This window comes from Barbus barbus (genome assembly GCF_936440315.1).
Source record: "Barbus barbus genome assembly, chromosome: 21".
Taxonomy (NCBI): domain Eukaryota; kingdom Metazoa; phylum Chordata; class Actinopteri; order Cypriniformes; family Cyprinidae; genus Barbus; species Barbus barbus.
Genome location: NC_136749.1, coordinates 21,804,283 through 21,871,517, shown reverse-complemented (window position 1 = coordinate 21,871,517; position 67,235 = coordinate 21,804,283). Strand labels below are relative to the sequence as shown.

Sequence of the window (67,235 nt, the reverse complement as noted above, 5' to 3'; positions counted from 1 at the left end):
GCACAGTAAGCAGTTTTTTATTTATATTTGTGATCAGAACAGTGTTATATGCGTCTGTATCCGACAAACATGCCCAGACATGTCCTGTAACGATCGTTCTGTATTATTCAGTCTGGGAATGTTACTTAACTTGTGATTTATTCATTCATTATCTGGTTGTAAACCAGTGTTATGTGTTACAGTGTTTCTTAAAGATGTTTGAATGACGCGATGTTGTTCTGTTGAGCTGTTAAATTACAGAATGAGTGATGAGCGTTATGTTTATGTAAATGCTGCTCAGATGCGCCCGATTCTATCCATACATGGGAGCTGTATGTTCATAGTGACAAATTATCACTCATGGCTTGTAGTACTCTGTGAAAGACCTTCTTTCCCTTCATTTAACCGTATGTTTCATAGAGAAATATTACTGATGTGAATTAGGAATATTTTGGCTTCATTATGTAACAGTGAATGTTTATTGTTGTTTATATAATTGTTTATTCATTTTCTTTATTGTACTAATTTTTTGCAGACTATCTTCACCTTTTATTGTACATCTGTGGCCCGACTTTTCTCTGCCAATACACCATCTAAAGCTGATCACCTGTCTCCTCATTATTGGTGCTCTGACCGGCACCCAGGGCGGTTTACTCATCAACTAGTCAATCAGAACCTAACAGTTCAAAAGTCTTTCCAACAAAGTGGTCCTTCGAGCCGGATGAGTATTCCCTTCTGATATAATGGATCCTGATGAAGAGATATTTGGAGGTGCTCGCCCTAAACGCCATACACGTCCTCCTGCTTACCTACAGCAGTATGAAGTACAGTATACTCAAGGCAGACCTGTTGCTGAGTGTGATGTCCCTCACCCCTGGGAGACTCCTGTCCATCGGACTCCTCCACCATCCTTCCAGCCATACACCACTTCCCCTGGTGGTGACCTGGTCTGTTCTGATGGCTCACAGATCAAGTCCTCAAGTTATAAGCCTTCACAGCATGCTGAATGCCATCAGCCATCATTCTTCTCACCTCAAGCGGCTGGTTTCATTACCTCTGCACACGACAGCGAGCTACAGCACCTACGTCATGAACATGCACAGCTAATGCAGACTCATCAGGCTTTCCAGGCAGACCTGAAGGAGCTGAGAGAAGTCCGTGCTGAAGTGAGAGAATTAGTTCAAGTGGCTCAGTCCCTTCGAGCTGACCTTAGTCAAGCTAGAGACCAGAATCTCTCACTAGCACAGCCACCGGCATGGCAGTTATCCAGTCCTCCTGTGAGGCGATATGAATCCACACCTTTAATGGAGGATGGAAACTTTGCTGATCTTCCTCCACCGCCATGGCCTGAGCCTGACGTTGACTTAAGGAACCAGGTGGGTGACCTTGCACTGTCGGATATGGGTGCCACTATCTACCAACCTGTGGTGCCAGAGACTAGGAAGTATTCATTTGTGTTCCCGGCTACTGAAACACGCCCTCCTCAGCCTTATGCTCCTGACACTTGTGGATTCCCCCCACCTCCTACCCCTAAAGAGCTTCGAGAGTTACTCACATCTGCGGCCATGCCCTTGCCTGCTAACCGCACAACCGTGCCTGTTTCTCCGCGATTCATTTCGGTACCGGCTCATTCGAATCCTAAAGTCTTTGCACCGAAGGCAGAGCCCGGCCTACGTCCTGTAGCACCTTATTCTGGGTCTGAATATGTATACAGGGGACCTTCTCCTTCGATTCCTAAGTTCAGCCGGCCAGATCCTGGTGAGTTTGCTCGTCTCCGGATAGCTCTGATGAACCTGCTTCCTCCCGACGGGACTGAACTTTTCAAGTATCAGATCTTAATGGATCACCTTAAGTTTGAGGAGGCTAGAATGATAGCGGATGCTTACCTGCACTCACCTACCCCATTCACTGATACGATGGCAGCTCTTTATGATAAATTTGGCCAACCGCATCAGCTAGCTTTAAGGAAGATTGCTAGTGTCCTTGAGAGCCCTGACATAAAACGAGGTGATATCTCAGCCTTCCAGAGGTTTGCTCTCCAGGTGCAGTCACTAGTGGGCCTATTGAAAACCCTGGGACATGACGGTGAGCTGGAGCTGAGTTGTGGGTCTCACGTTGCGCGTCTCCTGGGTAAGCTCCCCCCTGAGCAGCGAGCTGAGTTTCGTCGCCATATGTTCCGCCAACCTGGCACAACCCCTAATCTGGATGACCTTTCAAACTGGCTCCATTACGAAACTTGGTGCCACAGTTACGATACCGAGCTGATGTCTAAAGGCTCACATGTCAAGTCAGATTCTGGGAAGAGGACTGTGACCATCCTGCATGGGATTGGAGAATTCCCGGTTGAGACTTCTGCTCCTCGGAAAGGTCCTGTTTCACAAATCAAACCTGCCAAAGTGAAACGTTATTGTCCTTTCTGTGATAAGACTGAGCATTACCTGAGCCAGTGTGCATCCTTTGCTAAGCTTACCAACGACCAGGTAAGGACATGGATTCGCAGTAACAACCGTTGTTGGCGCTGTGCTAGGGCCCACCATGCTGCTCAATGTGACCTTAAAAAGCCCTGCAACATCTGCCAAGGCATCCATCTCCGCCCTCTTCATGAAGTGAATGTCAGTCCTTCCCAGAAGGAGGATTCAACTAACATGGAGAAGAGCTGCCTGACGAATTCCTCCCCAGATAAGTTACTCCTGGATAAACCCTCTGTCAAAGGGCGGGTTATGCTCAAAGTGGTTCCAGTGAATCTGCATTATGAAGATCGAACCTTGGACACCTTCGCTCTTCTTGACGATGGGTCGGAGAGGACCATTCTACTCTCCACTGCAGTTAAGGCCTTGGGCATTCAGGGTGTCCCAGAAGACCTTCCGTTGCGGACAGTGAGAGATGATGTCCAGGTCATTCAGGGTTGCTCTATTTCCTTTCATATCTCTCCACCGTGTAAACCTCAGACCAGTTATCAGATCAATCATGCCTTTACTGCCGATCGTCTTAACCTGTCTCGCCAATCTTACCCTGTAGAACAGCTACAACAGAAGTACAGACATCTGCGTGGTCTCCCGATCCGTACCCTTACGGATGTCCAACCCTTACTTCTCATTGGCTCTGATCAGCCCCATCTCATAACCCCAACTGAGCCTGTTCGATGGGGCGGCAGGGGTGCGCCAGCTGCAGTTCACACACGCCTAGGATGGACGCTCCAGGGTCCTATACCTTCCATGGGGTGTCCTCCTACCCCACAGCAATGCCTGCTAACCTCCATGGCTCCAATTCATGACGAGTTACTGCAGAACGTTCAACGACTGTGGCAGTTGGATACAGTTCCACAGTGGGAGGGCAAAGAGGTAACCCGGTCCAAGCAGGATCAGGAGGCGCTTCAGCTGCTTGACCGTAAGACTCTTATATTGGAAGTGGAGGGAATCCATCGGTTAGCTACACCCCTTCTGCGGCGAAAGGACATGCCTTTGTTGAATGCACCTAAAGAATCAGTCCTACCTACCCTTCGTAGTGTTGAGAGGCATCTGCTGAAGGACCCTGTAAAAGCTGAGGTCTATGAAGGGGAGATGAGGAAACTCATTGAGACAGGAGCTGTTCGGGAGGTGACCGATCTTATACCTGCCTCACCTGAATGTTGGTACATCCCTCACCACATCGTTAGTCACAATGGGAAGTTCCGCCTTGTCTTTAACTGTTCCTATCAGTACCAAGGACAAAGCCTTAATCAGTACCTGTTGCCAGGACCCACGCTCGGAGCCTCACTGTTGGGCGTCCTTATCCGTTTCAGAGAACATCCTGTGGCTGTGAGTGGGGATATTAAGGCGATGTTTCATCAGGTTCGCCTTATACCTGAGGACCGTCCCTTACTCCGTTTCCTTTGGCGGAACCTGAAAATGGATGAGGCACCCAAGATTCTTGAATGGCAGGTCCTGCCTTTCGGCACAACTTCCAGTCCGTGCTGTGCCACCTATGCACTGCAACGCCACGTCCGGCAACACCCCCTGACTGATGAGGCAATTCGGTTTTCAGTGGAGAGGTGTTTCTATGTCGATAATTGCCTGCAGAGTCTGCCTACTGCAGATGAGGCTCGGAACTTGATTGATCGACTACGGCATATCCTTTTCGGAGCTGGATTCGAAATTCGCCAGTGGGCCTGCAATGATCCTACTGTGCCAAGTCATCTACCATCCGATGCCCGCGCTGCGAGTGTGGAGCTGTGGTTGACACAGGAGAAATCAGACGTCCCTGAATCGACACTAGGTCTGAGCTGGAACTGGCAGACAGACACTTTGTCCTACAAACACCGACCTGTGATCTACAAGACTCCAACTTTGAGAAACATCTATAAGGTCCTAGCTACCCAGTACGACCCGCTGGGATGGCTTCTACCTTATACAACTCGGGCGAAGGTCATCATTAAGCAATTATGGAACAAGGAGAGAGGGTGGGATGACCCCAACTTGCCACCTGAGCTCCTCCAGTCTTGGAGTGCATGGGAGGAGGAACTCCAATCCCTTCCTTGTATCTCCTTTCCTCGGCCTTATGTCCCTCCTGAGGTTGGGATGGATGATGTTATCCATGAGGTCCATATCTTCTCGGATGCCTCTGAGCAGGCATATGGTGCGGTGGCTTACCTCCGGACTACCGACCAGGGCGGTCAGACTTACCTGTCCTTCATTATAGCACGCTCCCGTGTCACTCCTAAACGAGCTCACTCGATTCCAAGACTGGAACTCTGTGGAAGTCTTGTCGCAGCACAGTTGGCTAAGTTACTTGAAAACGAGTTAACACTACATGTCCAGTCTATTTTCCTGTGGACAGACTCTACCACGGTCCTCCAGTGGTTGAATTCTGAGTCCTGTCGCTTCAGAGTCTTCGTGGGAAACCGAATCGCTGAGATCCAGGAGCTGACGGACAAGTGCTCTTGGCGTTATGTAGGCTCTGCGGACAACCCCGCTGACGACCTTACGAAAGGCAGACCTCTCCAATACATGGCCGCACCGAACCGATGGTCACAAGGACCCGCTTTTCTCCTTCAGGATCCCAACGAATGGCCGGTAATCCCTAAGACTGAGACCAGAATAGACCAGGTTGAACTCCGGAAATCTACTTTCTGTGGGATCAGTGCCTTTCCTCCCTCATCTGATAAGATTGATGAATGGAACTACAACACCTGGCAAGAACTGTTGGATGTTACCGCCCAAGAACTTCGGAGCAACTTGGTTCCAGGGACTTCTCCGGAGGCTGAGGATTACCGCCAGGCTGAGGTCCATATCCTCCAACAGGTGCAGCAGGAATCCTTCCCTGAGGATTATAAACTGTTAGGGACAGGAAAGCCAGTTAGGTCCGGCAGTCGATTAGTTACCCTAGCTCCTGAAATGGATCCGTCCAGTGGTCTGATAAGGGTGGGAGGTCGTTTGCGGAGAACTGCAGGCATTGAAGACTCCATGTTACATCCTCTGGTTCTGGATCCTAGCCACCCCGTCACTCGTTTGATCATACACCATTATGATGACCAGTTACATCATCCTGGAGCGGAACGGTTGTTTGGTGAAATACGGAGATACTATTGGATTCTCAGAGGCCGCGAAGCAGTCCACCGATTTCAACGCGACTGCCCAGAATGTCAGCGTTGGAGGGCCCAACCGACAATCCCTAAAATGTCGGATCTACCCGCTGCGCGCCTTCAGCTCTACCAACCTGCCTTCCATTCTTGTGGAGTGGACTGCTTTGGACCCCTACTTGTCAAAATCGGGAGACGCACTGAGAAGCGTTGGGGCATTCTCTTCAAATGTCTGACCACAAGAGCCGTCCATTTAGACCTACTCCCTAGCATGAGTACCGACTCATTTCTCATGGCCCTTAGAAGGTTTATCGCGAGAAGAGGAACACCAGCAGAATTATGGTCGGATCAAGGCACAAACTTCCGCGGGGGTCAGAGGGAGTTACAGGAAGCATATGCCGCATTGCTTCCTGATATACAGCGTCAGCTTGCACGCCAAAGGATCCACTTCCACTTTAATCCTCCATCAGCCCCTCATTTTGGTGGAGTTTGGGAGAGGGAAGTAAGGTCAGTTAAATCGGCCTTGTACACAGTTTTGGGTTCACAATCAGTTCCTGAGGAAGTCTTAATGACAGTCTTGCTGGAAGTAGAGGCCATCCTGAACTCAAAACCCTTGGGGTATGTATCGTCAGATGTGGCAGATGCTGACCCGGTGACGCCAAACAGTCTCCTCATGGGGCGGCCTGATGGATCTCTGCCTCAAGTCGTTTACCCCGAATCAGAGATGTTGAGTCGCCGGCACTGGAGACACTCCCAGATCCTAGCAGACCAATTCTGGTCCAGGTTCATACGGGACTACCTCCCTAGCCTCCAAACCAGGCAGAAATGGCAAGCCTCTCCTCCCGACCTGAAGGAGCAGACATTTGTTATGATTGTAGACCCCCAACTACCTCGGAGTTTATGGCCTGTAGGGCAAGTGATCAAGACCTACCCAAGTCCAGATGGTCATATCAGGTCTGCTGATGTACAGATAAAGGATCACGTCTATACCAGACCGGTAGCCCGCCTGGTAATCCTGCCGGCCTTACCAAAGGATAGACTTAAAGCCCCAATACTGACTAGTTAAGTCGCCTTTCTGGAAGCAAAGATGCATGGCATCTTTGGGGGCGGCTGTATTAAAGGCTCCTGCAAGAGGGACTTTTAATTTGAAACTGTAGTCGTAGTATGACAGAAGAGGGCAGTGCAGTTCTTTTGAGCTGCCGTTGTTTGCTGTGTTCAGGTGATCTGTTCGAGCCAATGGCACCAGGATGATTATTCGAGTTTGTTCGTGGTGATTGCGATTGCTGCAGATTTAATATCAAGGTGTTAGTCACTGACCGCACAGTAAGCAGTTTTTTATTTATATTTGTGATCAGAACAGTGTTATATGCGTCTGTATCCGACAAACATGCCCAGACATGTCCTGTAACGATCGTTCTGTATTATTCAGTCTGGGAATGTTACTTAACTTGTGATTTATTCATTCATTATCTGGTTGTAAACCAGTGTTATGTGTTACAGTGTTTCTTAAAGATGTTTGAATGACGCGATGTTGTTCTGTTGAGCTGTTAAATTACAGAATGAGTGATGAGCGTTATGTTTATGTAAATGCTGCTCAGATGCGCCCGATTCTATCCATACATGGGAGCTGTATGTTCATAGTGACAAATTATCACTCATGGCTTGTAGTACTCTGTGAAAGACCTTCTTTCCCTTCATTTAACCGTATGTTTCATAGAGAAATATTACTGATGTGAATTAGGAATATTTTGGCTTCATTATGTAACAGTGAATGTTTATTGTTGTTTATATAATTGTTTATTCATTTTCTTTATTGTACTAATTTTTTGCAGACTATCTTCACCTTTTATTGTACATCTGTGGCCCGACTTTTCTCTGCCAATACACCATCTAAAGCTGATCACCTGTCTCCTCATTATTGGTGCTCTGACCGGCACCCAGGGCGGTTTACTCATCAACTAGTCAATCAGAACCTAACAGTTCAAAAGTCTTTCCAACAGTATGTGTCCATTACAAGCAAACTGCAAGTATTCATATGTTCATAACATTTCAAGTTATTACACACATAATCCAGAGCACTAAATGTTCTTGCAGTAGTGCTAAGTAAACCAAAACTTTAATTTTCACCTCCCACATGCAAACATAAACAGCTGTACTTTTCTAATGTAAATAACATCCTGTTCAAGTAGGCATTTCATGCAGAATATTGCAGAATTCGGAACAACTTAGTGTTCAGAGTTGGCTGAAACACAACGGTTGGTATACCAATGTTCTGAACTCTGGACAAGTTTTTCCTTGAGGATGTAAACATCCAGAGGATCAGTTTTTCCAGTCAAATATTGATGTTCTTTGGACACATTTTAATTAGCAGGCTATACTATTGGGATATGTAAACCCAGATGATTTGCATTAATAACAAGTGGCTGCTCAACTCACCATAATGACTCCCAGCAATTAGAAAACAGACAGCTCAAGAATATAAGTAATGATATAAAGCATATACTGATTCATTGTATTATATTGGCATTTATTAATTAGCTAGTCAGTGATGATAATGAGTGTTGCATTGTGTTTTGTGTATGATTCACTAACTTTGTATTAACAGTTTGCAAGCTACACTGCACAAGTTATGTGTCAACAAGCGAATATATATATATATATAGACAGACAGACAGACAGACAGACAGACAGATAGACAGATAGACAGATAGATAGATAGATAGATAGATATATACCTGCTTGAATGAACCACAAGGTCTCTAGAGTAATATGTTACCGGAATCTCATCAACTGTGACCTTACATTTGCACAATATTTGCTATGAGGCTGTGCAGCTGTTTTGTATGCACTGTTTAATCTTGCTGTGTGACTGACTGCTTGGCGGTATATTTACAGTTCACACTTGATAATTGTTTAGGAATATATGAGCACACATGCTGTGAAGCTGCAGACATACAATTCAGATTGTTGTGGTTTACAGCTGACATAAAAAAATAAAATAAAAATTCTACAAAATAAGCTTTGGCTGAGAAGCACAAACCCAAATTTAAAGTCTAGGTTAAAACACTTCAACCAGCCATGGATGCATGATATATTACATTGGCAGATTTTTTATTTTTTTATTTATCATACAATACTGTATATATATATATATATATATATATTGTCGACAGAATGATAAGAGCACACGTTTTAAAATATTATTTTATTATTTCACTCTCAGTATTTTAACTTAAGCACTACAAGCCATGCATACAGCCCTGGACATGTACAAATCTGGTAAGCAAAAAAGTACTTTAAAGGAATTCCTTAGCTTATTGCCTTTACTGTGGCAGCCAACAACAGCACACCTTAACCCAGCGCACATATTTATATTTAGTTATATTGAAAAAGGTTCAATTCAGTCTATCTTTTTTACCCAGTTTTAACATGGATTTCTATGGAGACCGGCCGTAGTTGTCGGACAAGATGGCGGATAGCAACGGTGGCACATACTGTAATATCTGCGTTCTGATTGGCCAGATCGCCTGTCAATCAAGCTCTTTGCAATGGTCAATTAGCAGCCATAACATGAAAATAATTATTGCTTTATCTGTATCACCTAGAATTATAATATCAGTGCATCCCTAAAATGTCACATGGCTGGACAATATTCCAATTCAACTTTTAAAAAATAAATATTAATTTAAGACATGAGACATATGAAATGAATAAACTGTAGCAGACTTGTTGCCAAGGACGACTGTAAATTATACAGTTTAGTTATCATTATACAAAAACATTTGACCGCAGAATGTCACAACTGACCAGTCACAATCATGTATTTCAGAAGAGCATGTAAGCATCTACTTAGATTTCAACAATCTACTATACGGTCTGCAAGTAATCAGTTATGAGTGCAGCTAACCACACACTGGAATCATAAAAACACAATGAAACACAAAGTAGAACATATTTCCTTTTTGATCATGGAGTACATCACTCCGAGGGTAATACAATACCCCATGGGTTTACTACCATTACGTTTAGAGAATGAAATGTGAAATTAAAAGCAGTTTTGTATCAGATCATAGAACTTGAGCATGTATGTATATAGTATTACATGTGTTGCATGCAGACTTTACATATGATAAGTAATAAGACATTAAACCACAGTTAAAGGGTAGCAGTGACTTGACTGAAGAGGTGAATCACTCTTACAATAATCAGAATTATATGCTCCTAAGCTTTGCTCATATTTGTATTAGGGTTAAGTTTCTTGGGCACATCTTCAGACAGATCAGTTATGTAACAGCAAAGATTAAACTACAATTTTTCTCTTTTCTTGCACACTCCCTTTGCTATCAACCATACCCAAAACCCAAGTCCAAGAAGCCCATCTGGATTTTATTCCTCTTCACATTTGGTTACTTAACCGAAAATAATGGTTTCCCTCTTACTAGAACAGGCACAATCTCAAAGACCTCATACGGTATTTATTAGATTATGTGTCATTATCGTCAAGCTGCTGACAAAAAAAATCATGCTAATTAACACCTCATTTGTTTGTTACTCAGACCATGTAGACTCCATGCTGCTGTTAGGTTTACCTTCAGTATATTCACTCTTACACAAAGCTACTGTGGCTTCAGTTCATTATGTTATAGTAGATGTTTTACCACTTACAGAATGAAACCAGGTTACATTTTTCACTGTCTGCTGCAAGAAGTTCTAATATATATCTACTAGCCAAATGGAATTTGGGTTGGAATGCTACTGGATCACCCATATTTCAAAACTGGAAAAAATGCACTGCACATAGAGATTATAGCAGGTAATGAATATTGTAATTAATACAAAATTTATTAAGACTTGATCAAAATGCGGTAACATCATTTTAAATTTGTTCTGCAATTTGGAAGGCAATTTCTTTCAGTAGTAACTGGGTGAAAATAGGAAGTTAATACCACACTAAAACTGGTTTAATTTTGGATGTCAGTTTGATTTGCATATTTGACCTGTTTTTGATGTATTTTCAGCATCTGGTGTCAAGCAGTCTGATATACAGCGTTGGGTAATAGGAAATATTTTACTACTGTATATGGCATGACTGGCCAATTAGAGTTACAGTAAGTACAACAGAGCGCTGTGTGATAATTCAGATTAATACCAGAATATTGTTGTGCTTGTGAACACAGTAAAAGTCCCAGTCCTAAACCTAAAATCTGATTGATAGAAATGTTAATCTAGGAACACATTCCACATGTAAAATGTAAAATATGTACAGATCTCCTAGACCTATATTCTTATGAAGGCTGGTCAGGCAATATGCAGGGCACCTTTCTCCAGTGTGCGTACTGTGGTCAATTCTGGTACATTTTGTTAGTCCTGGACCAAAAACTAAAGTTTGAAAGCTAGAACTCATAATTTTCTTGGCTTCAACAGGCCAAAGGTGCATAGAACAAGGCAGGGTTTAGAGCACAAGGTGTTTCTTCAAATCCCCATTCCTCAAGCAGAAAAACATGTCATGGCTCTTTAATTTCCGTACAGCAACAACTGTAAAAGGGAAAGAAGGCTTCCCAAAGGTTAAATGGGATAAATCTGTAATTTAATAAAAAATCTAAAAATTCAAAAATTACATTTAATTAAAACTGACTTGGAATATCAATTCCTGTTGGAATATTTCCTGTTTTTCAAATATTTTACTCGCCTTCATTCAAACACCAAAACTCAATGATCTCATTTTCTACCCTTTAAAAATGGTGCCAGGGTAAATTATTGTTTTGAATGTGTTCCAGTGTTCTGCTTCTGTCTCTGTTTCACCAGTTCCAGATTTGCACTTCTGGCTATTTGGTGCCTTCCAAAGTTAAGCAAATGGAGTGCTACCATTCTGTCTCTGCACATCTTGTCTTACATACACTTATCACAACAATTCACACCGGTCAGCCCCCTGCGAGCACATGCATGCGGCAAACACAAACATGCAACATATTTGACAGCTCTGATTTCAAATGCATTCACCTAATTTGCATTTGACTCTTGGCTCTTGCTTACAGTGGGCAAGCAGAGAGAGGATGGTGGCCATCCCAAAAATATAGAATGCAAAGCTTCCAGCTTTCCAAAGCAGCTGGGCAGACAAGTGACACCATTGTCAAATCATGAGACTCTTTTCCATAAAACGTTGTTAAACCCTGTATGAATGTTTGACACTGGGTTCGGTCAAAGGCATTTTCCCTATAACGTATTTACACCCCTTTTCTCATTTTCCTTTCTTAATGCTAACCTTTAATTTGAGCAGTTTCATATGACAAGCTTACTCAATCCATTATGTAAAGTATCAGTGTCATTGTCCATTAGTCAACTAATCCTTCAGTACACAAAATAATCTGTTATGGAAATTTGTGCACACCAGAATTAAAGCAAAGTAAAATGCCCTTTTGCAAAGATGGCACACTTGCCAAAGTCACGTCAGCGAATAATAAACAAACCATATTACTTGCTCCTGAAGGAACCTTCCAGGCAACAGAAAACTCCCCACTGAAGTCTCGGTCATAAATTATGTTTAAAGCCGTTGTTCTTTGCACTTTAGATCATATTAGTCACGCACAGGAATACAATGGTTTGTATTAGCCTGCGGAGTCACAATCTTGCATCACATTCATGTGGATCTGGTCTCAGATTGTGCATATATATTTTAAATGGTTTGATATGGTAAGCAAAGTTAGTTTTGTTTGTTAATGGTGAGTCATATGAACGCAAATCATTGTAAACATTTGCAGCAGTGACCTTCTATAATCTAGTCTTGATGGTTATATCACTTTATTTGAGGAGACTGATTCAGTTTCAGACCCCCTCAGAGATGGCAGAATCTTTCTGAATATGGGACAGGCTCACTTCTGGACTGAATAAAGTACAAACTGCAGAAAAACCCTTTGCAGAACATCATCTACTATATGTACTGTACTCTGTGCCAGCTAGAAGCAGCTATTTATTATTCTGGTGGATTATTGGACAGAAGTGGCTTAGAAACCTGGTTTAGACATTTAAAAGATAAATGTAACACATATGGCTTTGTTTAGCAATACGGTATGAACTCAGGAATGGAAAATGAAGATGTACTGTATATGTATAACCATTTTTATGTAAAGACTTTTTCAAATATTATTTTCATCCTTTTTCATTGTCAGCAGCAATTCTTTGGTTAACTAAGAAAACACTACATAATCCTTGAAATCATTCCACTGTGCAGCTTTGATACTTGAGAAACAGTTTCTATCTAAAGCACAGTAAAAAAAAAAAAAAATCCCTGTATACTTGCAAATTTTTGCTTTTAAAAATGGACACAAGAAATAAATTTTTCTAGAAACTCAGTCTGTAATATACTACAAATAAATAAATAAATTATATCACAAATATATTTATATATTGGAGGGTTTGAGCAGGTTATTATGCCAATATAAAATATATTTTGTAAGGATTTTTTTTTTAAATGTTGTTAAGGTCTGTTTCAAATAATAATGCACATTGTCATCAACATCCATCATGCCTACATCTTTGGCCAAGATGTATATATTCTTACATATGTCTTAATCACAATTTTTATTGTATTGATGTGGGTCTGGTCTTAAATTGTGTGGTTATATTTTAATTCTATATTATCATGTTAATGCATCTTTGATAAATGAAAGTAAGTATTTTGAAATGAAACAGTAGTGTACAGTAAAGTACAGCACACAGTGAACAGTTTCTCATAAAGCCACCTGGAACAAAGCCGCAATAACTCTAAACTTTCCCAGAGGCAAGAAACAGCCATGAATACAGGCAACAAGATGTTGGGAAGGGATATGAGAACCAAGGACACTGCGGATGTTAAGTAGTAGCTCTGGAATAGTTGGCATATTAATTATAAACGAAGGTTTCTCTCATCGTGCTGAAGGCTACTGTGGTTAGGTCAGCCTAGCAGCCCTTGAAAGAAATCTGACTCGTTGCTAAAGCCCTTGTTGCCACGGTAGGTGTCCAGAAGAGAGTTTATTTTAATAAGATGTGGCATGCCAGCGCAATGAGTAAGGAAGAACAGAAAAGCACTCTGGGTTATCCAGAAATACATACACAAAGCCATCTGCTATGTTTTCCAAGCATACAATGATGTTCTGCAATACTCAATGACACATAGGCTAATATACAAAGTTTCTTTATTTCCATTTGAATGCCTGTAAATAAAATGTCACTCTTTTCATCCTATAATGTTTAATAAAGTTTGACTTTGCTGGCAGATCAACATTTCCATGACAAAGAGCTTACGAGAGGCTTCCTGTGAATGCAGATACATCATGCCTGCAGCTCTGACCATGATAAACGACTCTCTGTAAGATCATTTTCCACTCTTAACCTGAGGAAAAGAAGCCTTTAAAGGATGCATTTATTTTGCATTACATATTTGTTCCGAGAATTACAGAATGTTACAGAGTGTTATTCAACCATCAGAAGAAAAAAATAATAGAAAAACAGAAAAAGCACAGAAGATTAAAATGAGCGAGGTAGCCAGCCCGCAATGGCGAAAGCTTATTTAATTAAATAATTTAATAATAATATAGGCCTAGTATATAAATGATGTATAGTAATTAAAATAAATTAAATAATTTAATTAGCCTAAATGCTAATGGCTTGATGCTGTCTGCTAAAAAAGATTAGAAAAACACAAACTGTTCTCTTTAAGGGTTAAATAGCATTGCTACGTACTGTTTAAAGCTATTAATTCAACTGAAAATATCAGGTTACAAAATGATTTTTAACAATTCATTGACGACCTGGTGGTTCACTGGTCCACTTTCGGACGACCCAACGATAATGTCAGTTCTAATATACTGTATGTTTTTCCTTGATGTAAAAAGTACAGCATACAGCAATGATTGCACAATGTATAATTTAAAACAAGCTTTATTTTGGGGGGAAATTAATTATTAGCTGCCAATTCTACTGAAACTGTCCTCTTCTTTGCCATGTTGATGTCGGGGTTATGCCAACACAGTAACGTCAGTATTAAAATGATTTGAGGAGCATTTATGTTTAACTTCCAAGTCGGTGGCTTGTTAAAAAACGTAATTCTCATTGCACACTAAGACAGCATTTCCGGCAAAAGTTAATTGGCAGATTTTATGATCTATATCCTGGCTTCAACAAACTGACCTGGGACATAATGAAAATACAATAAACACCTTTATATTATTAATAAAACTTTACGGACTTTGCAAATATACACCAATATGTGCTTACATATGGTTTTATTGAAATGTTTAGAGCACCCCGTGACCACACTCTCCATTTGATGATGTGAATGAACCATGTAATTTGTTTTTGAACTGGTTCATTGAAACAAATTGTTCTGGTTGAACTGATTCACGCAAATGTGTTGGACCAGAGATTGTCTTACTACTGGGAGATGAGAGGGTCTGTATTACTTACAACCCGAATTTCAGGAAATGTTGGAACGGTTTTTAAATTTGAACAAAAAATTAAAACTAAAAGAATTTCAAATCACATGAGACAATATTTCATTCACAATAGAACATAGATAACACAACAAATGTTCAAACTGAGAAATCTTACAATTTTATGCACAAAATGAGCTCATTTCAAATTTGATGCCTGCCACAGGTCTCAAAATAGTTGGGACGGGGGCATGTTTACCATGGTGTAGCATCTCCTCTTCTTTTCAAAACAGTCTGAAGATGTCTGGGCATCAAGGTTATGAGTTTCTGGAGTTTTGGTGTTGGAATTTGGTCCCATTCTTGCCTGATATAGGTTTCCAGCTGCTGAAGAGTTTGTGGTCGTCTTTGACATCATTTTTGTTTCATGATGCACCAAATGTTCTCTATAGGTGAAAGATCTGGACTGCAGGCAGGCCAATTCAGCACCCGGACTCTTCTACTACGAAGCCATGCTGTTGTAATAGCTGCAGTATGTGGTTTTACATTGTCCTGCCGAAATACACAAGGTCTTCCCTGAAATAGACGTCGTCTGGAGGGGAGCATATGTTGCTCTAACACCTTTATATACTTTTCAGCATTCATTGTGCCTTCCAAGACATGCAAGCTGCCCATACCGTATTAACTTATGTACCCCCATAACATCAGAGATTCACGCTTTTGAACTGAATGCTGATGACACGCTGGAAGGTCTCCCTCCTCTTTAGCCCGGAGGACACGGTATTCATGATTTCAAACAAGAATGTCAAATTTGGACTCGTCTGACCATAGAACACTTTTCCACTTTGAAACAGTCCATTTTAAATTAGCCTTGGCCCACAGGACACTACGGCGCTTCTGGACCATGTTTACATATGGCTTCCTTTTTGCAAGATAGAGCATTAGTTGGCGTCTGCAGATGGCACAGCAGATTGTGTTTACCGATAGTGGTTTCTGGAAGTATTCCTGGGCCCATTTAGTAATGTCAATGGCAGAATCATCCCGATGCGTGATGCAGTGTAGTCTGAGGGCCCGAAGACCACGGGCATTCAACAAATGTCTTCGGCCTTTGATATTTTCGCAGAGATTTCTCCAGTTTCTCTAAATCTTTTGATGATGTTATGCACTGTAGATGATGAGATTTTTGCAATTTGACGTTGAGGAACGTTGTTTTTAAAGTATTCCATAATCTTTTTACGCACTCTTTCACAGATTGGAGAGCCTCTGCCCATCTTTCCTTCTGAAAGACTCTGCCTCTCTAAGACATCCCTTTTATAGTTAATCATGTAACAGACCTGATGTCAATGAACTTAATTAGTTGCTAGATGTTCTCCCAACTGAATGTTGGCATCAAATTTGAAATGAGCTCATTTAGTGGATAAAAGCGTAAAATTTCTCCGTTTAAACTTTTGTTATGTTCTCTATGTTCTATTGTGAATAAAATATTGGTTCATGTGTTTTGAAAGTCTTTTAGTTTTCATTTAATTCAAATTTAAAAAACGTCCCAACATTTCCGGAATTTGGGTTGTACTATTGGAGAAAGCATTTTTTTTGTGGTAAACTATAAAAATAGTTCCATCTAAAAGTATTGATTAGTGTAAAACATGTTGAAGATTAGCAGATAAGCTGTCGATTCATTAAATGATAAGGCGTTTCCTCTAAAAAGCTGTTTATTCAGCGTACTGAAGCCTCTCCTTCATCTCCTTCATTAAAAAAAGGTCTCTGGTCTCCTTTCCATTAGCATTAGCCATTAGGCTTTTTTGGCTAAAGGTTGCAGGCTTACCTTCTTTGTTCGGACTTGTTAACTGTCCTCTCCTGCCAATGTGTGGCATTGCAAAGTTCAAATATCTGTTAAAATGCAATTTATTGCTGTGATCAAAGCTGAATTTTCAGCATCATTATTTTAGTGAATTGTTTGTTCAGATAAAAAAATTATTCATATAAAAAATGTATTGAAAATTCAGATATAAAATTATTATTAAAGTTTATCATTTTACATTTACGAATAAGTTTCAAAGTATAGCTTGTTTTGATGAATGGATGTATATTCAAAAGATTATTTAACATTATGGCAGAACATTTAATTTTTAAGTAGTCACTGTCATTCATCAAACAAATAAATTAATAGCAGTTCAGAATCGAAAGTACAGGATTGTTTACATGAGTGCATATGGCAGAAAAAAACATTTGTTTGGACATATGGTTTTGTTTCTTTTTTGTCATTGCAGTGCTCATGGCTTTCATTGTCATAAGCTGGACTTGGGTGTATGAAGGCCAACAGAGACCTTTGTATGAGCCCTAATGTCCACAGCTGTGCAACTGAAAAGGATATTGCCGTCTATGCACAAAATGTGTGATAAATATCAACATCCGTAGCTCTATTCCTCATCCACACCAGGTCTAAATCATCTTTTACATAGCAGAGTGAATCTGGGACAGATTTAAAATGGCCATGTTATGGAAATTTGAAATTTGCCACAGCATGCAATACTGAGGGAACAAGATTGGTTAGACAGCTGCTCAAATTTATTGGCTTAATGGTTTTATTGATTTGAATTATTGGTTTACACGGAAAAACAAATAGAAGAAGGGAAGGGTAAGGGATGAGTAAGTTTAGCAACAGTCACACAATGGGTATTGTAGCATGCACTGGAGTTGAATGAATGAGAAAATTGTAGCAGGCCTGCTGTGCCTGCAGTTTGGTAGGTGATCCTCACAAACACTCCCGAGCTTTTAACACACTGTCCACAGTTCATAAGTGCCTGTTCTCAAGTGTCTCTCGTATGCACACAAGCACATATACTCTCACGGAAGTTTATTAACCCTTGAACGACTTGCCTCATGAAAGCTCGGCTTCATTCCTTTGATGACAGCTTTTCTTTTGAGCCTTTCATTGCACAGTGGAAAAAGTTATGTGGCAGTCATTTTATTCAGGATATATTAAGCTATTAATAATACATTTTAAAAAATTTTATTAAAAATGTCTGGGTGATGTAATTGTTTGAAGACTTTAATAGAAAAAAAAATCTCATTAAATGGCTGAAAATTTAATTAAAAAGAAATGTAGAACAACGTAGTTGGGCATAATCATCAATCTATCCATCCATCTATATCTTTAATATAAAAACATAAAATATACAACTATATTATATAAATATACTGTAAGTATACTATACTATAAGTATAAATAAATAAATATACTATAACTAAAATACTAGATGTAGCCTACTACAACTGTAAATATCTGTGTACATGCCTTTATTGTATGTATATATATTGTTTGTTTGTATATATTGTATTGTATTGTATATATATATATATATATATATATATATACATATATATATATATATATATATATATATATATATATATATATATATATATATATGAACATTGTTTTGTTTGTTTTAAAATTTTGGGGGGCATTTTGTTTTAAAATAATTTTTGGGGGGTGTGGGAAAGTTTTGCTGGCCACTGAATTTGTGTTCATCATACCGTATCTTAAGGTCATAAGGTTATAAAGTTAAGAGATTCATAATTAACTACTGAATTCTACTATACCTATTGTCTAAAAATACACCAACCTATGTAATGTTCAATTTTGCTGATACAAAGTAGATACAGTTTATAGCAAATTTTGTTGTCAAATAAAGTTGATCTGTGAGGTTGATCTGTACAGAGTTCTGAGTCAGTGTTCCACTAGATCAGCCAACAACAACAATCCAGTGCCAGACAAGATGGTTTTCAGCTGACCATGAATCTTTCTCTCACCATTGCCTTTAATACACTGGAGGTGGCAAATGTTCCCAACACAAGAAAATAAAAGAAGAGACACAGCTGTTGTTCTCCTGCTGTGATAAAAGATTCTATAACCAGCTAGCAAAACTGGATTCTGGATCCTCATAGCTCCTTAATGCTATTTAACATTGAGTCCACAGTTGAAGACACTGATGTATTTGAGGTATGGTGTATGTTCAAGACATGGATCCTTTGCATTCAAATCACAGTACTGCATGCAAATCATTCAGGATGTGAGAACAGGAAAAACACGTGGTACTATCCCACAGTTTCAACTTCATAATTCTTCCATATTTTGATTAATAACTCATGAACAAACATTATACCTAGCACATCAGTAGTACATCACAGTTTCACAAAGTATCAAGAGTTTCACAGTATAACACTGTTTTTCCACAATCCAGTCTGCTCTTTATTATACTCTTTTATAAAAGGCAAAAGGCAATAAATAAAATGTGATTTTAAAGCACTAAATATGAGTCATACAATATGTCTTTCATGAAAGGGGCCCAGTGACTTGAAATGAAAATAAGAATGTGACTCCCAAAGGCATATATAATAGATTTAGGGAAAGCCTAAGGGGAAGCCACACTGGTGTCGATGCAAAGGCAACCAACGCCCAAATGCTTGAAGAAAACAAGACCAAAGATTATCCAGCTGCTGCCCATTTACCTCCAGCTGCTCAGTGACCACAAATTTCACCACCCCCATGACTGCCACCTCCTACTGTAATGGCACTTTAGCCAAACACCTCAAAGATCATGTGAGATGGAGTGAGAACACCAGAAAGTCCAAAGCTGATGTGAAAGACCCATCTCTCACTGGGAGAACTGCAAAACAGACCTGTTTGGAAAGTACTCATCACTCAAACGCCAATAACAATTTCCATTGGGCTTATTTTGAGCACCAGCCATACTGGGCCTTTGCGTCAATATGCCATCGTACGATAACAGCTGTGGGAAGGGGACTTATTGCCTGGGAGATAAGACAGCTGAGAGTGAGTGTGAGTGAGAGCGAGTAGGGCTGGAGACAGCAGTTTGTTTGAAATCCTTTGTTGGTATAGGAACTCACAGTGTGAAGCGATGGATGTTCACTCACCACAGAGCTTGACCACTCGATAACCCTTGTACTTCATGAAAAGTGGTGGTATGGAGGACATGTTTGCCTTTCAGCAACATTTATTAGATGTTTAAGGCTAGTTCAACACTCCCAACAAACACCAATGGTTGTTGGGTTTTTAGCATCACTGAAACTTTGTATCACTCCAAGTGTTTCAGTCCATTAGTGGTGGGAATTTTTCAGTGAATCTTTGTGCAGGTTACATTGTTACACCAAGTAGATGGCAACAAGTGCCTTTATGAGTGAGTCATTGGAAGCATTCACTCAAGACAATCGTTCATTCTGAAACAAAACAAGTGGCAAGGAAATGCATACTGGCATACTACTCTATCATGTAAAAGTAATCGCAGAAGCAGAATGCTGTTCTGAATTCATTCATCTAATTTAACAACACATTGATTCAGGAGTGAAATACGTCACTGTTAACTGTGACAGAATGATTGACAGGCTGTTTTTTTTGTGTCATTTTTTGCTTTTATTGTGATAAGACAGGATTCAAACTCGGAGCGCCTGTAGCGCAATGCTGCTATATATTGGCGCTGAAAACAGGCTGGTTTACAACTACAAAATGCATGTATTTGTGTTTGAATGTTTGATTGATAAACCTTAATTAATTCAGGAATGATATCCTCGATATGCACAATAGTGAAACCTATTTTAGCTATTGTTTTTTTCCCTCAGTTAGCAGAGCAAAAGTTGACTATTGCTGGCAATACTGTCTAAAATGTAAATGACTAATTAAAAAAAAAATCTCAATAAGAAATAAAGTATATAGGCTATACGCTATAGCTATTATATTTTCTGAAACCTAATTTGTTTACTCCTTGTCTTGAAAAGCACCAATAATGCTTTAATAAAAGCATGAATAACCACCAATAAACAGTTTATACAAACAAAGTTTCTAAAGAAAATGTCAGTTGTGCCTCAGTCATGTTAAAATCTCAAGCCTATTGCTTTAGTCTTGAAAAGCACCAATAAATTATTAGTCCACAACTGAAAAAAACATAGCAGCTTAACACGTCTGCAGAATTCACAACTAGTAAATTATTGGTCCCCCTTAAAAATAACTAAAAAAAGGTTTAACCTGCTTAAAACAACTTTTATCTGAGAAGTAAGTCTCATGGGATAAATTGACTTATCGTCACTGGACGTTAGCAGAGGAACTCCAGAAATGCCCTGAAGAGATAACAGGCTGTTAATCAGCGGCAAAAACTTTATGATGTGTTTCCCCATCTCACACCCAAGCTATTCCAGGACTGTTTGAGTGACATGACCTTACTATGAAAGAACCTCTGTCTTCTTGTTTCCATCACATCTACGCCAATCGTATACCTTCCACTGGTCCTCGTTCTTTGTAAATTAATTTATCACCTTGGCATTGCCTCAGTGCTAACTCACTAGCGACTGACATCGGCCTAAATATAGCCCTTCTTATTTTCCCTAGCAGGACAACACAAGTGGCCCCCGTAATTGGAGCAATCCCCACAGCAACAACACAATGTTGAAACAAACCCATCATTTGTGGGCCCATCTAAAGTTACAGGCAACACTAGGCTGGAAAATATAGCCAGTCCCATACTTCACATTCTTCTTTGCAACAGAGGCAGCGAAGTAAAATAAATGTTGGCAACCAGTCTGAATGTCTTTGGGTGAAAGCAACCTGATCAGTGAGTACATACATGTGTGTTGATTTGCTGCCCCCTACTGTGTATGAATATGACAGATGTGTCATAATGGACAATAATAAACCATAACCTCTGACAAACTGTTCTACAAAGGTCAGAGTTAGACTGTTTACAGAATTTTGCCTTACAGATGTCAATGCATAAAGCAAATTAAAGAAATGGGATGGAGAGTTTGAGCCTAAAGAAAAAGAGGCAAAAAAGAACCTTCTTGACAACACAAAATCTTTGAAAAGTAACCATGGTAATTGTGGTTTAGTGCAATGAAAGTTCTGAACGCATGCTTTAGGGGGAGAGAGAGAAATAAATCGAGGTGGTTTTAGATGTCATGCTATACAGATGGCAAGCGTGCTGAAGTATGTGCACAAAGGTCAGGGGGACGTGAGCTTGGCCAGGAGTTTGGTAAAGGCACGTAACTCATGGCTCGATGGCCTTCTGGAAAAGCATAAGTAGGGACAGCTGAGCCATCTTGGACCTGGTTAGATTTCCCAAAAGGATATGCATTACCTCCATATCACAGATCATTGCTTGCTATATCACTCTGGATATAGCTGCAAATACAGCAGTCTAAAGGTGTCGTTTTTTCTCCATTCGATTTAAATTGCATTGCACATTGACTGTTTGCATGACTGTTTTTCTTAAGGAAAAAACAATAATTCTAGTTTCATTCAAGATCTATTCTTCAATAAAAGTTTTAAGACCTATTCACAGTAAGGATGATAACTATAACGATAACAGCACAGAAGAACAATATCATTAACTGGAATCACTTTCAAAATGACTTTTCCCAGCTGATAAATAATAAAAGCAATGACAGGCAATCAGAATCCATTCTGCTTTAAAGAGCTTCAGGTGGCAGCTTTAAGTTGGCAGATGTCAGAATGGCAATGCATGCTTATAATAAACAGAATTATATTGGGAGTTGGTGTGGGCGCCAATGTAGTTATATTGTTCTTGGTGTGATTGGGCCATTAATTTTTCTCATACATTTTTTTCATGACTAATTACTTCAAAATTACTCTGAATTATTGAGGGCATCAGTAATATACACTCAGTTTCAGCTCCTCAGAATGGAGCATGATTGGAAAGACTACACAAAATTATTATGCCAACAACTAGGGCCAATCGTTTGCGCTCTCACGGTCTAAAAAAGTTCCAGAGTGGCTATAAATTGCCATAATTTGGAGTTAAATATGAAGCCTTTGGGTATTGGCGATCTGTTCCAGTTTATAAATAGGCATAAACTTGAAATAACAGGCATTTTACCAACAAGAAAACCAGGAATATTATGATAAGGCTCTAACATAGAACATGTCAGTTAGTGAGAACAGTTTCTTACAATGATAAAGCCAAGCCATCTGTAAGGTTTAAAATTTAAAACGAACTTCAGTATTGCAGTTGCATGTGCACGCATGGTGAATCTGGCTGTTGATATATTTAAGTATGACACATTTCTTATGCAAGTAAGCACATTTATCCATGTTTACATCTGCATGCATTAATCTGGTACATCTATGGCATTAAAAATTATTTCACTATACAAGACAATATTAAATACATCTCTAGCATTAAAAACTCTGAAACAGTGCAGACATGGCTGTCCCTTTCATTCTGTTTTATTCACAGATCGTCTCTTCCAATTTACATTATTCACATACAACTGTACCCAGTAGTTACAATTCTCTTCAAGTTAAATAACTAAACATTGAAAAATAAAACACCCAAAGCACTTCTGCGTTCAACCCATAATAGCATGAATAACAACAAGGATTATTGTTTGTCACAAAAAAAAAAACAACCTAACATTGTACTGTGGTGATCAGAGAGAGGCATGAATTGGTCTTGTTGAATTGGAATAAAGTGTGCGGGTCAGGGGCTTGATGAATGGTGATTCTGGTGTATGTTGGCATTTATCTCAGCTTGATTGTTGTGTAGCTTCCTTGTCATTTCCATCACACACCATAAGAGAGGCTCTGATGGTGGGGTTGCTTTGTACAGTCTAAACAGAAGACAGTTTTTGGATTTGGCACAGGTCTCTTGCATGCTGTGCTTCTTTCCACCGGGTCCCTCAGGCAGACGTTGACGAGGGACTCGCAGATTTAAGGCTTTATCCAACAGTTTATGACCTCAGAGGACCTCTGGAGGAAGAATATGGTGATTAGACATGTGTTTAATGTATTACAAAACGCAATTAAATAATTCGATTTTTATAAATTAGGACACACTACTTAGGTACTCAAAGCTCACAAAGGGATTTTTTCCAGATTTGTTTTCAGCAGCTTGCGACATAAGCATCACATTTTTTTAAAACTCAGACTGTATCCTTTTTAAAAGATTAAAATATATATATATATATATATATATTTAAACACCTATATTTAAAATACCTGGATTTTAATAAACAGAATAATTAATAATTACAGTTTCATAATTAATAAATCAGGAACTCATGCCCATTCCTACTTTTAGCTGGTTTTAGTAGGTTGCTTAGCTGGTATGGACTCATTTGTGTTAAATTAGCATATTTAAAACAACCTGGTACAACATGGCTTTCCAGCAAGGTGCACAAAAAATGAGTGCTTTAGTCCTGAGAAAATTGATGTTTCTATCTTCGCACTCACATGATATGTCTATAATAATTCTATACCTAACATCAGATGAGGGTTGCGCTCTAGATATAGCAAAGCAAAAATCCTGGATGTCACTTGGGATTAAAAATGCACATCTCAGTTTACGAGAGCTGGCATGGCATGAGGTAAACCCCCTTGTGTTTTTTTTGCGGATGATTAATGGCTGGAGGGCTGTCTGCAGGAGGACAGGTGGAGGTACGTGCTGAGGGGAGCAGTAGTTATGCTGACCAGGCCGAGGGAAAGGGGGGTGAAGAGCTAAGCCAAGGGGTCCTGTTTCCAGTCTTGGGTGCCAGTGGGGCCAAGATCAGGTCTCCATGACACTATTTCAGGAATTCAGCTCAGTGCCAGGCTCTTCACCCCCTTACCCCTGCCTGACACACCCGCAGGGCAACCTGCACCTGAGACAACATTAATCCTCCAGGCGCCAAAAATATCGGAAAGATGATGACAATTACTCTTTCCCACCACAAGAAACATTAATATTTAACACACAACAAGAACTGTTCAAATGGATTTGTCTATAATGGACTTCTTTAAAAAAAGATGCAAATTGCCTCAAATTTATCACGTCACAATGCAGTCTAAGAAGAACTTTTTAGATGCTCACCTGCCACATGCTGAGGTTTAATGGGGCCTGTTTTCTTAAGGAATGATTCTCCGCTCTCAAAGGCCATGATTGGCTTGTCGGGTCTGTCAATCTCTGATTTCTCCCGTTCGTTGTTGTGATTGGACAGTTGAATGATCTCTTCGAAGTGAGAGGCCTCCCCTTTTGCTAACAGGCCATCCTCGTGCTTGGAAGTCTGAACACCATTGACCACAAGAACAGACAGACTGCAAAACAAAACAGATGGTTTAAATGAGTGTTAAACCACTACAAATCTATGTGAAAATCGGAATATCGCAAATACAATTTGTGAATAAAGTAGTGTTTGCATTCCTTGTATTTAAGAAAACAAGGCGGTCACCTTCTTGGTAAACTGACAGAATATAAAAACGCAAACACAGGACTTACCTTTCGTTCACATCATCTTGTTTCAATGCCGGGCTTGGCTGGTAGTCAGCAGCTGCTAGGGGAAAGACAGAATGTCATGCTAATAGTTTCTTAAAATGGCAATCTTGTTTGTTTTAGTGTTCCTTTGCCAAATCAATGTTCCTTTCCCAGATGGTTGTACAACTGACAGAATAAACATTTCAACAGTTCATCTGGAATAATTTCCCAGATTCCCAGTGCTCATTATGTTTACAACAGCTAGTTAATACATAATACATAATAGGAGTTTGCTGTGAATATGTCCTTTTGTATTTATATTTACACTACCCTTCAAAAGTTTGAAGGTCAGTAAGATTTTTTATTAATACTTTTATTTGGCAAGGATGCATGAAATTGAACAAAATTTACAGAGAAATGAGTAATGAAATAAATAATCTTTAATCTCTATTTAAGACAAACACTGTTCTTCTGAATCTTCTATTTAAAGAATGTATCAGGTTTCCACAAAAAAAATATTAAAGCAACTGTTTTATACATTAATAATAAGAAATGTTTCTTGAACACAAAATCAGCATATTAGAATGATTTCTGAAAGATCAAAATTCAGCTTTGCCATCACAGGAAAAAATTACATTTGAAAATATATTGAGAAAACAGCGTTTTAAAATGTAATAATATTTCACAATACTTAATAATGTTAATAATACTTGTACTGTATTTTTGATCAAATACGAATTTGCACAGCAGTGTATGTATTTCTAGTGGCTAACAAGAATAATATTAGCAGCTGGATGAAAGTAGACTTGATAGTCATTCATCCAGCTGGGGAAAAAAAACAGCTACTGAGTGTCAAAGCTCTACGTAAATAGACTGTGACGGATTCACCATGCCGCTGTGCCAATTTTCATACTCAATTTCAGAAAACACTGGTTTTGAACGGCAACAGGGATTCGACATGACGCAAGTAACAAGCAGTAGTGTGTACACAGTTTTGCATGCTATTCTCTCTCTGGCTGACTACATGGAGCAACAAATCCATTTCCCAACCTTGAGGAAATGTTGCAGATATTAGCTTAATCTTGAAAAAGGGAGGTTTTGAAAGGGGTGTGGACGTGGGAACTTTTATTTATGCTTTTCCTAACAAGGGAAAATTATTTTGAAAGTTGGACCCAAAGAAATAAAAAAGGTACAATGACAGAGCCAGGGAAAACATTATGTGGGACTGACGTAAACGGGCTGTTGCTGATTCAAACAGATCTAAATAGAAATGTTCAAATAGTCCTGAACAAAGCACTGAATGCCAAATCCAACTAAAGATTATTTGTAAGTAGTGATATGAACAATTTATACTAACATTCTTAATCCAACATCATTTTAAACTAACGTCATACCTTTATTCATCTCAGAATCTGGAGCTTTTCCATTGACTTGAGAGGGAGATTTTGTGTCTTTCTGCATGAAGGAAAGAAAAGAGCACAATTCAATTCTGAGCTCTTTAACCACAAGGGGAAATTGGAGCCTTGCTACTGCCGCAGTGAGGCTGTTTTAAATGAGAACGTCCCTGTACCTTATCTCCTGCATCTGTTTTGCGTGTTCTTTTCATAATCTCCTCCAGACGCTAAAAACAATGCACAGAAGAGACAAAAGTAAAAGCATAGAAAATGTTTCAAGAGTTTCACAATCAAATTTAAATCTGGAAATAAACAAAGTTTTTGAACTTTGAAAAATGTAAAAGAAAGGAAACATGATGACGTAAAACGAAGAAGAAATATTTAAGATTCTGCACTATTTATAGGTTACTAATCAAGTAAGCAAACATTGTGGCTGATCTTGTAACTCGTTGAAGCACAAGATATTGTTTGGATCATTTCTGAATCATGCTGCAGAACATGGTCATCAGGTTTCACACAAACTTGTGGAGTTCATTTAATATGTAATATTTAATATTTAGTTAGTTTATATGTCTGTCTATACAATAGAGCTAACTTGAACTTGAATTGAAAAGAGAACAGTTTCATATTCATTTTTCAAGCAAACTTTTCACTCATATTTATGATAATGTAATTAGTAAAGAAAAATTATGTATTCAATTAGAAAAATGCAAGTGTCTCAGATTTATTTTGTGTTTATTTTTTTTATTCATTTAGTTTTATTTCAACAATGAATCTATCTACATTATTCTCAATTCCTAATTGTACTGTTTACGGACATATATCTCTCTGGTCCTCTATATCTCTTTTTATATATATATTTGTAATTAAAATTATGTATTAAATTAGAAAAAAAAAGTAATTTAATTTAATTGAATGATTCCACATCATTCCAAAAGGTGATTTTTACTTTTATCAATAGATATCTGTCTGGTTCTTGATATATCTTTCAAAGTTTAAAAATCAGAAAGCTTTAAGGATTCCAAAAGACAGCGGCAGGTGTTTATTGACTTCGAAGAAACACTACAGTGTGTCAAGCTCAGAGGACATTGTGTCTTCCAAAACTCACACCATGAGCTGAGGACAGTTGGGTCGAGGCTCTAACGCAGCCCTGATAAACTGACTTGTAGCGGGACGTAGCGTCCTGGTGGGGTAATATACTACCGGAATAGAGTGAACGAGGCTAACCTCCATTAAACAGGTTCACAGAATGGGATCAGAGGGTGTATGTCAAAGTGTTGTATGATTTATGGCAGATGTATGAATCTCGAGAGTTCGCACTTCACTATGATTCTACAGTCACCTTAAAAACATATTTTGGTCTACCACATTCTATGCCTGAAAGCTACTGTGGGCATGTGTGACTAGTTCAGAGAGGAAATTAAAGGATTTAAATGGACTGCTGAGTTTTCAGTTTGTGAAGATATGCAAACAGTTCCCTGTAATATGGGTTTTAAAGATGCATACATGATTTCAAAATGACCTTATAAAGAAAAATCTAAATGTGAGGTGGAAACCCTTCTGACCTTCTTTCTCTCCAGCCTCTCCTGCTCCTCCTTCTGGAAGTGTTTCTCTCTCTCCAGTCGCTGTTTCTCAGCCTCCTCTCGGGCCTTTGCTTCAGCCTCCTCTTTCTTCAGACACAATGATCATATGATCAGATTCATACTGAACACAACTTTCTCTGCAGTCATTCATTCATCTGCTGCTGACGACATTTTATCCAATGAATTTCTTTTTTTTTTATTATTGTTATCATTTAGTGGTTGAGTTTCTTTTAAAATATTTTTAATTAAATACCAGTTACTTTAGCTGATGAAACATAATATAACTAGAAAATTCTATGATAGCTATAGAAATGTCCATGACTTTTTAATATTTTATTTATTTCTATGGCTTCTCCAGGCCTTGAATTAAAATCACAAAATGTCTTTATATTTCCTTGTTTTCCATTACTGTGAGAACTCTGATACCTACTTAATATCTATTTAAATACCGTTTTGAACACAGAGTAGTGGTAAAACCTCAAAAATGCTACTACATTAAATGGGACAGTTAATTTTAATGCATTCCTAGAAGTAGTAAGAGCAGATTTGTAAGAACCTGACAAACTTGTGTAGCATTTTTTTGTCTTATCCTGCTTCAAAAATGAGGATACAAGTGCATGCTCATATTTTACAGCATTAAATATAAAATGTAGGTCATATATGGATCAAACCCTAAAAACTAAAGACCAGTGTATTAAAAGTATTAAAAATAATTTTTGGCAATTGAAAAAGCTGAAAAACAAAAATTACATGAAAAACATCATTTATTTTTATTTATTTTTTTAAAGTTTATATATATATATATATATATATATATATATATATATATATATATATATATATATATATATATATATATATATATATATATATATATATATATATATATATTTTTTTTTTTTTTTTTTTTTTTTTTTTTTTTTTTTTAAGTAACATTATAATAGTATATTATAAATAATATTTAAATGACACTGATCAGGACACAACCTAGGCCAGATCTGAACCCATGTCTCCCATATGAGGACATGTCTTGAGCATGTGCACTAAGTGCCAGGCCATGGCTCTGATGCAACCAAGCAATTCAATATTCAGTACTGGAAAGTCTATATATGTACTGTACATGACTGTCAGTATATGCATTTATATAGCTTTGATTTGACAGAGTGAAGTGAGTTCTTAGTATTCTGAGAAATGCAGCATTTCTGACCCGTTTCTGAAGGCGTTCGTTTTCTTCTTGTTCGATTTTGGCTCTTTCCTGTGCCGCCTCCTTGTCCTGCAGGCGTTGAGCCTCCTCTCTTAAACTCTCCTGCTCCGCCATGAGCTGCGCCTCCTCCTCCCTGTGCCTCCTCTCCTCCACCTCCTGTGCTAGCCTCTCCTCACGCTGAAGCCTGTGTGATGGAGGACAGTCAGTCATTATACACACATAAGATAAAAAGTCCCTTCAGGTAGCATTAAACATTGAACTTTGTGAATTGAAAAAAAGTGGACGTTGGTGTCTCTTGCAAAATTGATCATGAAACTTGAAATTGCAGATAAAATGCAAAGTGGATGGAGAGTGTGAATCAGTGAATCTTTTTAGTTGTGACCAAAATATCTGCACCCCTAGTTACCAGTGACACTGGAGCATAAACAGTGTGGAACTCTCATTACGCTGTTGCCAAAGTTCCTTTTGGCTCATAAATGTGCTAAACTCATAAATTGTCACTGAGAACACCAGACGTCAACAGCTCCACACCACAGAGGCTATTCCCGGAGCACAGCCTGATGGAGCAGGACATGTTACATACCAGAACGTGTGTTAGCTGAGGTGGAGTTTGGCTTGGATGGCAGGGATACAAAGGGTCAAAAGTTAAAAAAGTTTAAAAAAATTTTATAGAGATTAAATTGTTATCCTGCCTCTTTATTAGACAGATATAGTGGAAATGACAGATAGTTATTGGTGTGATAAAAGTGGAATGGGATCAGTGCATGTTGCAAGCTAGACTCAAACCAATGTTTCCCACGTGAGCCTATCTCCTGCATTATGGAGTTTCTGTTGAGGAACGGGCAGTCAATTTAAATTTCAAGTGAAAATGAGAATGTGGATGTGGTCATTTTTAAATAATTGATCAAATAAAAAAATCATATATATGTATCTGTATAGAAACTGGCAATCAAAAGTTTGGGATCAGTAAGATTTTTAATGTTTTTTAAGGCAGTCTCTTCTGCTCATCAAGGCTGTATTTATTTGATCAAAAATACAGAAAAAACAGTAATATTGTGAAATCTTATTGCAATTTCTAATATTTGTTTCCAATTTTAATATACTTAAAAAAAATATATTATTTCTGTGATGCAGTGCTGGATTTTTAGCATCATTACTCCAGTCTTCAGTGTCACATGATCCTTCTGAAATCATTCTAATATGCTGATTTGTTGAATACAAAGTGAAAAAGAGCAGCATTTGTTCAAAATAGAAATCTCTTCTAACAATATAAGTCTTCAATATGACTTTTTATTCATTTAACACATCCCTCCTGAATAGAAGTATTAATAAAATAAAATAAAATGTTCTGACCCCAAACTTTAGAATAGCATTGTATATTGTAACACTAAATTTCTTTTTTAAATAAATGCTGTTCTTTTAAACTTTTTATTAATCAGAGAATCCAAAAAAAAACAAAAAAACATCACAGGTCCCAAAAAAATATGAAGCAGGACAACGGTTTCCAACATTGATTACAAATCAGCATATTAGAATGATTTCTGAAGGATCATGTGACACTGAGGACTGGAGTAATAATGCTGAAAATTCAGCTTTGATCACAGGAATAAATTATATTTTAACATATATTAAAATAGAAAACTGTTATTTTAAATTAGAATAATATTTCACAAAATAACAATTTGATTCTGTATTTTTGATCAAATAGATACAGCCTCGATGAGGCGATCCCAAACTTCTGAGCAGCAGTGTATATACACACACTGTATATGCATATACATATAAATATGTATAATTAAATGAATATAAAATAGGTAACCTTTCTATCTCCTGCTGTTCTTTACGTTCTTGCTCTTCCTTCTCTCTCTGTTCACGGGCCTGTCGTCTTTTTTCGGCCAGGATGCGGGTGGCTTCCTCTGGGTTATTGGTGCCAGCCATGGGTTTGCCTGGAGAAGGAGCTGGAGAAGACACCTGTGGGAGAGCAGGGACTACAGAAGACTCCTCGGGGACAGAGGGTGCAGAAACCGTCTTGATTGGTGCACTTGCAACAGGGGGCGTGTCCAGAACAGATGACAGGACAATGGAGGGGACAGGAGAAGAGGCTGGAGAAAACACAGAGAAACGAAGCGGGGAAAAAATGAGGACTGGAGGGAGGGTAAAAAAAAAGTATAAAATGAAAAACTTGCATGTTTAAATGGAAAAACTCCTGTTAAAAGAGAATCATGTGGCAACACCACAATCATCATCACCACACTCACTCTTTGGTTCTTCAGGTGTAGCAGGCCTGCGGGTCTCTTTGACCCTCTCTATGGCGACAGGCGAGGCAGTGCGGGTCTCCACGCGGGCAGGGGTCCTGGCCCTCTTGGGTCTGGCTTTAGGAGTGCTTGGACTCGCTCGTGCTGAGGGAGGTTTGGGAGATACTGCAGGACTGGGGGAGGACGCACGGCCTTTGGGCGTCACAGGAGATGCAGATCTCAGTTTGGACACTGGACTCGGACTAGAAATATGAAGAGAAACTCAATTTAATGGCTAAGATGAAAAAAACAACATGTTTTTGTTTGTTTATTTTCTTCTTAACGCCATTCCAGCATCTATGGCTATATCCATGGTGAGAACCAGTTGATCCATACACAAGTCTATCTTATACACAAGTCTGTCTTACACACATGTTGAGGGAGGGACTAATACAACATGTTCACAGCAAGAACATGACCTAAAATGCAGCCTGATGTTTCATAATGTCCTAGAAATAGATAAATGATGATTAAACAAATTAAACACATAAAAGCACCTTTAAAACTAAAGCTAAACTTCTAAAAACTATGACTTCGAAACTAAACTATGACTTCTGGCTACTACAAAAAGGTGAAATGTTTAGTCAGAGACAGCATTACATAACATAGCTTTGATTCAACAGAATTAGATAATGCTCAGGGCAAAAAGGTCCATTAAAAAGCTTCTATTGTATCTTCCTTTTGAATGTGAAAGGCAGTGCTTCCAGAATATGAGCATCTAAAACTGTTTAGATGTTTCTAAGACTGTTTCACTCTGACCAGAAATTAAAATGAACTAAGAATTTGATCGATCTATCTATCTATCTATCTATCTATCTATCTATCTATCTATCTATCTATCTATCTATCTATCACTAATCCAAATGTATCTATAAAATTAAATTTAAGCTATAGGTTTAGATGTTATATTGCTAGATTAGTCATTTTACCTGGACTCTATCCTGGTTTTCATTGAAGGCATGGACTGTCTCTTCTTCAGCACCTTCTCTTTGGTGATGGTACTCTTCTCCTTTTCATTTTCTCTCTCCTTTTCTTTCTTATCCTTCCTCATCTTTTGAAAAAAGATAAGACAAAAATAAAGACAGTGACTCACAAGCAGGTGTAAGACTGTTATCGCTAAATTTGAATTTCTCATTAAAATGTCTATTTGATCAGATGATATTTCACTCACAATATCTGCTGTTTTTTTTAGTTCTAAAGTGCATTGTTGTAATAATGGCCACTTTAATAATATTAATGATTACATTAACAAGGCAACATTAACATGTTTCATAATGAAGATTAGTGCTGTACAGGTACATAGGACAAAACAGGATGGAAATCAAGACTTGGATATATGGATTTATGGACGTGTAGATGAATGATGAATTTCTCACCTCTTATATCACAGCAAAATATGATATAACATGCAGGATAGATGGAGTATAAGAAAGATGCAGAGTGAAAGGGAGTCTTAAATGACTCACAGGTGTAGAGTCTCTTCTGCGCTGGGCGATATTGGGCGTGCTGGTGGTGACACTCCAGCGCTCAGAGCAGCGGTGATGTGGCCGATGAGCACACGTTGAGAGAGGGCTGGCAGACACCGAGCGTGGACACAACGGAGACTCTGCATGAAAGAACACACATTTAAATCCCAATTTGCAGCATATAGAACAGAAAAAGGTCATGCTGTTTTTCCTGACTTGCACAGGCCCTAAAAATAGAAGAATACTGCAAATTGGTGTTTAAAAAGTCTTTTCTAAAAGACTGAGGCTAATAACAAATATAAAGGATACTATGATTGTATCCTGCCACTCACGGGTATCTCTGGAGTTGTTCAGCACACTGGCAGCACTGCGGCTACGAGCCAAGAAGGCGAGAGTGGGCGTCATCAGCCGGTCTACAATACTGCTCTCCCAGGGACTCAGCTGCATGCTACGAGCTGCAAGAAAAGATTAAAAATGAGTTCCTATTCAAATATACTTGCAACAACCCCTTTACCAACTTTTACATGAATATAATAAACAAAACGGTTGCAATATTACAAATTTTTATAATGATAAAATCGTGGCAATGACAAACAACTGTTTGTCTCCTTTGTTGATTTCTCAACACTGCCATATGCTAGAAAAGCCAGTGAAGGTGAAGAGTAAACAAGTCCAAAAAAGAAATTGTGAGAATCAGTTAAAGTTTGAAACATATTGAAAGAACAATTCATCTAAAAATAAGAATTCTGCAATTTATTCACCCTAATGTTGCTACAAACCAGTGGTTTTTGTGGTTTTTCACTATAAACCGTTAATATTCATCAAAATATCAAATAATGTGTTTCACTGAAGAAAGAAAGTCATACATGTTTACAACAAGTAAATGATGATAGAATGTTTCTTTTTTGGGTGAATTAACACAGAAGGACAAATAAATTAATAAAATGTGTTTATGTAAAAAAAAAAAAAAAACTATACAACTTTACACTTACCAAAAAATAAACATCATTGCTAATTCTGAGAAACAGTTACTTTTAAGTAGTTTAAGTAATATTTTGATTTTATTTTAAAATGTTCGGTTTTCAGTTTAATTTAAGATTTTTGGTATATTTTTATCAAAAGTTTTTCTCATTTTTATTAGTCTCTCTCTATATTTTTTTATTTAGTTTTCATCTATTACATTTCTTTTAGTTTTAGCCATTTTAGTATTTCAAATTACACAAAAATGAGAAATAACCCTAGAATAACCCTAATTCTAAACTTATGTGATTTTCAAGAGAAAAGAAAAAGAGGAAACAAGAAAGAGCCACAGGTAAATGCATGGTAAGATGCGAAAAGCAAGAGCACAAGAACAATTAGGGGCTAGACAGGCATTTTAGAAGAGAGATTGAGAGAGATATTGCCCATAGCAGAACATTCATCAGCACTCTGCAGTAAAGTCTCTGCTCATGGAAAACTTCCCAGACTCGATTAGCTGTCTCAGCACTAAGCATGAACTCTACTTTCTGCTCTACTCCATCTATTGTTTTAGGGTGCACTCACAAATAGTGTGTGCCCTACTTACAATTGAGTTTTCATGACCTCAGTACATCCAATAAAAGAAGCACCAGACATTTTTGGGAAAGAAATAATCAACTAGACCTCAATTCACTGAAAAATGTCCCTTCTGTGTGGAATGTAAAACCATCAACACATTTCTCTTTTTGAATCATGTTCAGACACTTACAATTTCTAAATGTCATCAAAACATCAGAACAATGGACACTGACTTCAAAGAAATATAGCACAAGCACGCTTTAAACATTTCAGATGTTAGGTTTTAAAAGATAAAATGATAACACTTTACAATAAGCTTCAATTCTTTAACATTAGTTAATGCATTAGGGAAAACTAAGAAACATTTTTAATATATTTTTATTATATTTATTAATTTATACAGTTTGAATGCAATTAAAAAAATATATAATTCAATTAAAATATTAAATGTAATTCAAATCAAACCTAGATTAATAAAAGAATGTACAACTTAATTTACGATACCTAATGCTTTAACTAACATCATTAACAAACCATATTGTAATGTGTTACCTATAAAACAATACATAATATTATTCAAACAGACAAGCATTTGGACACTTAGAAAAGAATAGTTTGTTATTAAAAAAAATGTTCTAGCATCAATTTTTTATTCTTTAAATTTCATACATTTTAAGTGTGGTGTAAGTGTCCAAATACTTTCATCATACACCATATGCAGGTGAAGGTATGGCGAAGTATGCAAGTATTCAACTTTAAAAGTCACATCAAGAAAAAGGAACAAGGAACAGAGAAAACCACCACCAAAAATAACAAAACAAAAACAGAACACCACTGAGGACGGTTGACGGTGAAAGACGATGAAGATTTAAAAATTCAAATTCGGTCAAACTGAAGACACTGACGAGGAGACGTTTGGAAGGAGGGAATGATTGAATGATCACGGAGGACGAGCAGGTGATTGGTCTCAAGGGAGAAATCAAAGGTGGCAGGATAAAATGGAAACTCATAATTATGTGAAGGGAGGAGCCTGTGAAGACGTGAAGGAGGGGCTAGATCCGGAGGCATGTCCTTACTTCTGTTAGGGGACGTCCAGAGAGTGGCAGAAGATTTGGAGAGCCGCTTGTTTATGACTGAATCCACATGTTTGGGCAGGTTGACCGCTGATATTGAGCATCTGCCTGTAAAATCCAGAGAACACCGCATACACAATGCTGAGGGGACCAAGGCGGAACGATGGGGGGGGCAGTCAAAAAATTAACCACTAATCCCTTAAACAAACAAAACAGCCACTGATATATAGGACAAGTAAATATATAGGTCAAAATATGCCTTAAAGTGCCCCTATTATGCCTTTTCGAATATTACCTTTCATGCAGTGTTATGTAGCAGTATGTGAACATAAACTTTCTGCAAAGTTGTGAAGCCAAAAGTGCACGATATATAAAGTTACTGTCTATCAAAAAAAAAAAAAAAAAAAGTCGACTCGCAATCGCCTAAACGAGTCATTAGGAATTAAAATCGTATTCTGTTACGGCTGTACGTCACAAAGTAACACATTTGCATACTGTCCGCCCATGGGCTGTCATTCACGCTGTACGCGGTAGACCAATCACAAAGGACTGCGCCATCTGACCAATCACAGCAGCGAGTGCTCCCGGAAAGGAGGGGTTTAGAGAGACTGATTCTTTGAACTGCTTCACACGAATCATTTAGAAATTAGGTAAAATTAAAGCTATTTTTTGAGAAAACTAAACTTTTTTTGACCTTGGATGCATGTAAACCTGTTTTAGGAGACTCATAAAACAATATTAGCAACCTTAAAAATGGCATAATAGGGGCACTTTAAACTACTGTTTGAGCCGCCAAAGATGGTTATCTGTATCCTGGATAACCACTGTTATGTTTGCAGTGTCTGAATATTAACTCAGCTGCTATTTTTATTGAGTTGGGCTGTTCGGTGTTCATTATCACAGTCTACAGACTTTATAATGGGGTCACCGCCTCTTAAGACATCATCAGAGACTACAATGACTGTGCACAACTTTTGGGAGGGGAAAAACTAAATTAAGTCAGTTAAAAAATAAGATCCTTGGAGAAACCGCATTGGTTAGCCTATAAATTGAGGTCTCGAGTCCTGGGGGGAAGTGGTAGAAAGCTCCATTGAAGTTTATTACCCTATTTCCAAGCCTTCTCAGTAAGTCATTCTCACCTTCTGTTATATACGGACCCATAAATACACAAAGGCACGTAACTGAAGATTATGAAGATGTTTCTCTTTTGAGTTTTTGTACATTTTCACCATTTAAGGAATAACCTAAATTCTTAATATAAAATCTAAACAAGGGACAAGTGCACCTTCTGAGTGACTCTTGTGGGGCACAAAACGCACTGAAATTAATGCTACGGAAAGATACTGTGGTAAAAATGGTAAAGCGTTAGCAGATCTCAGTTAGTATTTGCATTTGCCTAGTTGTACATTAAAGTCCCTATGATCCCCAGAAGCAAAGCAACTGATCTCTTGGTTATTATCATATTAGTAAAGAGCGTTTAGTCTGGCTTAAGCAAAAGGGCTTGAGTGAGGCTTTTTTTGCAACATATAAGAAACCATCTAATGTGATAAGTCTGAGAAACTAGAGAACCTGATACCTTTCCTTTATATGGAAATGGAAAACATACATTTATTCTTTTTAGTGTGTATTCTTAAGCACTTTATAGGGTAAAATGTGCAAAAATGACAAAGAGAGAATTTTTTTATATGCATCTTCCAAAGACAATCCAGCTTATTCTTTTCTTAACATGGATGACAAATGCAGTTAATATAAAAAGGAACCAGAAGCAATACCTACAGGTACAGTTTTTGTGTATTTTATGTAACTCACTCTGGCTTTGGCTGGAGTTGCCGCTCAAGCCTCCGGCCCAGGACCATCTCTGCAGCCTAATCTCTGCCCATGTCTTCTTACCAGACCTCTGGATGGCCGCCTCATATCGCTCCTGAACAAAATAAATAAATGCCAATGGTATTGATCTTTTAAAGGGGAAAACTCAGAGCCCAGTTTGCTCCACTTTCACTGATAAACAACTCATCTAGCATTACTCTTTGAAGTAGCTGAAAGGGAAAACAACGCCTGGCATGCTGGCATAAACCTCACGAACTCAGATCCTCAAAGTGTGAAGAACAGGTTGTGTCATTTGGGTTTGCACTAAACACCACTACTCACTCACCTTGTTCTTCTCAAGTTTCTGTCTCTGTCTCTTCTCCAGCTCTGTGCGGCGCCTCTCTGCTTTCAGCCGCTGCTCCTCCAGCTTCCTCCGCCGCTCCTCCAGCTGCTGTTCCCGCACCTGCCGTGCCCGTTCCTCCTTCTCCAGCCACTGAGACTTTTTAGCAGCTACATGATAGAGAGGAAGAACCTGTTAGCTACCAAAACCAGGCCAAGAAGTATCTTATGATCACCAAGGTTACATTTATTTGATAAAAAATACAGTAAAATAGTAATATTGTGAAATATTACAATCCAAAATATCTGTTTTCTATTTTAATATGTTTAAAAATGTCATTTATTTCTGTGATGACAAATCTGAATTTTCAGCAGTCATTTCTCCAGTCTTCAGTGTCAAATGATCATTCAGAAATCATTTCAGGATTCTTTGCTGAATAGAAAATTCAAAAGAACAGCACTTACAACAGCACCTACATAACCCCTATTTAAGCACACTGTGAACATTGTTTACAAAAAGCTGTCAGTGTACGTTTAATTAACTTTTTGTCTCAATAAACAGCATATTTCATATCCTAGTCATGTACTACTTAATAAAATCTTCATTCAGCTCGCATTTGTTTTGTGTCTTAAGTATATAAGAATCCTTTTGGGATATGTGAGTTTAAAGCATTTTTCATTCATGAAATACTACATCTTTTTAATTATGGTGTATGACTACATAAAACGACAAGGACAATGGTGCGACTTCAAACAAACACAAATGCAACAATGATAGGGACACTAATCTAGAAAGAAAAGAAAAAAATCGAGTTTTACATTAACTGTTGGGCCTAAATATGTTGATTCAGAATAAATCCTACCTACTTTTAGGGTATAAAAATTGCTAAACAAATAATTCATGTGCAATACCTACTGTCACTGCAATAAAGAGTGAAAGCAAGGCTTGACATGAAAAGACTCTCCACTGGGAGACTTCATCTTTTCTGAGACTGGAGGTTTTGAGTCTTTTTCTCTGAGCTCCACAGTTATAAAATAGTGATGGCCTGAGAGTGTCTGGGTGATGCTCTTCATCAAACTTTCATAAACCTGCTGACACAGATGAGCTGGAAAACGACCCACAGTCTGAGAGACTACACTACATGACCTACTATGTACATTTGACTCACTCCCTGCAGTCCACACAAATATTAAACATTACTGTGGAGGACCATGGTGATGGTAGAAGAGATGGATTGATGAGTTCAATTGACTATGGCCTGAACTGTTAGGTCTAAATGACACACTTCACCCTTGTGTGACTGGAATGTAGCAGGATGTGTGTTTATCATGATTATATTCACATCAATCATGATTTATTCACAGTTCAGTCACTTTAAGACAGCAGCAGATGTTATTTCTGGGTCTAAACAGATCCTGCAGTTTGTAATTATGGGAAACTTGTAAAACCTTACTATGAAAACAAGCTTTCTGAAAAACATACACACGTGAAGGGAGGTTTAGCGGTCAAAAGTTCAAATTTGGTGGACCTATGATCTATAACTGACCCCAATGCTAAACAACATGAATGCGGTGTATCATGTTATTGTCATATATAAATGAGGAATTATGACCTACATGACGTTTTGACAGATTCACTGAAAAAAAAAAAAAAAAAAAAAAAAGTGTAAAAGAGAATACCAAACAAACAATTTTCTTAATTATGTTTGAGATAATAACCTAAAAATCAAAGTGTAAATTGGTTGATTTTCACATGTCCATCCTTTTATTAAGATACTGACAAGCCCCATCATGTTTGTTGTATGAAATTCACAGTGAGTCAATTGTGAAAGCTAAGCATTAGGGTAAAATCAGGAGGACAGTTGACCCTGCTGGAAAAAAATAGGCCATCCTTCAAATCAAACATATGATCTCCCAGAATTCATCTGTCGGCTCACTTTCTGAACCATTTGTCATTACTTGTACGTCATTACTAATAAACACTTGATTAAATTCTACAATATTCTAAAATAAACTAAATTAAATCTCTAAAACATTAAAATATGCTACCACACATAAACATTGTATAAAAAACACAGACATATTTAACCAACTAGGTCCAAGTCAGCTAGGTGATCTACTAGCAATTGTCTTTGGTAAACCATCTTATCAACCACCTAAACCAGCTTGAACCAGCTAATGACCATACATTGCCAGCTTCACCAAGTTATGTAGAAACTACTGGTATTCACCATAAATTGGTTTAAGCATCATTTTCCAGCAGGGGAGTGTGACAACGATGGCAGCTTTTCACTCAAAATTAAGACACAACAATCTGTCACTAATTATGAGACACAATGGAAAGGGAAAGCAGCTCTACAAGAGAATAAGAATTTGATAGAGAAAGGGATGAAGCGCATCAGTCACCAACACCACCAGAGACGGAGGAGTGGCTTACCTTGAGTCTGGCTACGCTGTTCTGGGGAGTGAAGGTGAGAAAGAAGACAAAAACATTGTGTCAATCATGCAAAGCAGAGCAGCACAGCACAGCAATCTCAGCAGCCATAACAGGCACAGTGATATGACGAAAAAAACATGGAGCATGTGAGATATTTATAATTCTCTGAAGAGGAGAACATCTCTAAGTGCTGGTTTAGTAAAGACATAGAAGCAGTAAAACATTTAGAAGTTATTTCATTGCCAGAATTGTTATAACTAGGGGAAAGGTTCATATTATTACCAATTAGGAGCCTAGAAAATAGTAAAAAGAGCTTGTATGCAACCAAGCCAGAGTGGATTTTAACAGTGTTTCCTGACATGTATTTGAGTACATTTAAAGTATTTATTTTTAAAATTTAAATTAGCTAAAAGTTAATATACAATATTATTATATTAATATATACACTATATTGCCAAAAGCATTGGGTCACCCCCTTCTAATGAACATGTTTGACTACTTTAGTAATTTCTATGAGTACAAATCTAAATGTTAAAGCAGATACTGATATTCTAGGGAATTGTGTGCTTCTAATTTTATAGCAACAGTTTGGACAGGACCCTTTTCTATTCTAACATGACAGTGCCTCTGTGTATAAGGCACGGTTCAAAAAGACATGATTGATTCAGTCAGTGTGGAAGAACTTGACTGGTCTGCAGAAAGCCAAGTCCTGATCCCAGCTGAACACCTCTGGTGTGACTTTATATGCAGACCTTGAGCCAAAAACTCATCACCAAACACCAATGACTTGTACAGACACTATAAGGACAAAAATGTTGGGACACCCCCTTCTTTAGAACAGAAAAAGGCACTAACAAAACTGTAGCAACAAAGATGGAAACATAATTCATGTATTTAAAAATTGTATTTCCATCTCCGTTGCAACAGTTTTGGACGTGTCTAAAATGACAGTACCCTTATGTACAAGTCATTGGTGTTTGGTGATGAGTTTTTGGCTCAAGGTCTGCATATAAAGTCACACCAGAGGTGTTCAGCAGGGATCAGGACTTGGCTTTCTGCAGACCAGTCAAGTTCTTCCACACTGACTGAATCAATCATGTCTTTTTGAACCGTGCCTTATACACAGAGGCACTGTCATGTTAGAATAGAAAAGGGTCCTGTCCAAACTGCTGCTATAAAATTAGAAGCACACAATTCCCTAGAATATCATTATATGCTTAAACATTAAGATTTGTACTCATAGAAATTACTAAAGTAGTCAAAACATGTTCATTAGAAGGGGGAGACCCAATACTTTTGGCAATATAGTGTAAATATTAAAAACAAATACACACACACACACACACACACACACACACACATTTTAATATATAAATATTTTATATTTAAATATTATATAAATATCCATCCATCTTTTACTTTAAACTGCTTGTAGTGCATTAGACATTTTTTTTATAATAATTAATAAATAAATGATGTTTAAATGTTAAAAATATACAAATATTAATGCATATTAGTATTTAAGAGAAAAATAGAGATGTATAAAATAGAAACAAAAAATATGGGGAAAATATAAAAAATAGCAAAAAAGCAAACTGCATGCACATGCTTGTTAGTCTGACAAACATGTGACATGTCAAATGTCACAATGACTAATTTCACACCTCTAACCAATTAAAATCTACAAAAGCCGTAGAATTTCAGCAGGTATTCCTTTACAGCCTTCCTGCGCTTTTGCACAAGCCTCGGGAGTTTGAAACATGAATGACGAAATATTTTTTGTCAACACATCTAGACCCCAGACAGCAGGTGGTGCTGTCTCACTCTCTTCCTTGTGTTGTCTTACCCAGATATTTGGCCCTCTCCTCCCTCCTCTCCTTCGCCTGTTTCTGCCGCTCATCCAACTTCATTCCATCTGAGAAAAGAGGCAGAATAAAATGTTTAGTTTTGGTGAAACATTCCAAAATTGCCACACTGTTTACCCACTAAAGCTCTCCTGGACAGCGATAAAGAGAGATAGAGACAGTCAGACAACAGGGTGCCGGGAATGAGAGGGGTTATTGTGTGGTAGAGGCTGCGCTCACATCTGCAGCAGTATAAAGCACTGGAAGCTGCTGGCAGCAGCAGAGACTGGCAACATTCACACGCTCCGACTGACAACAGAAAGCCCTGAAGACTCACAGTACAGATACAATCAACTCAGAACCACACAATTAACATTCATTCAGAGTGAACCTTTACCTGCACTGAAAGACATTCATTTTATTGAATTAATACTATTGGAACTTACTCAAATGCTTCAACAACCCAGAAACTACAAATAATTAGAGTTCAATTAATCAGTATTTAATAAAATATATTAATTACTTGCAAAATTGTGTCATCATAAATATGCCATAACAATTTACTAAGCAGCAGCATCCAACAACATTTACCATTTAGGCCTAAATCAGCTTCATTGTCTGTGCATGTTCTGATCGCTGTGCATTTGATTCATTTCACAACACATTAAGATGACTACACACAGTCATAGTTTCCTATTGTTATGCCTCTCGCAGCACGTGCAGTGCAGGGCTGTGCAGTACACAACAAAGAAACATGCTTTATTTTAATTACACATTCAAACCAGTTCACTCAGAGTTCAACGCTTTAAAATGCACCCCATTGAATTGGCATCTCATGACCCACAAAGTCTAGTACAACTTTTATCTGATGACTCAAACTCATTAATAATGATCATGAGACTCCAGCAGTGTTCCTCTCCAGGACCTGTGTTCCACTTTGATTCTGTATTTATAAAGCGCAGGAAGAGTCTTGCGGGCCCTGATGAGCGGCCCATGTTCTCATTGATGAGTCACTGCGCAGAGACAGAAAAAGCAGCAGACTGACCCAGAAAGGGTTTCCAGAGGGTCTGAGGCAGCAGAGAGATGCATAATCACTGACCTTACAATCTCCTGAAGCACTAAAATACAAAATCTGCATGAACAGAAAGGACTGATTGATATTGACCAATCAGAGCTATCAATTTTAAATGACATCAAATCTATTAAAATCAAAGCACAAACAACAATTACAAGTAAAATTAAAATAGTCATTAATAATAACAACAATAACACTTTACAAATGTATAAGCGGGAAACGAGAAAAATTAATTATGTACTGATCACCTTAATTACTTAATAATATTGAACATTATAATCCCAAGGTGCAGTTATGATACTAATTTACTAAATACAAGGAGTGTGATAAGGATTTGTAAGCTTTCAATCAATTTAAAACTAATCATAAATGGGAGGGAGCAAAGCATAATGCTTCCTATTGTACTTGTAAATTGTTATTTTGCATATACTTTAGAAGAATTTTTACCAAGCTTTTACTATATGAATTTAAGATGGATTTTCTAGACAACCAGAATAAAGGTGAACTGCAAGCGGTGAGAAAAAAAAAAAAGACATGATTCAGCTTTGAAACAGCAAGGGGTGCGAGTCAATGTCTGAACTACAGCTCTTCCCTTCCTTCAGGTCTCCTTATGTTCTTTCTCATAACTAATATATGAGTGAGGCAGCAGCAGCCCACAATCAATGGAGGACAATATTCTGTGGAACACAGTGTTCAGTTTTATAAGATGTTCAGCTGCTTGACAGCAGTAATATACTTTATGATGAGATGAGCTAAACTGTGCACCACCAGCAGTACGAAGCAGTTTAATAACAAAACCATCTGAGGTTGAATGATGACATACAGCAGAACTAAAGATAACCAAAAGATATGCATTGTCAATTAAAGGTAAAATCAGACAATTAAAATTAACTATTAATTGCCTAATAAGAAATGAAACTTATATTTTAATGCATTTAGATTAGTATCAATTTAATTTAAAAAGCATTAATGTTTACAGAAAATGCATATTAATAATGCATGAATAATAAATAAAACAATCCACATAATTAAAAAAAAACAACAAACAACAACAAAAAAAAAACATTCATTTTAATTTGTTTGAGACAAACCTGTTCCCAGAAGTCCCAGAAGCAAGTAGTGTGTTCACTTCTCCATTAAAATAAATGCTTAGTTAAATCATTAATTTATGGTTCATTTGTTACTTTATGGTAAAGTGATTCCTACATGTCAACTCATCAAACATTGGATATCTTCCCAAACTCTGCCTTTACAGTTGAGTGATTCTCAGTAGGAATGGATCATTAAAAGTAACCAGATCGAAACATCATATCAACATAAGACTAAATTTCAACTGCATACACAGTATCAAGGATTGTAACAAAGTATAAATAGCTAGTCAAACACAGCTGTACTAGAAAATTAACAATTGCCAAATGCTCTACAACCACAACCTCGTTTGAATAAAGAGACAACAATGAAGTAGGCAAAGAAAAGCCACTTTCTTTCTCAAACCCAAACAACTCTCCCATTAACATGTATCTACATGTGCTCGTACAAGTGAAGGCTTTATACTATGAACGTGACGGAATCAAGGAGGGTTAAATCCCTCCAATTGGCACAGCACTGTGAAATGTGATGCCAAGTCAGGTTTCATTGCTTCACCTCAGCTGATGACCAGAGGCGATTAGGAACTGCCTGTCGCCAGCCTCCACAAATCAGCATTAGAACCAACATTTCCTCACTGAATGGATCCATTTCTACATTAATGTAATACAGCCGAAATAACTTAATTCTGGGAGCATTTACAGAGGCATGACCATAGAAACTCTTTGTGGATCAATAAACAAATACCTCTGTTAGCTTTCAAGACTTTGGTCAGGGGTAAACCTTCAATGACTGGCTCCTTGCTCAAGAGACTTCCTAAATGCTTCTCATAGAAGGGAAAATGGTTTTGAATGGTTGAAATGCTTTAGTGCTATCAATGTTATGTTGGAAAAAAGGGCCATGTCAGGTTATGGAGATCAAGCAGGTCAACAAGTTTTGTTTTCAAACACCTTAAGCACCTCAAGATGGTCTACCAACCCAAAACAGCTTGACCAAGATGGTCTATCAAGCCAATTTTGGCACCATTTGCTAGTAGTGCTGTGCTGATCAACCTAATAATCAAACTGACCATAAAAGACCAGCTTCGACCAACTAGAAACCATATAAACCCAACTATTAACCACTTTAATTCTGATCTTCGGTTTTGGGGTAAAAGGGTAATTAAGAGGCCAAAAAAAGCAATTTCCTGATCATAATGAAAAGTATCAATACAAAAAACAAATACTGAGCTGTCTTCAAGGTACCCACCTTTCTTGTGTTGAGGGCTACCACTCGACCTCGGAGTGGGTGTCGCAGGAGACTTTGGAATGACGTCTGGCTGTTTTGGGGTACTTGATTTCCTTGCGGTGTCCATCTTTGTAGATGTGCTGGCTTCAAGATCTGATTCTGTTTTTGAAGGGGTGTAGACTTCCTGTGTGTAGCCGGGATCACTGGGATTGGTCTCTGGAACAGCTGGGGGATCTAAGATAGAAGATGAAATAAGTGACAAACGTCAACCGAGAGATGAAGACCAGTCGAACTTCATTCCAAAGCTACAGCAAACACTCAAGTGTATTCGTCTTCTAGATGTGTGATTACACAGAAGAGTCATTCACAGTTACATTCCGCAGAGATTAAATCCAGATCAATTTGTTTTCGATTAGCACACATGATCCATAAAAGAATGTTTTGGTACAGCAAAGATTAAATGAGTTAAAGTCACGCCCCAGGCAGCTCAATATGAACCTCAACTGCCCTCCAATCAATTGATTATTGGTAGTTTGAAGAACTGACACAAGAAAATAATGGTGACCTTGCCACCTACCCCTTCCCTCAAGAGCATTGATTTATTGGAGGGGAGAAACAGTCTCTTACTGTTGATCAGACACTCTAGACTAAACCATTTACTTTCTGCAAGTGGAAAACATTCCAATGTCTGCCAACTCATAGACATTAGATGACCACGCAAATGCCAAAAGTTTCATTTTCATGCCCTGGAATAGATAATGAATACTAAGTGCTTGAATAATATTTATTTTGAATCTTAACACAGAATTTAAGTCGTCTTAACCCGCAACAGCTCATTACTTCCTGAATCAAAATCCAACTAAAGCGAAATGCAAGGAGCTAAAGATTCCCCCGCCTATTGATAAGCGTGTAGCTTACCTGGATGTTTTAACAGACTAAAACCCTTAATTTAAAAAATTTCATCCAAGAAAATGAGCAAGAAAACGAGTTCGGGATTTCTGAGATCTTAAAGCCATGATGTCATGTCGAGACAGTCCACACACACAAGGAGGAGGTTCAACAGATCACTTGTTTTTCACTGATAAGAGTGTGACTTGGGTTAGAGTCCGATTTGATGTTGGCCAACATTACAGACTCAAAGTGTCTATGTATAAACACACACAGAAAGACAGACAGATATCAGAGTAAGGTGTGGCAAAATCTATATGCAACATTTTTCAACCTTTTTGATGATATAATTTTCTTTGTTATTATTATTATTTTTGGTGCCAATTAGATTTTAAATATTTTATGCAAAAAACTAAAGCACAGTAAAACAAATAGTACTGATTAAGGCAAAGGAACACAAGGACTAAATCACAATCATTCTTATTATGCACCAATATAACAAAACATAGCAAATACAGGAGTGCATAACTACTGTTGTTTATGACAAAAAAATTTAGGGCAAATATGCCAGCAACATTCAGGAAGTAAATCAAACAACTGAATCACTGAATCAAAGCTCTGAATCAATACAATGATATAGACATTGATTTGATTCACATACATTTTTTTGAACTTACCAACTAACTACTGAGGTTAAAATCAGAGACATCTAATGTCTTCAGAAAACTTAAGTCAAACTTAACCCTTGTGCATCAATAAAAATAAAAAAAAAGTTACACTTAGGTCCATAGTGGACAAAAATGTCCATGTTTCGAATGTCTGAAATTCGAAGCTTGGGAGCACAGACTTGAGTTTGGTCTTATTTCAGTCCCATGGAAGATTATTGTTGAAGTAAAAAAAGTTTAAAAAGTGAAACCAAAAAAAAGTTATACAGGTTTAAGTTTATGAAAATGATTTCTGAACAATATTTTATATATTATGAATATTTTATATATGAAATATGTTGAACTCTAAACCTGCTTGAAAATCAAAGCCATAAATCTAAACAAGTTGTGTTCCAAATTTGAGGTTGATATCTCAAAAAATTAGCTCTCAGTAAGATTTTGTTTGGGCGCAGTACCAAATTTTCCCCATTAGATGCCAGCAAAACTTGGATTTCTGATTTACAGTAGAGTTTTTCTTTCTCAAATATTACAAGCGCACTCAATTTTTCTATGACACACACAAACCATACTCTGACATCTATACCAACACACCCACACAATTATAGCGGCATTATTTATCCAATTGGCTCTATAACATGCAGAAGCAGGAAACAAGAATAATGGAAGTATTTGCTTTATAGACCAAACCTGAACAAAAAAGGCACCATCTTGTAAAAAATAGTAAAAAATTTAATTTCTAAGCCTTGCCAACAGAATGAAAGCCTATTAACAAAAATTGCATAATTTTACAGTTAAACAGCACTGCGATTAAAAATAGCAGTTTTAATGGGTTTCAATGGGGACATTTGAAAATTGACCAAGTGAGTGTTTCACTTTTTTGTACCTAGTGGAAAATACATTTATTAAAGGAAATGAGGGTAGAATATTAAAATTTCAATAAAAATACACACCTGAGCCCAAATTTATGCAGTTAGCATTAACACAGGCAAAATTATCAAAAAAACAAAAACAAAACTAAAATGGACAAAAATGTCCATAAGGGTGCACAAGGGTTAAAAAGATGTGATTTTATTATACAAAACATAACAAAAATATCATTTAGAAAACATCCACTGTGATTTTCTACATATTATCTTGCTCTATACATACTACTACACCATATAGAGTAGAAATCAGCTTGTCTAGTAAATATGAAAACATCCTGTATTTACTCAGAGGCTGTGTTTTCTCCACCTCAACATGTCTATTCAGCTGCTGTGAGGCGGAAGAGTTTTCCTGACAAAAAAAAACCTCAGCAGTGGACTGTTTTGTCCCTGGGAGAATGAGATTGGACGGTATGGCAATGAATGAATGAGGTTTTGAGAGTTTTACAGTGACTAATATTTGGAGATTTTTCAGCTCAAGGTCTGCTTTAGCCCTCAGATGTGCTTAAGGCACGATTTACTTATTGTGATCCACCCTGAATCCCTTTTCCTCTCTGCACTGGCATTGCACGCTGTCCAGGGACAAACCAAGTAAACGCTGCCATGCATTGCATTATTCATGGTGAGCTAAAAATATCACTACCACCAGACATGAAATGATAAAGACATTAAGCAAAAGATCTGGGTTGCATGCATAAAATGTTTTAAAGTAGTAGCAACTAAGAGTACAGCTATTAGGGAAAATTCTGTATTGTGAATGCTGATTTCTGTTGCATTATGCATTTACTTGGTACTCATTATAATATCTGAAAATAGACTGATACTATATAGCAGAGCACCATGCTGTCAGTCAAGCAGACAACTGACACATACAAAGAAAGAAATATTAGAAGCAATGCATCCAGCCATCAACATAGAGGTAAAGTGTATTTAATAATCAACTAATTAATCAGATTGATTTAATAAATACATCTAAGCTGTATAAATACATTTTACAACCATTTTAATGATATAATACATTTTACTACATTTTGTTGTTGAATTCAACATTTTTAAAACAGTGGCTGTTTTCATGACAGATTTCTTCAGTTCAAACATACACTAAATAATAAAGACAATAAAAGACAACAGGTTAAGTATAATGAACGAATATGTTAAATGGTGCATGTGTCAAAACTTTTCTATTTAACAGTTTCAGACAAAAGAGAATTAATTTTCAGCCAAATATTTCCAGGTGTTGAAATGTTGGTGATCACTTTAAAACGGGCAAAAATGTTTTCATGTTAAGACAAAACTCTGCCATTTTCAACAGTATAGGACATGAAAAATTTTATAAACCAAAAAAAAAAGTATGATAGCAATGAATATACTATATGTTATGAATCATAAACCATACATAGGACTACAATACAATATAAAACAGTGTTTATATTTTAAAAATGAAAATAAATAAATAAAAACAGAATTTCTCTTTTAAGCAGCTCTGTCGCTCTTTTTCAAGGAAAACATGCCATACAGAAAACCGGTTAAATGAAGAGCACAGAGCAGTCTCACCAAAAAGGGTGCATTAATCCTGAAGGGTATAGAGCTTGAGCAATGCTCTTTTTCAAATATGGAAATGAGACAAACAGGGAGCCGGAAGTGGAAGCAAGCAGCGACCGTTAAATTAAAGATCGGAAGAGGTGAGTGGGGGGTTGGGGGGAGAACAGAAGAACTGGGAGGCCGACTCAGAATGGATCTGCATCTCATTTGAGGCCTAATGAATTACCTCATCCTCAACCCCCCGGCCCCTCGCTCCTCACCCCGGATGGATGATGCAAGCAGGCAGGGCGCCTCTTCTGGGGGAAGTATGAGGGAAAGAAGCAGACTCACTGGAAGCCCAGAGTAAACACCAGCTGCTGGGATAGAGCCAAAGAGACAGAGGGAGACTGAACTGTAATGGCGCTCCAATGTTCTGACTGTCTGGACTTGCTAAAATGTGATGCGTCAAAACAAATTTACTTAAGCCCTCAGAGTGTGTGCGTGTGTGTGTGTGTGTGTGTGTGTGTGTGTGTGTGTGTGTCAGAGAGGGAAAGAAAGATATGGGTGAGTTACAGCTCAGGATTACTTAGTTATTCAGTTTTTTTAGCATCACACATTTTTGTTATGTTACAGAGAACTAACATATATACTTTATATATACTTTTCAAATATAAATACTACATTTTAAACGATATGAACAGGTACATCTCAGAAAATTAGAATATGGTGAAAAAGTAATTTTTTTCTTGTAACATTTCAAAAAGTGAAACTTTTATATATTTTAGATTCATTACATGTAAAGTAAAACACTTCAAAAGTTTTTTTTGTTTTAATTTGGATGATTAGAACTTACAGATAATGAAAGTCAGAAATCAGTATCTCAAAATATTAGAATATTTACATTTGAGTTTCAATTAATGACCATCCCTACAGTATAAATTCGGTATCTCTTGTTCTTTAAAACCACAATAATGGGGAACACTGATGACTTGGCCATGGTCCAGAAGACTATCATTGACACCCTCCACAAAGAGGATAAGTCACAGAGGGTAATTACTGAAAGGGGTGGCTGTTCAAGGATATCAAAGCATATTAAATGCAAAGTTGACTGGAAGGAAGAAACTGGGTAGGAAAATGTGCACAAGCAACAGGGATGACTGCAAGCTTGAGAATACTGTCAAGCAAAGCCAATTCAAACACTTGGGAGAGCTTCACAAGGAGTGGACTGAAGCTGGAGTCAAGAGTGCATCAAGAGTCACCAAGCTCAGACGTCTTCAGGAAAAGTGCTACCAAGCCACTTCTGAAACAGAATCATCATCAGAAGCATCTTACCTGGGCTAAGGAGAAAAAGAACTGGACTGTTGCTCAGTGGTCCAAAGCTCTCTTTTCAGATAAAAGTAAATTTTGCATTTCATTTGGAAATCAAGGTCTGGAGTCTGGAGGAAGAGTGGAGAGGCACAGAATCCAAGCTGCTTGAAGCCCAGTGTGAAGTTTCCGAAGTCAGTGATGATTTGGGGTGGCGTGATGTCTGCTGGTGTTTGTCCATTTTGTTTTATCAAGTCCAGAGTCAATGCAGCCGTCTACCAGGAGATTTTATCTTCCATCTGCTGACAAGCTTTATGGAGATGCTGATTTCCTTTTCCAGCAGGACTTTAGCACCTGCCCACAATGCCAAAACCACTTCCAAGTGGTTTGCTGACCATGATATTACTGTGCTTGATTGGTCAGCCAACATGCCTGACCTGAACCCCATATGGAATCTATGGGATATTTTCAAGAGAAAGATGAGAAACAGTCAATCCAACAATCCAGATGAGCTGAAGGCTCAATAGTACCTCAGCAGAGCCACAGGCTGATCGCTTCCATGCCACACCTCACTGATGTTGGAGTTTGTGCTAAAGGAGCGCCGACCAAGTATTGAGTGCATAAATGAACATACTTTAAAAAACTTGAACTTTTCTGTTTTGCAAATCCTTTTTTTAATTGATCTTAGGAAATATTCTAATATTTTGAGATACTGGATTTTTGACTTTCATGAGCTGTAAACTCTAATCATCAAAGTTAAAACAAAAAAAAAAAACTTTTGAAATGTTTTACTTTACATGTAATGAATCTAAAATATATGAAAGTTTCACTTTTTAAAATAAGTTACAAGAATTTTTTTTTTGAGATGCACCTGTATGTGTATGTGTATATTCATAAAACAAATTAATTAAATCAACATTTTATAAATGTATACTTATTACATACATAAACACATTTACATATGAAGAGTTAATTTGCAAAAACCGATAAACGGCACTTTGAAAAAAGAAAGAGCTGATTGCCGTGCATTATTCTCCACATATAGCGCGATCTGAACCCTAAACACGTTTTGTCAAAAAAGCCGGTATTGTCCACTTTCAAGGCATTGCGAGTTCACGTTTTACTGCAGAAGCCGACAAGCGCCCTTGTTGTTTTTGAACAGAAGCCGATAAGTCCCTTTTAGCGAATCAATGCGCTGTATTGAGGTCAGGTGACAAGGCAACTTAAATGCTAAATAATCTCACTGTTTGAGAAACTTTATAGTCCTGCAACACAATAAATTATGATATAAGTGGTTTATATAATAATGAATAACCATGTGATAACGTCTGCTTTTGGAAAATCTAGTGAATCAAATACATTAGACAAGAAAAGTAGAGCATTTCTCATCTCATTTTTATAAATTTTATAAACTGGAATTTGAAGGGATGCAAACCAAAAATAAACACGCAAAAGATGATCATAAAGTGAAAAAACTGATGTAACGTTTGAGTTAAAAACAAAACACTTAGTAGTAAAACTAACAGTGGATTGTGACAAGTGTGGATTCAGATTGAAGCCCCTGACAAATAGCCGATATGTGCACATCTGTTGAACCAAACACCAATTGAATTCTATATCAATATGACAAGTCGTGACGTTGCTTGACAACCATAAACAGCTCAACTCTGTTAATGATATTTATATTTACCATTAAGAGAGAACTTTCTTTGCTAAATAACAGTATCCCCTCTTCACAACCACAGACACAATGAGACAGGATGAATGCATGTGGTTTGAACTCAACAGAATGTCCCTTGGGTCTGTAACCACAATACCCCTGCATGTTTTCCTCTAAAGGGCGATCCTCAGAGGAAGTGACAAGGCCATATGTGGCAATGCTTCACACGGCCACAGCTGACATGCAGCAATGGATGCCATTCATAACTTCCTGCTCTGTCATGATGCAAGCTGTCATCCTTGGTGACTAGTGCAGTTAAGCATTAAGACATTTCTCATCTAAGAGCAACCAATTTCAGCACAACATACCTCATACACTATTGTTTGATTAGTGCATCTTTGCTGAATAAAAGTTTTTATTTTTATTTTTTTCAATAAATAAAAAAGTACTCCTGTTGAGGTCCACCTTGAGAACCAGCATGATTTTGGTGGAAAAAAGTCCATCAGGAACCTTCAACCAGTTAATTTTATACCAGTGAAGACCTAAACATCAATTCAAGATAGTCTGGAGATTCTGCTAAACTCAGTGTTTGGGTTTCCAGCTCCACCCAACAACCCAACGACCATCCCAGCAGCAGAAGCCTAATTATGGGATCCACATACACCAACCTCAGCACTAAAACACTTACATGTACTGTGAACTCACTCACACTACGAGCAGGAGGAAACCAGAGCCAAGAGCAAGATCTGCAAACAGAGAGCTAAACTATCACATGGGGAATTAAAAACACAAGGCCTTAGACAAACATTTAGAAATTTGATCAAATCATTTAAAATAGTCAATATTCAACCTCAACATGTGGAGACTATTTTGGTTTGGCCAACAAAATGGTCATACGGTTTGAATCGATTGCTGTTAGCATCTGTCTCTAGCTAATGCAAGCAGTCTGATTTGATGTCGGAAACAAAATATATCAACAATCAAATATCGATCTGAGGTTAAGTCGGCGTCATCATAAAAGCTTGACATCTCCATTAGTGGTTTCTAATAATTCCACTACTTTAAGATTTGAGGTTGAATGCATATTTGTGTGAATCACATCATCTTTAAAACATACTGACATTTTTGCTTTGTGCTTCGTCAAGACTTTTCAAACCACACCAGCATGTATCATGTCCCATTATCATGTCCCAGTTTGGGAGGCGTAACATATTGGTAGCATATAGGTTATTTAGTACATATTAAATCTTATTGCTGTCGGTCAATGGATATAAATCGACTGATATTGGATTGGATTTAGTTATAAATGCTTAATATCCTCGATTTTGCATTTAAAACTAACTTTGCTGTCATCTACCACTTTTTACATTTAATTTAAAAACAAACAGTAATTCTCTAAATGATACTCGGTCATACTGCACATTATAATATTGTGATGCCTAATTTTAACTCGCAATTTATTTCACTTTTTTTGGACAAAATAGTAACATGAAAATAATTATCGGCTTACAGAAATTACAATATGAATTCTGCATGTGAGGGGAAAAAAAAAAAGCTTCATTGAAACTTAAATGAGCATTTGCGTCAGACGGGCTCTGAAATTACAGCACAGATCAGCTGACTGTCACTGCATTCCGACTTCTCCAAGATATGATCTTCACACCTCCAGTCCTCTTAGAAGAACCAGACTGTAAATCCAGCCTTTGACAGCATACAGCAAGGCTCAAAGTGCAGTACAGCTGTTATGGACTAAAACTAGGACACATCCAGACATCAAAACATGAGATTCCCACATAGGGAGAGTAAACCAGGTAAAGGAGTGACAGAGAGGAAATGCCCTCATTGAATTCCAAGGCTTCCTGTGTCTTGAGCATTGAACTTTACACCACCTTTGAGATGATAAAGAATGTGGCTTAGGTATTTAAAAGGCACTTAAAGATTCTGAGTGAGTTTAAAGTCAGCATGAAATGAAAACTGAAAATGAAATGCATGTTATTGATTTTAGTGGACAATTCTGCATCTGTTTCGTTTTTGACCTTGTAACTCTGAATTAAAATATCATAGCTCAATCTAGAGGTGAAAACAACAAACTTCTCTCTGGTTATATATACTGGACTTCTCTAATCATTTTGTCTCTTTCTTACAATCGAATGCAAGAACCATTAATAGAAGTTTCACTCAGACGTACATCACCATCTCAGTCTTTCCCAAAGTAGATAGGACCTATACTTGTATATCTTTTACCTACATAGAAAAAAGCTCGCTAGCTATAAATATGGCTGTAGAGTGAACAGACTTGCCTTAAACTTTGGTCAAACTCTACTGAAATCAATTTGCAAATACAGTATATGGCGCACAGAGTTGCTGCCTCAAAACAGTCACTCATGGAGGTCCATTTTTAGATAGGATGTTGTCCTAAAAGGTGCTTATACAGCAAAACAGCTCACTAAGCTAATGTTTTAGTTGATGATGTAACTAACATGCTCACATCCACAACCAAAACATTCATAAAAGGCTTAAAACAGACTGTAAACACTGAACATGTGATCTGCTTCATCTTATGCATCTTAACATCGGAGACTAATGAAGTGTGTAGTGAAGCACCAACTAATATACACAAGTGCTTTAGAGCACTCAGGAGAGCTCATTAAAATCAGGAGCACGTAAAGTTCAATTCATTAATAGATAAGCTGTTAAAACGCCTTTAAAAAATCATCTTAGACCAGCCTAAGCTACTTTTCTGGTTTTAGGTGGTCTGCAAGCCAGTTTTCTAAGGGGTTTCGGCACTTTTATGTTGGTCAGACTGCGAGACCAGCTCAAAACAACCTACATGTAAGACCAGCAAACTAGCTTAGGATAGTTTAAAATATAATTTTTCAGCAAGGATAGATTAAGAGTCAACGTTTTTCTAGTGGTTCCTAATTTCTCACATTCTCCATTTTCCAGAATTCCTTGCATAATCAACAATAAAGCTTTTCCCACCTTAAAGCTACTCTAAGTGATCTCTCCCGCCACAAACTATTGGCTAACATAAGATTATTTTTTTGCTTAGAGCTGCTACAGAGACAAATGTGGTTTTTCAAGAAACCCATTTCAGTGCACTCTGTCACATAACAGTGACACTTTACATGTGGCCTTCCAATGGTGACTAACAGATCAGTCCATCATGTTCTTTTAAAAAGGACAAAGACTTCAGTGTAATGGAGAAAGATGGTGGCAGTGCATTTGCTGTGTGTCCCCTGACATATTCTGGTGCGGATAGATGCCTTTATCCAATCAGAGAGGGACGACAGAAACACGCTGCCCTGCAAGCACTTCATGCCTGTGTTCATGTTCAGGACTGTGATTTACACCATCTGTGTGCTACACGGGAAAGAAGACCTGACGTGATTCCATCTGTATGCATGCATGAGGTCTGGAATCTTGTCACACCGTTCCTTCCCCGTCCGCTCTTTCTTCCTTCATCTCTCTCTCACTCCTCAGCTGAACAGAAGACACACATTCAGTGAGGAATGCTTAGCATTCCTAGCACTCAGTGGCCACACCAGAAAACACAGCGCCTGCTGTAAATGACAAATATGAATGCTGTCTCCGTACTAAGATAGATAGCTGAAAGTCTGTCAATATTACAAGACCAACATCAAAATATCTGACATCTGATATGAAATATCAAAATATCTGAAGTTTATAATTCACCAAAAATAAACAAATTAATTAATTAAGCTATTATTCACTTATGTTCTTCTATTAATCATCTAATTAATCTTCTGATAAACACAAAGAATGATTTTCTCTTGAAATCACAGAGGTAAATAGAACGGACATAAAGCTTTTCAGTGAATAACGACTTTCTTGACTTTTTTCACCCAGAAATGAATGTTTGTTTTTTTTGTCTATATAATATACTGTGTGTCAGTCCTTGTCTTGTGTTTCCCCTCCTCCCGTGCCCATATTTGGCCTTCCTGTTCCTGTCCTCGTTTGTTTTCATTAGTTTAATTAGTCCCTAGCCCTGTGTTTGATTAGTCCACACCTGTTCCTTGTTTTCCTAGTGTTTATAAGCCCTGTGTTTCCTAGCCCCTGTGTCCGGTCTTATCGTCAGTATCGTCTAAACGTCATTGATGTTCGTCTCTCCCCAAGCTCCTCGTCTCCTTGTGTGTCTCTCTCCTAATAAATGTGATTATTGGAACCCTACGTCTCCTCGCTCCTTGTGTCCCGAGAGGGAACGTGACAGAAGACCGGACCAACAAAGTAAGCGGCGCTCCTTTTCCCCCGTTTTGTTTTCCGTTTTTGAAAGTTTTTTGTTTGCTCCATTTTTCCCGCCCCCTCCATGGCGATGGAGTTTACCGCCCGCCTCGGCGCACTCGTTATGCGGGATCTCCCCTTCGTGGAGTACACGGAGGAGTTCTGCGAGCTGGCCGGGAAGGCGGAGCTGCACGACGCTGTCATCCTCCAGCTCTTCCGGCTCGGGGCCTGTCACCACCGCCCCATGAACCTCCCAGACACCACGGGATTGACCTGGAGGCTGGGGATATACCGGTGTCTGGGAGACTTCCGGGCCCGAGTCGAAGCTAGCCCGCCGTCGTCAGCGGCTCCCCCGAGCCCGCCGCCGCTCGCGCTTCCAGAGCGCCCCCGCGAACTCGCGCTTCCAGAGCGCCCCCGCGCTTCCCGAGCGCCCCCACGTGCCGGCTCCACGCACGTGCCCTCCCGCGCCGGCTCCACGCACGTGCCCTCCCGCGCCGGCTCCACGCACGTGCCCTCCCGCGCCGGCTCCACGCACGTGCCCTCCCACGCCGGCTCCACGCACGTGCCCTCCTGAGTTCCCGCTGGTCCCGTCCAGCCCTCCTGAGTTCCCGCTGGTTCCGTCCAGCCCCGCGCTGCAAGAGCGCCCCCAAGTGTCCGCGCTTCCCGAGCGCCCCCACGTGCCGGCTCCACGCACGTGCCCTCCTGAGTTCCCGCTGGTGCCGTCCAGCCCTCCTGAGTTCCCGCTGGTGCCGTCCAGCCCTCCTGAGTTCCCGCTGGTGCCGTCCAGCCCTCCTGAGTTCCCGCTGGTTCCGTCCAGCCCTCCTGAGTTCCCGCTGGTTCCGTCCAGCCCTCCTGAGTTCCCGCTGGTTCCGTCCAGCCCTCCTGAGTTCCCGCTGGTTCCGTCCAGCCCCGCGCTTCCAGAGCGCCCCCAAGTGTCCGCGCTTCCAGCGCGCCCCCAAGTGTCCGCGCTGCAAGAGCGCCCGACAGAGTCCGCGCTGCAAGAGCGCCCGACAGAGTCCGCGCTGCAAGAGCGCCCGACAGAGTCCGCGCTGCAAGAGCGCCCGACAGAGTCCGCGCTGCAAGAGCGCCCGACAGAGTCCGCGCTGCAAGAGCGCCCGACAGAGTCCGCGCTGCAAGAGCGCCCGACAGAGTCCGCGCTGCAAGAGCGCCCGACAGAGTCCGCGCTGCAAGAGCGCCCGACAGAGTCCGCTCCTCTGTGGCTCCCAGGGGGGAGCTTCCCCAAGAAAATTTTGGGGGGGGGTAAGAGGGTCACAGCCTGTGTGGCCGGGCCAAGGACCAAGGCCACACGACCCGAAAAAAATAGGCCGTGGCTTCCCGAGTCTCCAGATCCGCCATGGCCTCCCGAGTCCCCTGACCCGCCATGGCCTCCCGAGTCTCCAGATCCGCCATGGCCTCCCGAGTCCCCTGACCCGCCATGGCCTCCCGAGTCTCCTGACCCGCCCTGGCCTCCCGAGTGTCCTGACCCGCCCTGGCCTCCCGAGTCTCCTGACCCGCCATGGCCTCCCGAGTCCCCTGACCCGCCATGGCCTCCCGAGTCTCCTGACCCGCCCTGGCCTCCCGAGTGTCCTGACCCGCCCTGGCCTCCCGAGTCTCCTGACCCGCCCTGGCCTCCCGAGTCTCCTGACCCGCCATGGCCTCCCGAGTCTCCTGACCCGCCATGGCCCCTGGAACGGGCACCGCCCTGGAGGCCTCCAGAGCGCCCACCCCCCCTCCCCATTGGATGGTGTTAGGCGTGAGGACACGCCTTCCGGAGGGGGGCGTAATGTCAGTCCTTGTCTTGTGTTTCCCCTCCTCCCGTGCCCATATTTGGCCTTCCTGTTCCTGTCCTCGTTTGTTTTCATTAGTTTAATTAGTCCCTAGCCCTGTGTTTGATTAGTCCACACCTGTTCCTTGTTTTCCTAGTGTTTATAAGCCCTGTGTTTCCTAGCCCCTGTGTCCGGTCTTATCGTCAGTATCGTCTAAACGTCATTGATGTTCGTCTCTCCCCAAGCTCCTCGTCTCCTTGTGTGTCTCTCTCCTAATAAATGTGATTATTGGAACCCTACGTCTCCTCGCTCCTTGTGTCCCGAGAGGGAACGTGACACTGTGTGGTTGAATATTGTTTTTGACTCCAATTACTTACATTGGGGACAAAAATCAAACATTCCTTTATGTTTTGCAGAAGATAAAAAGCCATAAAGGTCTGTATCCCTAAAGGGGTGGGATTTGTGTTCTCTTATAAAAAACGACAGAATGTTCATTTTTGGGTGAACTATAAAAACACTTTTCCCAACAATTGTAAACTGGAAACTGCAGCATATTTGTTATGTAGTGGCAAAAGATTGCCACAGCTACGCAGAGGATTTACCAGATTCTTTATTCAATGCAAACTTTTGCATGCATAGTGGGAAGCAAAATGGATGAATACATACGGTAAACCATAGGTGACGTGCAATATTTCTAAGGTCATGTAAATTGGATTTTCAAGAGTCAAGCCTTCCTATTATGAACAAAGAAAGAATAAAACAAAATCTATATTTAGAAAGAATCTGGAGTATAGTAGGTGGCCTCCAAACTCCTTTTACTTCAGATTTCCTTGCCATTTTCTGGGTCTGACAAAATTCAATTCCGAGAGTATTAATTACTCCAGAGACACATTTTCTAGGCCAGATTTGATGCAGTAGAGAACCGCATCTATTCCTCAGGCTGAATGTGCTTCAGTGTGTGTGAGTATTGAAGCTTGTGGTGGGGATTTATAAAATTGGATCATTTGATTGTTACATGCCAATTAAACAATCCCCTGTATGGGATTCTCATTTAAAAACATCTGAATGTAAAATTTCCCACCACTTCAAAAAAGAACTAAATAATGCGCCAATTGCCTAATGGAACGCCATGTTACCTTAATTTAGTGTACAGTATATTTTCCAAAGTTTTGGTTTCTTCATTCTGTTACAAAGTCATTTGTTGTCATCCCAAAAATGGGGTCATTTGCTGCTACATAAGAGCCTATTGGTTCAGGGTTTTGAATGACATTGTTTCACAGGCGTGACAGAGAGGGGTGTGTGTATAAGAATGTGTTGGGGGTTGCTACATGTTACACAACAGAAACTGGCCCCTGCAGTCTGACAAACTGTTTAGACTCAACAGAACTGACACGGACACAGTGATTAAAACGGTTTTCTAGCAACACTATTTCACTTAAAATGATGCAGAATGAAATAAATATAATGGATCATGCTCCCAAATACAAAGCTTTTCTGAGCAATAGCCTGAACAAATTTATTGTATGATTTTTCTTTTCTTGAAGGTATAACTCAAAATGTCATTTAGCCACACTGCAAAACATTTTTGATATTTTATTAACATAGACTTGTTTATATAGAATGCTATTTAGCAGATTGAATTGCCCAGAAATGCTGAATGACATTTTGACAAATATACCATTTCAAATGGATATCCATTTACTAACAGCAAGCAACATTTATTGATCACAATAAAAACTGGCACATTCTCCGCAGCAAGAACACACAGACCTTGACATGTTTAATGTTCTGCTGAAACCTGAACATGGTGCTTGGATTATCATGAATAAAAAAAGTCAACACTGCTTTAATAAGTAATACAACATTGCTGAAAACAGTCCTCTTGGCACTTTATTTACTTTCAAAATAGTAAATTGTCCTGAATTAATGATAGGCTCATTAATCAGACAACATTTGGTCCAAAAAATATATTTTTTTTTCCAAATCTGGCTATTTGTCTTAGCAAATCTTGAGTAAATATATGCAAAATAAACATTTAGCTATTTAAACACATTTCATTCACAGTCAGTACTTGGTGTCATTTCATACATCAACATTATTGTGATTAGACATCAGTCAACCACTCATTTCATTCTTATTTATTACATTTCAATCTACACTGAACAAAATTATAAACGCAACACTTTTGTTTCTTCCCCTATTTTTCATGAGCTTAACTCAAAGATCTTTTTCTATGTACACAAAAGGCATATTTCTCTCAAATATTGTTCACAAATCTGTCTAAATCTGTGTTAGTGAGCACTTCTCCTTTGCCGAGATAATCCATCCAGCTCACAGGTGTGGCATATCAAGACGCTGATTAGACAGCATGATTATTGCACAGGTGTGCCTTAGGCTGGCCACAATAAAAGGCCACTCTAATGTGCAGTTTTACTGTATTGCGGGGGTCTGGGGGGGGTGCGAAAACCAGTCAGTATCTGGTGTGACCACCATTTTCCTCACGCAGTGCAACACATCTCCTTCGCATAGAGTTGATCAGGTTGTCCACTCCTTGTCGATGGCTGTGCGAAGTTGCTGGATATTGGCAGGAACTGGAACACGCTGTCGTATACACCGATCCAGAGCATCCCAAACATGCTCAATGGGTGTCATGTCCGGTGAGTATGCTGGCCATTCAAGAACTGGGATGTTTTCAGCTTCCAGGAATTGTGTACAGATCCTTGCAATATGGGGCCGTGCATTATAATGCTGCAACATGAGGTAATGGTCGTGGTTGAATGGCACAACAATGGCCTCGGGATCTCGTCACGCTATCTCTGTGCATTCAAAATGCCATAAATAAAATGCACCTGTGTTCGTTGTCCATAACATACGCCTACCCATACCATAATCCCACCGCTCACCCACACGACGCCATACATGCTGTCTGCCATCTGCCCTGCACAGTGAAAAACGGGATTCATCCTCTCCAAAGTGTCAGATGCCATCGAATGTGAGCATTTGCCCACTCAAGTCGGTTATGCCGATGAACTGCAGTCAGGTCGAGACCCCGATGAGGACGACGAGCATGCAGATGAGTTTTCCTGAGACGGTTTCTGACAGTTTGTGTAGAAATTCTTTGGTTATGCAAACCGATTGTTGCAGCAGCTGTCCAGGTGGCTTGTCTCAGACGATCTTAGAGGTGAAGATGCTGGATGTGGAGGTCCTGGGCTGGTGTGGTTACATGTAGTCTGCGGTTGTGAGGCCGGTTGGATGTACTGCCAAATTCTCTGAAACGCCTTTGGAGACGGCTTATGGTAGAGAAATGAACATTCAATTCACGGGCAAGAGTTCTGGTGGACATTCCTGCAGTCAGCATGCCAATTGCACGCTCCCTCAAAAATTGTGATATCTGTGGCATTGTGCTGTGTGATAAAACTGCACATTTTAGAGTGGCCTTTTATTGTGGCCACCCTAAGGCACACCTGTGCAATAATCATGCTGTCTAATCAGCATCTTGATATGCCACACCTGTGAGCTGGATGGATTATCTCGGCAAAGGAGAAGTGCTCACTAACACAGATTTAGACAGATTTGTGAACAATATCTGAGAGAAATAGGCCTTTTGTGTACATAGAAAAAGCCTTAGATCTTTGAGTTCAGCTCATGAAAAATGGGGGCAAAAACAAAAGTATTGCGTTTATAATTTTGTTCAGTGTATAAAATGGGACATTAAAGTGGCGATTTATTAGTGGCGATTTATTAGATTATTAGTTCAGTGAAGCCGTATCATTGAATGCAATGAATCTTAATGATTCAAACACACTAGAGACAGCTTCTCAGGTTAGCAAAGGGAGAAGGTAACGAAAGACAGCCAAACAGTGCAGACAGCTGGGGGTGTAAAATGAAAGGCGGGGGGAACAGAGCAGCACTCGTGCCTGAATGCAGATCTAAAGAAAATAGAGATTAGAAGACGCTCTTCAAAAGTCCTGACTGGGCAGAACAGAGCAGACCTCGTCAGACTGAAAACACCTCAGCTCCCATTCAGGGCAAGCTATTAACATTGAGAACTTAAATTTCTCTCAAACAATTGAATAATGGGCTCCTAAGTGTGTGCTAGCATGCAATGGGTCTTGTTTTGTATTTGGCATAAAACGAAAGGACAACGAAAGGCAATTAATCAGTCTAAAGGCACAAACCGGGCCCTTCTGAAGAATAAAAAGAAAGTTAATGAGTAACAGTCGACAGTGAATGAAGTCCTCAATGTAAAGGACTCAAAACACAAAAGCAGCATCTTGTTCAGGTTCTGAGAAAGAAACTCAAGTCGATTTTAGGACAAAATGTTTAAATTGAAAGTTTTGCAACTGACTAAACTGTATAGTCTTTAAGTGGTTCAACAAAGTCTCAAGGATATTCACTCTTAGGAATGATCCTCATACAGAGACCAGTCACTAGGACAAGAAATGACACATCAAACCTTCATCCGTACATTGGACAGATGTACATTCACAGTTGTCTATGGACATTTTTTCTTTTCTGTATATATTTATTTTTATTACTGTTGTTACTTATAATTTATTTTCCATTCCCTTCATTATTAGTGTTTTTATTACCTTAATTATATGTTTGTCTGCACTATGTTTGTACTTCTGTACTGGAAGCTGCTAACACCAAGACCAATTCCTTGTGAGTGTAAACACACATGGCAATAAAGCTCTTTCTGATTCTGATTTGCAACAAATGAATGACAAGGTCCAATTACTTCTGAATGACTTTTAGTAAACAATCACCAACCACAAAACAAAGCAAACCCTCCTAATCAGAAGCAACAGCTCCAAGACATAAAGATCCACTCTGTCTTCTCAGCAGATCGATTAAATCACTGTAATCTGAGTTGAGAAATCAACTGTCATGTTACTGTATATTCATGCTTATCAGAACATGCCTAATTGCATGGTGTATCTTAATTTAGTGGCTTTCTGCACACACTAGCTGTTACCAGGGAATGTATCAGCCAAATCACTTTGAAGATCATATGCTTCTATTTATTGGGTGACTATGGTGTCACTGCCAAGATGATGTAGCCCACAGATTCAATAGAAATTATTTGCATGCGACCAGAAGTGTTTGATGATGAATGAATCATAGGGATCAACTGAAATTCGTCTTTAATCATTTTATATTCTACTGTTATAGACTGCAAGAGTGATGTCACAGAAATGGGGCGGTGCATGTCACAATAATCCATAACATCCGCAGATAATAACAACAAAATTGGGATTGTAAGTGGGGTGAGTGAATGTCCAGCGCTCTCTGCCACCCTCAAGACCACGACTGAGGTGAAACCCTTGAGAAAGGCTCTGAACCCTCAACTGCTCCCCAGGTGCTGCAGCATTGGCTGCCCACTGCTCCGGGTGGGTGTGTGTGTTTCGCTATTCACTGCTGTGTGTGTGCACTTCCATGGGTGAAATGCATAGCACAAATTCCTAGTATGGGTCACCATACTTGGCCACAAGTCACATCCTTTCCAAAACATCATGCCAGCAGGCAGATCATCGCTGGATAACTAGTAAGTAATAGCTAGTACTGTGAAACATTATGAATACGACATAGCCTATATCTAATTCGTTGTCCATTGAGCCTGAATGGATTGTGAAATTCCCCTCATGATTGCGACTGAATCACTGTAACACGTCATGTATGCCCCCATGAACACGTCATATCATGGATTAAAGAGATGATATCTTATAGGAACCGAGACAGTTTGACATAATACACAAAAAATCAATATAAATACGTGTTTGTCTATATTGAAATAAACACCTAGATAAAAATACAAAGTTACATAACGTAAATACATATTTAAAAAATGAATGAAGATGGAAGATGTATTTAATGCAAAATAAATACCACTCTAGGACAGCGGAAGCCCTAGCATTATTATATTATATTTATTATAATTTCAAATTTATTAAACTAGCTTCAAGGAGTGTAACTGCACACCTTGTTAAAGTTTAACGTAGCTTAAATAACAGTTTGTATACCGTTCCTACGATAGCTACTATTATTTATATTAAACGGATATTGTCGGTGGAAGGCTTCTCTATTCAGATGACTATATTCATACACAGTAATGAAAAATGCTGATTTATCAAGGAAACATAAACGCCGACTTACGAGGTTCTGATGGTGTGAACTGATTTATCCCCGGCTGTGTGTCAAGATGGTTGAATTCCATGTTTGTCGTTAAATCTTGCGGATTTTCCCCTCTAAAATGTATTCATTCCTTTCGGAAGACAGGGAGAAACTTTCTTCGATCGCTCCGGATTTCCACAGGCACACGAAACCGATCCCTGTTCCTGCTCAGCGCACAACAATCCCCCAAAACAATCAACTGAAGGGTCTTGGGGAAATATTATGGATACGACTGACGCATGAAGAGCCCGTGATTAGAGTCCAATCATAAAACTGTAGATTTATCCCGGCCTGATGGAGCGGTGAGATTGAATAAACTTTGTGAAACAGAGCGGACACGGTCTCTGAGTGCTCCCTCTGCCGCTCTGAAGGTGATGGCATGCGGCTCATTGTGAACCGACGACCGTCCCAACTCGGCCTCCGGTGTGGAATGTACCACAATTTACGTAGGGGTGCATCTAGAATTAAAGGAATCACTAATTACCGGCGATGGTTTGTTAATACTGTTTAGAAACTACAAATGTAGTCAGAAATATGTTTTGAGGCCATATCACCTTTTCCCCTTACAAATTATTTGCATAAATATGTGTAATAATTTTAACCACCCATGAAATCAAAATTGGAGTTTTGTGCTTTTTGTCCACATGTGTTAGCACAGAGATCATGTACAGGTGCTGGTCATAAAATTAGAATATCATGAAAAAGTTGATTTATTTCAGTAATACCATTCAAAAAGTGAAACTTGTATATTAGATTAATTCATTACACACAGACTGATATATTTCAAATGTTTATTTCCTTTCATTTTGATGATTATAACTGACAACTAATGAAAGTCCCAAATTCAGTATCTCAGAAAATTTGAATATCAAGACCAATGCAAAAAAAATGATTTTTAGAAATGTTGGCCAACTGAAAAGTATGAACATGAAAAGTATGAGCATGTACAGCACTCAATATTTAGTTGGGGCTCCTTTGGCCTGGATTACTTCAGCAATGCGGCGTGGCATGGAGTCGATCAGTCTGTGGCACTGCTCAGGTGTTATGAGAGCCCATGTTGCTCTGATAGTGGCCTTCAGCTCTTCTGAATTGTTGGGTCTGGCGTATTGCATCTTCCTCTTCACAATACCCCATAGGTTTTCTATGGGGTTAAGGTCAGGCGAGTTTGCTGGCCAATCAAGAACAGGGATACCATGGTCCTTAAACCAGATACTGGTAGCTTTGGCAGTGTGTGCAGGTGCCAAGTCCTGTTGGAAAATGAAATCTGGATCTCCATAAAGTTGGTCAGCAGCAGGAAGCATGAAGTGCTCTAAAACTTCCTGGTAGACGGCTGCGTTGACCTTGGACCTCAGAAAACACAATGGACCAACACCAGCAGATGACATGGCACCCCAAACCATCAATGACTGTGGAAACTTTACACTGGACCTCAAGCAACGTGGATTATGTGCCTCTCCTCTCTTCCTCCAGACTCTGGGTCCTTGATTTCCAAAGGAAATGCAAAATTTACTTTCATCAGAGAACATAACTTTGGACCACTCAGCAGCAGTCCAGTCCTTTTTGTCTTTAGCCCAGGCAAGACGCTTCTGATGCTGTCTCTTGTTCAAGAGTGGCTTGACACAAGGAATGCGACAGCTGAAACCCATGTCTTGCATACGTCTGTGCGTGGTGGTTCTTGACGCACTGACTCCAGCTGCAGTCCACTCTTTGTGAATCTCCCCCACATATTTGAATGGGTTTTGTTTCACAATCCTCTCCAGGGTGCGGTTATCCCTATTGCTTGTACACTTTTTTCTACCACATCTTGTCCTTCCGTCCGCCTCTCTATTAATGTGCTTGGACACAGAGCTCTGTGAACAGCCAGCCTCTTTAGCAATGGCCTTTTGTGTCTTGCCCTCCTTGTGCAAGGTGTCAATGGTCGTCTTTTGGACAACTGTCAAGTCAGCAGTCTTCCCCATGATTGTGTAGCCTACAGAACTAGACTGAGAGACCATTTAAAGGCTTTTGCAGGTGTTTTGAGTTAATTAGCTGATTAGAGTGTGGCACCAGGGGTCTTCAATATTGAACATTTTCACAATATTCAAATTTTCTGAGATACTGAATTTGGGACTTTCATTAGTTGTCAGCTATAATCATCAAAATTAAAGGAAATAAACATTTTAAATATATCAGTCTGTGTGTAATGAATGAATCTAATATACAAGTTTCACTTTTTGAATGGTATTACTGAAATAAATCAACTTTTTCATGATATTCTAATGTTATGACCAGCACCTGTATATGCTATATGTTGAAAAAGTTAACTTTTACCTACTTATTTTTTATATATATGCTTTCTCTTCCTGGCAACAGACCAAAAATATTGATGACTCATCCTGCACTTGCTTATTTTATCCAATCAAATGCTTGCTAAGATGAGAATGTCCCTTTCCCTAATATACCTACAACAGCAAGTAGGGTGTAGCCAGCTAAAATGGGCCACGTTTTGGTAAATGACTATGCATGAGATCTAATGATATGCTTATAAA

At 38.9% G+C, this 67,235-nt stretch overlaps 1 protein-coding gene across 7 annotated transcripts; it reads right to left on the bottom strand.

The window, feature by feature from the left end:
* Positions 1-23,038: 23,038 nt before the first annotated feature.
* On the bottom strand, positions 23,039-65,132 carry LOC306887169 (MAP7 domain-containing protein 1-like). Of its 7 annotated transcripts, none has more exons than XM_079444722.1 (19): positions 64,690-65,095; positions 45,585-45,797; positions 42,178-42,246; positions 40,332-40,352; positions 37,902-38,065; positions 37,559-37,670; positions 35,753-35,857; positions 33,473-33,595; positions 33,141-33,280; positions 32,604-32,725; positions 31,639-31,877; positions 31,200-31,482; positions 29,384-29,564; positions 28,159-28,263; positions 26,770-26,820; positions 26,594-26,654; positions 25,224-25,278; positions 24,819-25,042; positions 23,177-23,719 (listed from the first exon to the last, which is right to left on the bottom strand). In XM_079444722.1, exons 1-19 carry the CDS (start codon positions 64,748-64,750, stop codon positions 23,709-23,711), a joined length of 2,340 nt encoding a protein of 779 aa, XP_079300848.1. In that variant the 5' UTR covers positions 64,751-65,095; the 3' UTR covers positions 23,177-23,708. The 7 variants fall into 7 exon arrangements, with proteins under 7 accessions (XP_079300852.1, XP_079300848.1, XP_079300853.1 ...); XM_079444723.1 differs by having other exon boundaries at positions 23,181-23,719; positions 25,224-25,275; XM_079444726.1 differs by lacking the exon at positions 35,753-35,857 and having other exon boundaries at positions 23,039-23,719; positions 64,690-65,122.
* Positions 65,133-67,235: the final 2,103 nt, after the last annotated feature.

Bases quoted from the DNA above. Each gene is read 5' to 3' on its own strand.
- LOC306887169 (XM_079444722.1), bottom strand. From the start codon at position 64,750: ATGGAATTCAACCATCTTGACACACAGCCGGGGATAAATCAGTTCACA. The intron at 40,353-42,177 runs GTAAGACAACAC...TTCACTCCCCAG, and splicing joins GGAGAGGGCCAAATATCTGG to AACAGCGTAGCCAGACTCAA. The intron at 37,671-37,901 runs GTGAGTGAGTAG...TATTTTGTTCAG, and splicing joins AGAAACTTGAGAAGAACAAG to GAGCGATATGAGGCGGCCAT.